Raw genomic sequence first — 60,948 nt, 5'->3', positions numbered from 1 at the left:
TGGAAAGATTTGCCGTTAGAAATGCAAATCGGCTTATATGTGAATGCTTTTAATCATTTGCATCTACACCTCTTATTACTGTTCCTGGGCTTTCCAGGTGGCGCAGTGGTAAAGAAGCTGCCTGCCATTGCAGGAGATGGGTCAGGAAGATCCCCTGGAGGAGGAAATGACAACCCACTCCAGTGTTCTTACCTGGGAACTCGCATGGACAGAGGGGCCCGGTGAGCTACAGTCCATGGGGTCACAAAAAGTCAGACACAACTGAGCATACACACACACACACACACACACACACACACACACACACACTGTGTATAGCATAACAAATTAGCCTTTTATTCATTAGAGCAAGGAAACTTGCTATATCCTTTTACTTATTTATTTAACATTTCTTGAGCAATTTAAAGTTTACAGGGAAAAATGAGTGGAAATCATGCAGCTCCCATCTATCTCCTCCCTCCACTTCTCCTCCCTTAATTTCCCCAATTCTTAACATCTTGCATTAGTATGGTACATTTGTTATAATTGATGAGTCCATATAGACACATTATTATTAACCAAAGTCTGTAGTTTGTAACTGTTGGTATTGTACATTTTATGGGTTTTGACAAATGTATAATGACATAAATCCATCATTAGAGTGTCATACAGAATAGTCTCACTGCCCTAAAACCCCACGAGCCATCTATTTATCCCCCTCTCCCTCTCCACCCCTCTTCCCCTCTCCCCAAACACCGTGAACTGCTGGTCTTTGTACTGTCTCCGTAATTGTGCCTTTTCCAGAATGCCTTGTAGCTGGAATCATACAGTATGCAGTCTTTTCACACTGGACTCTCTCACTTAATAATACACACTTCAGCTTCCTCTCTGTCTTTTTGTCGCTTGATAACTTATTTCATTTTATCACTGACTAATATTTCGTTCTGTGGATATACAGTTTGTTTAGCCATTTACCTATCAAAGGATGTGTTGTTTGCCTCCAAGTTTTGGCAATCATGAATGAAGCTGCTGTAAACATCTGTGTGTAAGTGTTTGTGTGGACACAAGTTTTCAGTTCCTTTGGGTAAATACCAGGCAGTGTGACTGCTGGATCATATGCTAAGAATATGTTCAGTTTTGTAGAAACCTACCAAACTGTCTCCCAAGTGGCCACACCATTTTTCACCCTTACCAGTATTTGGCATTGCCAGTGTTTTTTTTTAATTTTTTTTTAATCCTGGCCATTCTAATAGTGTATCTATTAAGGTATCTCATTTTGCTTTAATTTGCAATTTCCTAACGACATATGGTATTCAGCATCTTTTCATGATTATTTGTTGTCTGTATATCTTTGTTTGTGAGATGTCTATTCGGAGATTCTGCCCACTGGATTGTTTTCCTGTTGCTGAGTTGTAAGAGCTCTTTTTATGTTTTGGATATCTGTCCTTTACCTAGTCTGTATTTTGCAAAGATTTTTCTCCCAGTCTGTACACTCTCTCTTTTTTATTTATTTTTAATTGGAGGATAATTGCTTTACAATGTTATGTTGGTTTCTGCCATACAGCAACATGAATCAGCCACAGGTATACATATGTCCCCTCCTTCTTGAACCTTCCTCCCACCTCCCACCCATTCCACCCCTCTAGGTTGGCACAGAGACCAGGCTGAGCGTTTTGTGTTATACAGCAAATTCCCACTGGCTACCTATTTTACATATGGTAATATCTATGTTTCCATGTTCCTCTCTCAGTTTGTCCCATCCTCTCCTTCCTCCACTGTGTCCACAAGTGTGTTCTCCATGTCTTCATCTCTATTGCTGCCCTGCAAATAGGTTCATCAGTACCACCTTTCTAGATTCCATATATACGTGTTAATATACAATATTTGTTTTGATGCATCCTCCTAATATTTGTTTATCTTTCATCATTTAAACTCCAGATCCGACTCTTCTGAAGTACTTCTGACCTCCAGGTTGATGGCTGTTAAAAAGTTTGGACAGTTTGAACTCCCCCGTCCTGTTTACCATTGACTCTTGTTGCGAGGTCAGTTGCATCGTAGATGGGATCAAGTCATCAAGCCCAACAGCAGCTCAACCTCAGCCCTCACGTTCTTCCGCGGAATCATCGCTCTATCATCTCCTCCGAGTCCGCCGATGGCCCGTCCAAGTTGGCCGGGTCCCGGGGAGCCGATTGGAGCGGCCGAAACATTTTTGCTGACTGCAGTCATGCTCTCCCGGCCCGTTTGCTGGAATAGACACAGACACCGATTGGGTCACGCTGAAGACATTCCTGTCTTGTGAAGCAAGTCTGTTTGTATTTTAGGTTTGCCAGGACTAATGAATTAAAACATTTGGACGCTCCGCAACTTGCTGTTTATCAATGCCTCTTGACAGGAGGAGGGTTTTTCTTTTGCGCTTGCTTTTTCTAGAAGCATGACAACATCCTGGCTGCGGGAGAGGCAAGGAAAGGAGAGAGGGGTCGTGGAGGGAAGCGGAACAGGGAGAGGCCCCGTGGGACGCCGGGGTCTGGGGGACAGCAGGTAGCAGCGAGCCGCCCTCCCAGCTGTCACTGCTGCTCAGATTGTCACGCTGCTATGTGGCAGGTGCAGCCTGGACTGCCACTAGGTCTCCACTCCACAAAGGCAGCGACCGGCCAAGGCAGTGGCTGGCCCTGGATTACACGAGTCCAGACACTCGACTAAGTGAGGTAAGGCGACAGGTGTGAAAGGCCAACGAAACGCTCAGAGCACCAGCAACTTCACCAAAGCTCTGCTACCGCCCCGAGGAGGAATCAGCCCATTTCCCCCAGGCGGTGTGATGAAAAGGCAAGTGGGTGAAGGGGCTGACACCGTGTGGAACTCCAGATCCCCCCAACTTTGCCGCCCGCCATCCTTTGGGAGGCAGACAGATGTTCTCCGTTGTGTGGAGGGGAGGGGCTCTAATTAGCTGTGTTGATCAATTTTATTCTCCCCCACCCCTTGGCCGGAAACCCTGCCAGGGAGCTCTCTACAAAACCCCCGGAGGCAAATTTCCACCCCTTGTGGTTTCTGTCTTGGTGCAAGAAAGCACTGGGAGATTTAGCCAAAGGAGGAGTGAAGCTTTTCACCCTCAGATGTTCCGATAATATGGTTTGGTGATGGTACAGGGTATGATGATAAGACTTTTTCTTTTGGCTGCAACTTTAAGGGGATTTTTATTGTTTGTTTTGTTTAATTTGAGACAGTCTGTTCTATTCCCTAGGAACAGGTGGCTAACGAGATGGTTGATTCTAACCAGACGAGACTACACACAAATGTATGTCAGAGCTAAGATAAAGCAAATTTTGAGTCAAGTAACAGTGATTTTATATTACCCTTTTCTTGAGTCGAATGTTTCATGTTAATACTTTTTTCTAACTTAGAATGACATGACTTGGAGTGCTTTATGGTTCATTGCTATTGCAGTGTTAAATGAATGGGCCAAGTATGATTCTAACTGGGTGATAAACAGTTGCTGGTTTTTCTCCAAAGCTATACTAGGTGTTTAATATAATAAGCCTGTTCTCTTTTCATGTACTGGGTAAGATGATTCCATATGTATGTATGTCTAAATATACATGCATATATATATATGCATTTGCTTTCACTCTATAAATAATTATGAAAACAAAATTCAGTTTTCTAGAACACTATTTTTAGATAGAGAAAAGTTATGGGAAAGAATCAGAAACCTTGCTGTGAGAAAATGCCCTGCTACAGCAGTTCCCAGAATCTCACTAAGGATGGGTAAATAGATGATTTATATTTTGCCATTTTTAGAAACATTTTCCTTAAAATATCATTCAGAGTTTTTGGTTTACTGTCTCCATGAGAAGGAAAATAGAGGGCTTAGGGGGATGCTTGATTAAAAATAGAGACGTTAAATATATGGGTTTAAATGACAAAGATATCGTGTATTTATAATAACATCTTTTCCTAGTTCCATTGAATAAAAACAATCAAATATCTTTGTTAAAATGTACTTGGGCTACATTCTGTTATTTTAACAAAGAATACTTATATATTTTCACCCACCCCAATCCATCTTATCTGTAGTATGTTTTTCCATTCATTTCTATCTTAGTTTATTAATTCAATGACAATTTAGTAGGTGGGGTGGAGTATGCGTAGGATGTTTTAGGATTTTCTTTTGCTTATATTGTATGTTGTGTTTTGCTTTTATCATATCTATTTTAGAAATGTTTGATAGACTTATAGGTAGTTAATCAGATATTTAAAGCACATACTATTCATAATATAATGGGGGAATGTCTTTAAGTAGTCTTTGGTATTGAAATAATTAAGTAGTCATTGAAATAATTCCATAATATGATACTCATTTGTTACCACTCCCAGATCAATAATTCAGATCCAATTTAGGCTTCTGAGTGTGAAGAGCTGTCTGATGCCTTATTAAGATTTGTTATCCCCCTCAATTAAAAATAAAGCACTATGTAAGACCTCAAAGGGCCAGGGCTGGATGGGTCAGTACAGGGGATATTAAAAAAAGTGAGGTGGGTGGAGATTTTGCTCCATCCTGTAAATCTCATTCTAGATGTATTTCTAAAGGAAATTTTTTTTTTTATAAGCCAGAAAAAGAATTTTAAGTGGAGCAGGTGTAGGGAAAGGAAGCTAGGAGCTAGAAACAGCTTTAAAATAAGAAAACATTGCTTACTAATTTTCTTTTCTAATTTCCAAAGGGCTCTTGGGACGATGTTGGATAAAGTGACCATGGCTCTGTCTTGTCCTTGCAGCTGGAAGACCCAGAGGAAGGCCAAGGCTCAGGTGCCCACATGATCAGCACAGCCAGGGTACCTGCAGATAAGCCAGTACGCATTGCCTTCAGCCTCGACAATGCCGCAGGTATGCTCTGCTCTGAGGAAAAGAGCCCCCCTACCACCACCCCACCCGCTGCCTTCTTACTATCTTCTTTTTCATGAAGGGTATTTAAAAATGCATGCCTGGGGAACTCCCTGGTGGTCCAGGGGTTAGGACTCTGCACTTCCTCTGCACGGGCCATGGGTTCTATCCTTGGTCAGGGAACTAAGATCTTGCATGCTGCATGACCTAAAAAAGAGAATGCCTGATATGACCCAGTGGTGGGGAGTATGATTTTTTTTTTTTTTAATCACACATTGTTGAAGTGTGGCTTCCAGAAATCCCTCTGGTGATATTTCCATCTCCAAACCTTGGGTGGTTGGAGCACATTTCTTTTTCACTTTCTCCGTTTTCGCTTTCTTTTATTATAAAATTCATGGAGCTATAGCAATTTCAAAGGAGAGCAAATTATGTCATTGTTCAAACTGCATGAGGAAACGTGTACTAAGAGCTGGCAGTTGGCTAGGTAAGATAAAAATATCGCTGTCCTGGTTCGAGTAGCATTTCCTGAAGCCCAGTACCAAATGCTGGTTTCTCACTGGTGCTCCCACACTTCCGGCTAAATAAACAGTCTCCAGCAGGAGTGATGAATGGGACAGGTGAGGCAGACCCTCTTGAAACAGTTCGGTCTGAGGTGAGGCTGCCATACTTAGAGCCCTGTGTCACGGCTTCCTTCAGTGACCTCTTAACACGCATATTCAGTTGCACCTCCTTTAACAGGGGACCCCAGCTGGTGTGAGGTCACAGATGTGAGGAAGGGAAGGCTTGGGTTTCTTCCGCTGGCATCAGCTTTTGCTTGCAGTCTAATGTCATCCGTTAAAGTCACATAATCATACACTTTAAACCACACCATCATTTAAACCTTAGATCTTCTGAGAATTGATTCCTTCCTTCCCTCCTTTTCTTCCTTCCTTCCTTCTTGCGGAGCTCCTGGAGGACGGAACACTTTAAAAAGTAATGATTGAAAGAGGACAAAGTAATACAGAGTAAGGATCTGGGCTCTGTGATGGCTGACATTACACAGCCCATTCAGACTTGACTATGTGCGTGCAGTCGCTCAGTCTTCGCGACCCCATGGACTGCAGCCCTCCAGGTTCCTCTGTCCATGGAGTTTTCCAGGCAAGGATACTGGAGTGGGTTGACATTTCCTCCTCCATCAGACTTTACTAGATTGCATGATTATGGTGGTGACAATTACCCTGGGGTTCCTAGACTGTGCAGCCGCCAGGGGCGGATTCGTTCTGCAAGTGAAAGAGGTGAAGCCTTGATTCTTCCTCACTTGCTCTTCTGACACTTTCCCCATGGCTGCTGTTATGCTGTATTCCCACTCAATGTTGCCCTGAAAGACAATGGTGAAGGGAAATCCTCCCAACTGGCGAATCAACCCGTCCTAACTTAGAAATGACAATGACTATCCATTGCATTTGTCTATTCATTAGACTTTCCTTTATACTATTTCTGATCTTTGGGATAACCATGCTGTGTACCTATTAGTATTCTTAATTTGCAGAGACAAAGATTGAAGTCCAGAGACCACACTGTTAGTAAATAACAGAGTTATGATTTAAACTCACATCCCTGCACTGGACTGTTTAAACCCTCTCCATTATTCCAAGCTGTGTCTCTAAGAAGAAAAAGAAAACTACGTGTGTAGGGAGAAAGAGTCTGTAAGAACTCTCTATACTTTCTACTTAATTTATCTATAAACCTAAAACTGCTCTGAAGAATAAAGTCTCCTGTTAAAACAAAAAGAAAAACCAAACAAAAAAAAAAAAAAAAGAAAAGCTCCTTCTGTTTTTATGCATTTCCTAAATGCAAGATTTTGAGTAATAACAAGTGCTTGACTGGCTGGCTCTCGAGACAGACACATGTAAACCCAAACTCCAGGGAGAAAGCAAATGTATAATTTTCTTCCTTGTGCTTCTGTTCCACATGAGCAAGACAAGTCCTGTTGCTATCAACAGAGTTCCAGAGGAAATGTAGTATATAAAGCTTGTTTGTTCTAAATAGTATGATTATGTCATAATTTGGGATGACACAAATAAATGTTCCCTCATTTTCATTTTAACAAAATTTATGTACAGAAAAGAGCCATGGAGAGAGGAGGCTCTTGCTCTCTGGGTTGCATGAATAGATTCTTCCTTGAAAATACAAGATGTACAACTTGTAATTAATTTACCATCATCTTTTGAGCACTGAGAATTCTTGCATATTTTTCATCAATCAATTTTGATTGGTTTGTTCCAGTCTCTTTCAAATGTCCCAAGAATGTCCACTTCTGAAATTCATGGGTTTTTTTTGATATGGTAGCTTCCAATAAGGGTTGTCATTTATTTCAAGTAATTCCTGCCTTTTACCCCTACAGAAGGATGGTTATGAAGTTTTATGAACAACCTTCTAAAATTAAATTTTAAAAAAGATCAATGCATTCGCATAGATCTAGAAAAGGCACCTAATTAGAGATTCCAAGAGAGGAGTTAGAGTTCCCTGTTTCTTGATCTTTCTTAAAATAATCATTGGAGAGCACTCATCAAAAATGTATGTTCCATGGCCCTAGTCCTACCTCAGTAAGTTACGACCGAAGTCCAACAATCTGTATTTCCCAATTCACCTGAAGTTACAAGTGTACAGAAAGATGCTTTGCAGACACTTGGGGACACTCCCTCTGAATTCTTGAGTAAGGAGTGTGTGGAGTGTCACACCACGCAACACTTGCCATCACACACGCTGTGCATGCCTTTTGAATTCCAGTGCATGTGGTCTATAGACCACACATGTAGGAGGGAAAACAAAGGAAAACATCTCATTTATAATAAGTGAGAAAACCAAGTAAGTGTTTACAAAGTGATTCCATATTACTGAATTTATTGTAGGGAATAAGGAGAGTCCACGAGAAAAGGAGCCATCTTTGTCTATGAATGGTGACTTGTTCATTTCTCATAAGCCTAATGCAGTGCTTATTCCTCTAGTCATCTCTTATTTTTCTTCATATTTTTCTGAGACAATTTAGTGTAAAAGTTAAGGGCCTAGGGCTTTGGAACTAGTGAGGGGTGGTTTCCAGATTCATTTCCATCACTGTATGATCTTGCATAAGTCACTCAACTTTTCTGAACTTCAGTTTCCCATATGTGTTTAGTAATAACTCATAGAGTTGTTGGAAGAATTAAATAACACTATGTAGATAAAGGGGGCTTCCCAGGTGGCTCAGTGGTAAAGAATCCACCTGCAATGCAGGAGATGTGGGTTCGGTCCTGGGTGGGGAAGATCCCCTGGCGAAGGAAACTACAACCTACTCCTGTATTCTAGCCTGGGAGTCCCCTGGACAGAGGAGCCTGGTGGGCTACAGTCCATGGGGTTGCAAAGAGTCAGACATGATTTAGTGACTAAAACAATAACAGCAATGTAGATAAACCATTTAGCATCATGTTTGATATGAATTAAGGGCTAAACTAGCCCCTCTGTTAATGATGACTGATTCTGGAGAATTAAGCTAAGTATAAACCACGAAGCAGCTGTATGTTTCACCTACATCTCACACTTCTACCTCATGTCAAGGTAGGGTTTACAGGATAAATGAGCAGCAACTATTTAGCGACTCCTTATCCACTTGGTGAATTGTGGGTGTCTCTGCTTCTGCTCTTATTAATTAGATGAGCTTTACGTCGTTTCTGTATTTCTAGTACTCTGTCAAAGTCTGGTGGGCTGTGCCACAGAGAAGTACAATGAGATCTCCTATGGGTTTTATTTATTTATTTTTTATTTTTTTATTTTTTAAATTTTAAAATCTTTAATTCTTACATGCGTTCCCAAACATGAACCCCCCTCCCACCTCCCTCCCCATAACATCTCTCTGGGTCATCCCCATGCACCAGCCCCAAGTCCTATGGGTTTTAAAAGGCAGAGAGATTTTGGGGAAAAATCTGTCACCCAGAGCAGATGGGTACAGCTTCTTGGAAGATGTGATGGTCATCATGGGCTTGAAGGCAGGTAGGGTATAGAAAGAGAGTGTAGGAAAGATACCATTTCTGGAAACCAGGTGTAAAAAAAGGAAGCTACACATCTTCTGGGGCTTCCCTGGTGGCTCAGCAGTAAAGAATGCGCCTGCGATGCAGACGATGCGAAGCGGATTTGATCCCTGAGTTGGGAAGATCCCCTGGAGAAGAAAATGGCAACCCACTCCAGTATTCTTCCCTAGGAAATCCCAGGGGCAGAGGAGTCTAGTAGGCTATAGTCCAGGGGGTCGCAAAGAGTCGGACATGACTTAGTGAGTCAACATCAACAACAACACATCTTTTAACAATTCTTCTTTTCTCCTTCAGACAGAAATCATTAGCAAAACCTATATCAGGAAGAGCACAGTTTGTTCAGGAAATGCTTAAACTCTCTTCAACCAGAGTAGAGGTCTGAACTGTGGAAGAGTAACCTGACATTTACTAAGCCCCTCTCTGAGCCGGGCACTTTGCTGGAGTCTTGTGTGGAAAGTTTGTTTGCAGTTCTTCCGTCGCTCGCTTTGTTTCAGATAGCAGTAAACTAGCATTACCAAGTCAATCTTCAGAGGGCAATGAAAGAGTTTGTTTTGATCAGAAGCAGCAGAGTGTCAAGAATTCTTGAGCAAAGGAGTAATATGATGAAAATGGTAAGTGTTCAGGTGAAATAGCCTGGAATGTGAGGATATGAGAGAATAGAAGAGGCTTCTTATCATGGCACACAGATAAAGTGGTGAAAGCCTGGGTTAGGGAATGGGATGGGATGACTGAATTCAGACTACATTTTGAAGGAAGTGTTGGAAAGATTTGCCGACAGACTGGCCTGGGAGATGGAGAATTGATCATTGATGGCAAAATGAGACACAAGTCTCCAAAAAGACTATGGACTTCAAGGGGTTAAATAAAGGAAGTCCATTTTTAGGGGGGAAAAAATACCTTTTAAAATACAATCACCATTTCTAGCCTAACATTAGGATGCTTTATTAAGTAACATTTAGCTAACCATAACTGCCAGAGGCAGCAATGCTTGTCTTTCTTTTTTTTAAGAATATATTTTATTGGAACATCCCTGGCAGTACGGTGGTTAAGACTTTGTCTTCCGACGCGGGAGGTGCGTGTTTGATCCCTGGTCAGCGAGCTAAGATCTGACACAGCTCTGGGCCATAAAACCTAAGTCATAAAACAGAAGCAATATTGCAACAAATTCAATAAAGACTTTTAAAATGGTCCACATCAAAAGAAAAAAAGAATCTTTAAAAAATTTAATTTAAATTTATTTATTTGGCTGTACCCTGTGGCTTTGTAGGATCTGGGAATCTCAGTTCCCAGACCAGGGATCAAACCTTGGCCTTGTACAGTGAAAACTTGGAGTCTTAACCACTGGACTGCAAGGAAATTCCCAGCAATGCTTGTCTTTAATAAACCAATGATAAAACTTGTATTGCCTCCAAACTTCGAATTCCAAGTTGACTTTCTAAATAGGGACTCTCACGGAGTCAGTTTTCCTCAACAGAAAATGTGCAGAAGAGAAATATGGATCTCATCTCTTGGGTTATTAGGGAGAATAACCTGGCCCTTCTCCAATTAGAATTTAGAGTCTGATGGACATGCAGATTTGATGTTAGTTACTTGAGAATTTTCCTTATCTTCAGTGGAGCCAAAATCTGGCACACTTTTGAAGAAAATCTAGGCCTTGGAGTTAAAAAAAAAATTTCTTCTTATTATAGTCAGAGATACTTATTATTTAGAGTCAGAAATTTAAGCCCAAGCTCATAGCTTTCAATGTTTATTTATTTATTTATTTATTTTAAATCTGGGTATGATTTCATTAGAAAACTTTTAGTTAAAAAAAATCAAGACTCACTCTGTTTACGTAAACTGTTTTGTCCCTACAAACTGGGTGTTTTGTATGGCAGTGGGAATTATGTGGAGTAGCTGAAACAACTATCCTTGAATCCAATTTAACTGCATATTATATGAATGTCTCTTTGGAAGCAAGCTTTACACATGCAAAACTAGCTCTCAGCAAAATTATGATACAGGTGAAGTGTCTCTTGTCATTGTTTTCTTCTTTTGACTTTTTCTACCTTTGGTATTTTTTGGTGTTATTTCTCTTTTCCTCCTCAGGGTCCCAAAGTTTCCATACTCCCTTCTCTTCACATTTCAATCCTTGTTTTCAGGAAAGACTCTGGAAAATCTCATTCATGCTAAGCAATAAGTAAATGTCAAGACTGACTCTTATCTCTCTAGGTGTGTTTGTGCGTATCCATGGGGGAATCAGTAGGAAGCCTAGGGATCAAGTTCCTGCGGGAATTCTACCAGCCAACTTGGTAAGGGTGGCATTTGAGGACATGGGCTGGGTGAGTCTCTTTGCATTTTCCTGAGTCACATTCTGTCCCAATTCTGACCCTACTTTGAGTTCATCTCTGCATGAGCTGACAGCAATCAGCTGAAAACCACTCAAGCTCTTAGAAGTGGGGGCGTGATCTCCTATATCTGTATTCTTTTCAGGAGCAATCCCCAAGCTTTTTGGCACCAGGGACCAGTTTCGTGGAAGACGATATTCCACAGAAGGAGGGGTAGGTTTTGGGATGATTCAAGCACATCACATTTATTGTGCGCTTTATTTCTATTATTATTATATTAGTTCCACCTCAGGTCATGAGGCTTTGGATCCCAGGTGTTGGGGATCCCTGATCTATAGAGCACAGAGTAGAGAACCCTAGTAGAACTTAATAAATACTATAAAATGTATAATACAATATCGATAATCCCTTTGAGTTCGTGCTTCTGATACCAGGTGAAGATTTTTTGAGATATAGCTGGATTTATTGGTTGGAATCTGTTGCTTAAGGCTGTAAAGAAGAGATCAGAATGGAAATGAATGCTTATGGAGTTCCTGGGTGCTTTTGCTCGTACTATCTCATCAATTTAGTCCAAGCGATGACTCTGCTGAAAAGATGTTATTATACCCATTTTACAGAAGTGGAAATGTTGGCTAAGGAAGGTTAAATAGCTTGTGCAGGCACTAGTGGTAAAGAATTCACCTGCTAATGCAGCAGACAGAAGAGACACGTGTTTGGTCCCTGGGTCGGGCAGATCCCCTGGAGGAGGGCATGGCAACCCACTCCAGTGTTCTTGCCTGGAGAATCCCATGGACAGAGGAGCCTGGTGGGCTACAGTTCATGGGGTCGCAAAGAGTTGGACTGAAGTGACTTAGCACGCAGGCACTCTAATCAAGCAGCTGATAAATAATGGGAAAGGATTCAAAGCCAGGCCATTGGGGTAAAATTTTACTTTATTACCCATTTGGAGGTAGGGTCCAGGTAGCACAATGGTAAAGAATTTGCCTGCCACTGCAGGAGACACAAGAGACGAGGGTTCGATCCCTGGGTCGGGAAGATCCCCTGGAGGAGGAAATGGCAAACCCCTCCTGCATACTTGCCTGGAAAATTCCACGGACAGAGGAGCCTGGCAGGCTATAGTCCACGGGGTCGCAAAGAGTCAGACACGACTGAGTGCAAGCAAGGAAAGAAGGAATCCAAGTAATAAAAAAATCAATGTTCCCGTCAGCAAATGGCTTCCCTAGTGGTCCTGGGAAATGATGAAGGAAAGTTAGCTCTGATACATTTTCATAGAGTAGGAAAGAAGAAAGGGAGAGGAAAATTCTACTTAGTGGGGTGCTGAGAAATATATTTCCAAAGAGTTCTTGGAACACATGTTTCTGAGTGAGTGACTATGTTTCTAAGCTGAAAGTGAAAGTCACGTCGCTCAGTCGAGTCTGACTCTTTACGACGCCATGGACTGTAGCCTACCAGGCTCCTCTGTCCATGGGATTTTCCAGACAAGAGTACTGGAATGGGTTGCCATTGCCTTCTCCAGGGGATTTTCCCGATCCAGGAATCAAACCTGGGTCTCCAGCATTGCAGACAGAAGCTTTATTGTCTGAGCCACCAGGGAAGCCCATTTCTAAGCTAAGTAAGTCCCAAAATTCTTACAAAAGGATAAATCAGTAAGATTCACAAAATGATACCTACAATAATAGTGCCTAGATAAGTGTTTCATAGAAACATACAATCTATGTTTAAACTTAGAAAGGTCTCTCCATGCAGAGAAATATCACTCAGTCTATTTGATATACTATCTTGTTTGCCTGATAGTTTTAGGTACTGGTTAAAGTAACATGGTGATTTTTACTAATTGACAACCTATTAGGTATCATACCAAAGCTGTACCTTTATCCATATCTGTATTTCTAGTCCTAATTTTATGGACCCTGAAAATTCAATGTGTATTAAAACAGTCTCATCTCTAATGTTTAACAAGCAGAAAACAAAGTTTAAAAAAAGGATGAAGTGTTTCAAAATGATATGATGCTCTAATAAGAACCAAGCTATCTATAAATCTTAAAATAGGTTTTTGATGTATTAGTAATGTGAGTTGGCCACCCTATGTCATTTATTTATTTCTAATAATAATGTGAATCTTTACTTAGATTTCAAACGAAAGTACTCAAGAGACTTTTCATGTGTAAGTTAAAAATTTTTAAAAACATTATTGTATATAATGTTTGCTTTGATAGGGAAATAAAGGGAAATCCTTTTAAAATTCAGATTTGAATAAAGAGATTAAACGTTAAAGACCCGAAGTTATGGCCACACCAGGGAAATCTTTAACTTGGCATAGGGTGAGTTAAATTACATAGAGTACTGAATTACTCTAATTCAGTAATTAGAGTCGGTGTTCTTGATCTTTCCTGTTCTCTTTGGATTATTCAGATGATGAAGATAATACCCTTAATCCCCATCATTATACATACACTCACACATGCCTGCACGCGTGCACATAGACATGCACACACACACACACACACACACCCCTTCTCTTGCCATTACAACTTTGGCTGAGTTTATGGTGAAAAGATGGAAAGTAAACGCGATTATATTAAGCATTCATTACTACTACTGATTATTTCCTAGGTGCTAGGCTTTAGGCTAAATGATTGACATATGAATTCCTTTACTAATAATACATTTCTGAGACAGAGAAAGTCACACCCATTTTGCAGAGGAGGAAACTGAGTCTCCAAGAGACGTTGATCTTCCGCTCTCACCACTTAAATAGTGGCCAACTCGAGATTCAAGTGCAGGTCTGTCTACCCTACCGAGTGGCACTAACCCATGTCCTTAGTGGTAAGGAGTCTTCACAGGCAAACGGTCACCAGGAAAGGTTTCTGATGAACCTCTGCACTGTGGGCACTGCCCAAACCTTGCCTCTCTAGCGTCAGCTTGCCCCTGATGTATCTTGAAAGACAGTCTCCTGGGCACCAGCACCAGGGGTTGTCCTGTAGGTACGACAACAATTTGTGGAGCCACAGTACAAAAACTCTGGGGCTCTTTGCTCAAAAATTACTAAGAATTTCAAGACAGTGTACCCAGATCATTAAGCCAAGTGTGGATCGCCTGGGTGAAGGGCAGTTGCGATTGTGCGGTGCATTCCCAGGAAGCCGGCTCTGACTGCCAGACGTGTAGATGCATTGAATGGATTCTATGCCAGCTGTCCCTCAGCTTCTTGGTTGGGGAGTGGAGTGAGGCTTGGGAATATTCTCTGAACGTGACTTCTTCCTCTCCTGAGGTCATCTTCTCTGGGTGGAGAGCTACACTTGTTTTACCAAGGATTTAGAATTTGGAAGGCTAGATAGACTTAGTTGTATGTAGGATTGGGGGCACAGGGGTTGGGCGGTAGGGGGAGATGGTTGACTCCAGAGTCCAGTCAAGATGTTGTCCAGAGCAGTTGTTCTCAAACACTGATTCATAGACATGCTTTGGTTTTGATGAAGTTTTCCTCTCTGATGTTAAATAAGAATATGGTAGTGTGTGTGTGTGTTATGTGTGTCTATAAAGCTAAATGTATCCAATGTTATTGTTGTCGTGGGGCTTCCATGGTGGCTCAGATGGCAAAGAATCTGCTTACAATGAGGAGGCCTGGGTTCCATCCCTGCGTTGGGAAGGTCCCCAGAGGAGCCTGGTGGCTACAGTCCATGGGGTCGCAGAGTCAGACACAACTGAGCGACACACACACACACACCACACACAAGGGCATGATTCCCAGTGTTTTGGGGAATGTGTTCCTGGCTCCTGAAGTACAAAAGTCTGGGAGACTGTGGAGCAGAAGGTGGAGCAGCGGAGGGCAGCGTGAGAGGAGCCCTGGGTGGGGTGACAGCGCTTATGAGACTCCTTGCCCTTCTTGGGGCCCTTTGTCTTCAGCTCCGCTCTGAGAATCTGGGACCAGATGATTGCCCAGTCCCTTCCAGCTGTAGCATTCTCTGAGCGCTCCGGCCGCATAGCTCTAATTGCTAAATATCAGCGAGGATTTGGGTTACAGACCCAGTGGGTCTTGCTTATCCCATTCATGGAGAATCACAGAGCAGACAATTTAAGGAAATCTGAAACAGAATAACCACCAAAGCAATCCAACAGCTGCTAAATAGATGCTTAGACAAGCCCATCATAAAATGTACTATGGTATGTCATAATGGTTGGGATACCAATCAGAAAGTTCTATCTTAAGTACCATTGACTTAGTCACATTGTGCTTGCAAAACAGGCAGTGAACATCTGTTTATTAAAAAAAAAAATGTCTCTTTCATTCTTTCCTTTATCTTTCATCCTTTTATAAATTCCTGGGGCTACATTTTGCTTGATCCATCAAGCCCACAGTGCCATTTTGAAAAGGAAGCCTATGAATTATTTTCTTAGTGCATTAAAAATGTGATAAAGTGATGTGCCAGTTGAGCACAGAACCTCAGTCCCTGCCTTGAATATAAGAGGTATTCAATAAATATTTGGTAAATAAATACATTTTAAAAGATGTACTTGCATTCTGATTTTTATCACATTATACACATATCGAGCAGCTACTCTCCTTTTCCTTTTTTTTTTTAAACAAAAGCCAAATTTGCCAAGGTGGTGTCTTACATAGCTACTGTACACTCTACTTTGTGCTTCTGGAATTGTCAAAACAAACCTAACTGCACTTACGAACTCTGATCTGATATCACTGTCAAAATGTTTTACAATGATTTGGCCAAATGTTTGTGGAACAGCTGTGCTACTAGTCTGCCTGAGTCATTTTTCTTCTTTCATTTTGGCCCGATCCAGTGATTCATTATTCTGCTTTTAGAATATTTGCCTATTTTTAAAACCAGTCAGAGAAGGCAGCCACTGTTTAAAAGTAAACACACCACGCATCAACTTGGAGCAGCTTTGTAAGCAGCTTTGCAAGCCCTGAAATTTCTGGCTGGCAGGGATGCCAGCTAAACCAGATGGCATCAGGCAGTGAAATACAGGACTGGCTTTTAAACGCAGCCAATTCCTTACATCTGTCTTTGGTTTTCTTGTTTCCACTGCCATTTCCTGCCTGGATTAATCCAACCTGATCCATTCCTTAACAAAAATCTTGCCTTTATTTTCTGAAATATTTTTTATGTGTTTATTTCTGTGTCAATCAATCAGACTTTTTTGTTTTTCAACTCTAGGAATTCAATCTTAAGCCTTTACTTATCTGCAAAATTGTCAACTTGGTTCCATATATATGCTTCTGTTATATATGGTGTGAGTATCAATAATGACAGATTTTTATAATGGGCTTTATTAACTCTGAGTCACACCAGATATTTGCTGTTTACTACGGTAATAAAGATGAATAATTCCCCTCTCCCCTTTTTATAGTTAAGCAGGAAGCAGTGTGATTTCACAGGGAACAAGGTGGATTAAGTCCCAGGAAGCCTTGAGTTCCATTCCTGGCCTGTCTTCTAGAATTCTAGAATGCACTATCTACTCTGGTACTTCACACGAGTGGTTTCTCCTCCTAACAAGTGCCTGCTCATCCATGACTATTAGGGTTGGGGTGCCAAAGTAGAATAAGTTCCCGTTTACACATGCCAAACAGTGTTGCTGGCCTTGAGCTCAATGAGCTGAAATAATCATGATTTGGGTTATTGTTGATGTTTAATCTCTGTGCGGGGCTTCCCTGGTGGCTCAGACAGCAAAGAATCTGCCTGCGGTCAGGGGGCCTGGGTTTGTATCCTGGGTTGGGAAGATCCTCTGGAGAAGGGAATGGCTACCCACTTCAGTATTCTTGCTTGGAGAATTTCATGGACAGAGGAGTCTGGCAGGCTACAGTCCATGGGATCACAGAGAGTTGGACATGACTGAGCGACTAACACTTTCCTCTTTGAGTTATTGAAGTTTTATTGAAGCCAATTTAAATGCACCTTAAACCAAAATCTGTTTTACAAATGATAGGTTTTATAATAAAGGCTACCTCCAAAGAGTCAATAGAAACAAGGACTATTTCTTTTTTAAAAAACCCTGTTTATTGTCCAATTCTTTGTGAATGATGAGATGGATTGAAAAAGTCACAAAATATTGAGCAGAAGTTGTCACTTCTGAGTAGGAAGAGTCCATTCAAAGGACCAGGGGATTGACTGTCCTCATTTCAAGGTGAGATGGCCCTCCAGCCTGCAGCGAGGGTCTTGGGAAGAAGGTCCCCCGTTTCTACTTGCCCTCTGAAGCTGCATAGTATCAGTGAACATGGGGGCATTGTCTGGTAGGTACAGACACAGATGAATTCACAGTTGGTACCACCTTGTTATTGTCTGAAGCCACTCTTAGTGGGGGTATTGTTACACTTTCATTGTTGTTTATACTACTCTTGGATAAAATGTACCAGATGCTCTTGAGGCATTTGGCAGGGATGAATCCTGTCCTTGTTTGAATCATCTTTCTGGTGATTATCTTTGGTGCCTTGGAGGAAATGTAATCCCTCAGAAACTCGGAACTCTTCTGGATGAAAGTGAAAGTCACTTAGTTTTGTCCGACTCTTTGCGACGCCATGGACTAAACAGTCCATGGAATTCTCCAGGCCAGAATACTGGAGTGGGTAGCCTTTCCCTTCTCCAGGGGATCTTCCCAACCCAGCGATCAAACCCAGGTCTCCCACATTGCAGGTGGATTCTTTACCAGCTGAGCTACATGGGAAGCCCACACTCTGTCTACTGCATTTTATTTGGATTGTGCTGTCAAGGAGTGAATAGAGGATGCTGGATTTTGCATTGTGTATGGCCCATATCCCTTCTCGAGTTTCAAATAGAACTTCAATGGTTTTTATAAATGAATTTGGTTATGGTAGTGAGAACATAAAAAAAACCCAGGATCTTTCTTTCTTATAATTTAAAATAGACTTGGCTGTTCAATTAATTTTTTCACCTGTATTGCATCTTATTCTTATAGTCATACCTGGGGTAGGTGTTGTCAGTGAGGAGAGGACTGGAAATGAATGGTGAGTGGACCCACAGGGCCAGAGATACAGAGGTTCTCCTGACAAGAGGGCTGTCCTTTCAAACCATGGCTAAAGGTCAGAAGTATGTTCTTTTTTTTAGAAAACCTTTAAAGACAGTCTTTATTAATGCTAAAATTGCTTAGTTAAGTCTCAACTGGAACCACTACACTTCTATCTTTTTTTAAAAAACTATCTTTTCTGTTCAGAATTTTCTCATTTTTTGTTCGTTTGTATTTTATGTGTTAATTATTTTTATCCACACCTCAAGACTTGTGGGATCTTAGTTTTCAGACCAGGGATTGACCCTGTACCCCCTGCGTTGGAAGCTCGGAGTCTTAACCACTGGACTGCCAGGAAAGTCCCCTATAGTTCTGTTTTTATCTGTACAGAATAATAGAATGAACACCAATAGCTACTCACTACTCTAGATCCCATAACTCTTTTAAACTTCCTAGTGAGGGGCAAAACACTCTACTTCAAGGTCATATTATTCTTGAGAAGTACTTTCTTCTGGCTCTATGCACAGTTTTTCTTACCATGTGAATCCAACTGGCATGAATTCTTTCAGAAATTCTGCTGTAGAAAACCTTTCCTCCTGCCCAGTGATTGCCTGGTACAATTCCCATAGTCTTTTTGTCTAAGGAGGTTAGCCTTATTGCTACAGCAAGGATAGCAGCAGCAGATTTTTGAAGAGATGTGGGTAAGCTCATCAGGTTTCCTCTGATACTTCTGTGAACCACCTTTTGATCCAGCAGCACCTGCCTATTTTTAATGTTTTTGGCTGTACCGAGTCTTCCTCGTGGTGCTTGGGCTTTCCCTAATTGCACTGTGTGAGCTTTCTCGTTGTGTCATGGGTTTAGTTGGCCCCTTTGGCATGTGGGGTCTTAGTTCCTTGACCAGGGACTGAACCCACGTCCCCTGCATTGGAAGCTGGATTCTCAGCACGGGGCCACTGGGGAAGTCCCCACCTGCCTATTGCCGCTAGCCAGTGGAGGGTAGCCAGTGGAGAGTTGTGGACTCTCCTGCATTAAGGGCAGTGGGTTGTGGTAAGGGCAGAGGGCAAACCCATCAAAGCTGGCTGCCCTTGGAGTCTTTCAGGGCAGAAGTAACACTTCTCTTTTTCACTCACACGTTCTTCTGTTCTCTTGCAGTTGTCCTGGCCACCTCATTATCACCTTATTAAATAAAGCACTTTCCTGCATATCATATTTTTTGGTTTTGGCTAACATCAGAGTATTGAAAGACAAGCAGTGCTTCATTGGGGAACTATCAGACTGAGCATTTGAGGATTCTGCTTGCAAAATTTTGGGACAGAGAGAGCACAGTGTACCAAAAATGAGCAAAATTGCCTTCTGCATTCTTTCTGTCCCTAGCTGATGTTTAAAGGTCCAAAGATGGTAACAGCAGGACAACTCTCCCTAGAGAAAGGGCTCTCATAGTGAAGAATTTTTATTTTCATATTTTAGATGATACACCACCTGAAGATACCATTCCTCTGGTCTTTCCAGAATTAGAGCAGCAACTGCAGGTAAGCATTTTTCTATAGAGTCTTTCACTTTTTCTCCTTAGTTTCATAAAATACAGTGAATGGAAAAGTCATCTAATTGGGAAAGACTGATTTGTAGACAGAGTGGAGATTTCACATCATCAAGGTCTGTATTACTAGGACTCCACAGTCGTAAACTCTCAGGCAATGTCCCTGTCTGTTTACCTGGCTATAGCACAAGAATATTAAGAACTCAGGGTATAAAAAAGTTCCTACATTAAAAAAATTATTTATTTTAACTGAAGGATAATTGCTTTACAACGTTGGTTTCATTTCTGCCATATATCAGCATGAGTTAGCTATAGATGTACATAGGTCCCCTCCCTCGTGAACCTCCCTCCCACCTCCCACCCTTTCCCTCCCCTCTAAGTTGTTATAGCAAGCTCCTCCTTTGAAGGAGTTTTGGAGTGTGGGGATGGTCTGGTCCCTGCTCTCCTTACCTGTGGATGTTTCTGGGCCATTGCAGTTTTGGCCCACGGTGGATTGGTGATTTAGTGATAAACTACAAGGGAGATTTGCCGTGTGTGGCAAGATTCAGAATAATTTTCATTTCTCAACTCCACCCTTATCTCCTCCCAAGTTCTCTGAGAATTCTTAATAGAATGTAATTATTTTTAAGTTAAATCTTCTGAATACTTTATGTACTTATGGAAAACCCCAATGAACTTTTTGGCCAATCTGATATTTTCTATGCATAATTTATGGATGACCTATCAAAGATATCCTCTTTTTAATACACCAGAATTATTTGGAAGGAGCTAATTTATGACGCATTAATTTTCTTCAGATGATATATGATGATTTCAGAAAGATGACTTTAGGAAGAGATTCTGCTGAAAATACTGGATACTGGCCTTGGGTCAGATGTTCTCTTGAGCACTTCACTTTGCAGTCACATTTAGACCAGTCTAGTAGGGGTCTGGAATCCCATTACAGATATTTGTTTAGTCACCACTTTTTTTTCACTAAATACCAATTCTGAAAATCTTTGACAGGGGCAGGGGGGTCTACCACCTCCAGTTAGTTCCCAGCTGATGTTTCTCCTTGACTTACACTTGGCAGTTTTCCCATTTGTGGATGTGCCTGGTATCCTAATGTCATTTGAATTTGGGACCCCTGGACCAGAACAGCCCTTGACAGAGGTGGAAAGAACCAAGAATGAGCCCTGTGCATCCCGAGATGGGGTCCTTTTTTTGTAATCTGGATGCACCTAGGTTGGGTCTGAGGAGTGGTGCTCCACTGCTGGGGTAGTCCCCTGAAAATGTCCCCATCATGGGTACATGTTGACTAGACGTGGTGCTGACCCAACACGGGCCAACATCAGGTGTGATCAGACCTCCTGGAGGAGCCCTTACCTCATCTCTGCCCAGTCCTGGGCATCGTCCCAGCCCTCCAATAGAAAGCGTGCCAACAGAGCCGTATCAATAATGTAGAGATTACTGAAGGTGGTCCAGGAGGTAGGAGGTTATGACCACACAGCTGTCAAAAGACAGCTCCATTCTCCTCTAATATGTTTTCTGCAGCTATTACCTACAGTACCTCCTTCCTCTCCCGTCCCCATGTAGGATCTTCCACCCAGCTCTTCTGATTCCTGAGATACAACCCCACCCCCCAACCTCTCGTCTCACGATGGAGGACAACTCAGCCGTTCCTCTGCTTTCCAGTCTGGCATGTTCACATGACATACAGCCCCCCTTGCTTAGGTTCTGTCCTTCCAGAGGCCTGGGTATGTGCTACTCGTGGTGTAGCTGGGATTGCAAAACAATAACTCTATTTTTTTCCCCAGTCACAGCTTTTCTCCTTTATTTTACTGTTACCTCAAAGCTATTTTAGTATCATAGGAGTCAGCTGAAATTAAGGAGTTAACATATTTTGAAAATAAAAGAGTGAATGTGTGTTCAGATTCTTATTCCCCCATCAATAGTGTGGATTGTGAATTCTACTTTTTTGTATTGACAGTTTTTTTTTCCTTTGGGAACATTAATGGTCTTCTCTGACTGGTGGATCATTCTTCACAGGATTCATAGCACCCCTGGAAGTTATCCAGATAATGCTTCTGTTAAAGTATTGCAAGATCCATTTGAATTTTATAGCTTTAATCCCATTTGACATATATTAGAAATTAAGTCTATTTAATTATTTAATCCAGTGAGACTATTTCATCTTCATTGAGCTTTAATGAATTAGTCAGTTGAGAGGCTGTCTTCTGCTTCAGGGGTTATGATACCCCCAACTTTCCCACCCCTCAACTTTCACACCCCTCAACTTTCCCACCCTAAAATATGGCATTGCTTTTTCTTTTTTTTTTTAAGAGTTTTTGATGTGGAACATTTTAAAAGTCTTTACTGGATTTATTACAATATTACTTCTGTTTTATATTTTGTTTCTTTGGCCATGAGGCACGCAAGATCTTAACTCCCTGACCAGGGGTAAAACCCACACACCCTGCATTGGAAGGCAAAGTCTTAATTAACTACTGCACCATCAGGGAAGTCCCTATAGTATTGTTTTACCACTTCATGACTAGAGAGAATATTCCCAGCAGTACAACTAAAAGCACTTAAGTGAGGGCTTGTTTTTTGGGTGAAGGATCTGATTGAGTTTGTTATAAACATTTACCATTAGTCAAGCCATTTGGTTAGGGTTGCCTCTGTCTAAGACTGTTGTCTGTTACCTTTATTGTACACTCTAGGGTATGAGTGACTAAAATATAAGAAGGTAAGGATTGAGAGGGGAATGTTAACACAAAGCTATATCTAAAAGCAGATTCTTATTTCTATGCTTAGCATAAGCATATAAATTTAAGCCACTCTGCAGCAGAAAGTCTCTATATTGAAAGCAATAAAAATGCTTTATGTATGAAAGGAGCCATCGATTCCATGGAGCAGGCTGTCTTTACAGTTAGTTCCTTGTGCTTTCATCACATAATAATGGCTCTTGGAATTTTACCGACCATCATAATCCTCTACAGAAGAATAAAAGTTAGGTTACAGAGGTATATGAGTGCTTTGTGGTTGTAACTGTTTGCTTGAGAATGAACTGATTCTTACTAGTCTCTGAAAAAGTGTAAGTGAAAGTTTCTGACTCTTTGTGATACTATCGACTGTAAACTGCTGGGCTCCTCCCTCCATGGAATTCTCCAGGCAAGAATACTGGAATGAGTAGCCATTCCCTTCTTCAGGAAATCTCTCCAACCCAGAGATCTAACCCAGGCCTTCTGTACTGCAGGCAGATTCTTTACTGTCTGAGCCACCAGGGAAGCCCTAGAGCCTTATAAATATGAAAAATAATTGATGCTAGGTGATGATTGCTAGCCCTGCTCTCTGCATTTAAATCCCACTCATGCACATTGAGTGTCACTTGGACAAGGGGTGTTTCGCCACAAATGATCTCATTTGATCCTTGCAACACTTGTGTAAACTATTATGGCTCTGCTTTAAGGATGAAACACGTGAGTCAAATTTTGGCCTACATAAATTTGCTATTTCTGACTAGATCTCTGATTCTGAATCTAGGTAACATTTTTTTCTTTTCAACTGTGGCAGAACCTATGGGCTGCTTAAATTACATTGATAGGTGGAGAATGTTTGATTTGTGAGGTTGCTATACTGTGGTTGTAGAACAGACTTGTAAAGTCTGTTCTGGCTTTCGGATGTCCATTACACACTCTTTCATAGTTTATAAAATGCAGCTATGAAGTATTTGGTAGTTACACTACCACCGATTTGACCCCTAAGATTTTTCAGTTGCTTTGCCAAGAATCTGGACATGTTTGAGCATGTAATTCATGGTGCTTCTATTTTCACAGAAGCCAAAAAAAGCCCTGGGCAAGAATAGCAGTGACAAACATTTCTCTTGATGTCTCTATTAATGAAAAACGTTGGGCAAGAGACCTTGGGGGTAAGGTAGGTGTTAAAATGAGCAACTCTATATAGGCCTCAGCCCAGTGGCAGATGGTAGGTTGATTCTATTTTGTGTGGATTCCTTTCCTGGAACTTGGTTTCTAAATTCTCCATGTCCATTAGGGGCAGTGTTTGGGCAGAGCTAGTTTAGACCATACTGTCAAAAGAAAGGAGGTTCAACTCTATGTCCACTTGTAAGAATGAATGAAAACCATAACTTTTCTTTAGGCCTCTGTTTTCCTTTTATTTGAAGAAGAGGCTGTGACTGACCTCCCTCTCTTTTCTGAAGGATGGCACAATCCTTTAACAGTCCCAGGGTCTGGTCAGAACCAAATTAATCTTATTAGTAAAATTTAACCACGTTGTTATGTTTTGGAGATTGTAGTTTGACCTATGGAAGATCCAAAGCTAAGCTCTGCGGTCTTTATTACCTTGGGAAGATTATGCTTTTATAATCAGGTGGAGGACATGCCAACAACTAGATTGTAATAAACTTGTTAAGGGGAGTGACAACAACCGGGGTATGCACAGTGGCATCAGGCTGAGCTGAATTTGGAAAATAGCTCCCCATCTACCAGTTTTGTAATTTGGAACATGTTATTTCCTTTCTGTAAACCTCACTGTTTTGGTTTTTTTTTTTTTCAGTTTTTTTCTTTTTTTGGCCATGCCATGGGGCATGTGAGATCTTAGTTCCCTATCCAGGGATTGAACCCACATCCCCTGCATTGGAAACCCCGAGATGTTAAACACTCTACTGCCAGGGAAGTCCCAAACCTCACTTTTTTGACCTGGAACGTAGAGAAAATATCTCATATCATTGTGCAAATTAAATGAGATGCCGAATAAGTATAGCACAGTGCTTGGCAAAATAATTGCTCAATTAATGTTAATTTCCTGCTTTAGTGAAATTGTTTATTGAATGAACTATTGAAGTACTAGTATCTTCATATGTGTAAAATGAAATGAGAGAAGCATCTCTTTGGATTTTTGAGTTAGGAATAGAGATGGCCTCTTCTTTAAGATATTTGGAAAACAATGACTTTTTTTTTTTTTTTTCCAAACCAAATTGAGCAATAGCTTCAATCCCTTCTAAAGTCCTCCATCTAATCTGAGAAGACAGTAACAGGTGTCTCTGCGGTACACATTGAACTTGCTTTTTTCTCAGACAGAGTTTGTTAAGTCCAGAAACTGATGTCACCTCCACAAATAGCCAATTTCTTAGCTTTGGTTGTGTGCTATAGTGTCTTGTTATCCTAGCAGTCTCTCCTGAAACTTCTGTTAGGTCTTGCATCAGTATATCATTTGCTGTCTGGGAAACAGAGATGGTAGAAAATGGATGATGAACATTCCAGGATTCTACTACACTGCTCTTGAACATCCAGATAAAGCGCTAAAAAAAGTTCTGCCATTTTCTCTCTCACACATGTATTAAAAAGTATATTACAGCTATTTTTTTTTGGGGGGGGCTGCTGTGACTACACAGAAACATATATAGATAACTTGGAGCTTTACAATGATACCTTTATTATTATTATTTTCTGAGCAGCCCAGTTTTTAGGCTATGCATTCTCAGAGACATTTGGGACACTCGACTTATCTGTCCCTTTAATACTGCTTATGTTGATAGAATTGACCTAAATATCCTTCATTCCAATATTATACAATATAATGTTATATTATACATATATAAAATTTTATTTATGTGTAATGTAAAATTATATATGTATAACAATATATAAAATTTTATGTGTTTAATATTATATTATACATATTTAATATGTAATGATATAATGTGTTATATAATATATAAGATATGCTATAATTATTACTTAGTGATGACTTTGACCATGATGTAGATACTATGGAAATGTCAATTCTTAAAATATTTAAAAAAATACTTACAATTCCGAGATAAAAGGGTTTTCAAATATGGCAGTGAGTCCTGACTGTGGTTTTCCACTTAGTTATGACAAATTACACTTGTTCATTTGGGGGCATTGAAATGAGACAAAATTTAAACCAGACACCCCCTGTGCTACCCCCAAAATAAAGATAACATGGAGAATCAAGGAATAAATAAGAAGTCTGATCAGCAACTGTAGAATATTTATTTCTCTAAATATATCTTCTGTGTGGGAAGCTGGGAGAGGAAAATTAAATTCTTACGTTTTTTAAGTGGATGGGGCCAGTAGTATTTGAAGAAGCCAAGTAGAAAACGGAAATGCTTAAGCTGGCTTTGCCCCTTGCGGAGAGATGCTTGGCTTGGTCCGTTCCCACGGGGCTCTTTCCAGAGGACAGAGTCCATTTCGGGAGGAGCTAGCTATAAAACGATGGATAGGATGGTGTGGCTCAAGCCAGCATTCTTGGAACAGGAGCCTGTGGTTTCTCTCTTACTTCATCTTGTTAAATTGGTCCTGATGATTGGGGTGGATACCAGAGATCGTAGTGGTTCACTCACGCTGGTGTGTAATTTAAAGCCCTTGCAAACTCTATCCTTAGGCAGCGGCAGGATGAGGGAAGGGATGGGGGTGAGGAGGAACTGCTTTCTCTGGGGCTCTGACTTCATCCAAACCCCAATCTGTGTCTTGGGAAAGTGCGTTTCAACGCTGGCTTGAGACACTGTCGAGGGAAGGTCTTAATTTAACCTTCTTAGAACTGGCTGTGTTGTGAGTAGACCAGAAACCACGTATTGAGTGTATCGGAAAAGTTGTTTCTGCAGTTTTGCAGAGTTTGCGCTCTAGTGCCCGACGAATACTTCTATGTTTTCATTTTCTTTTCTTTTTTCAGTTTTTTCTTTTTTGCAAATGATTGTATACTTGGGATTTTTTTAAATTAAATCTTTTATCTTATATTGGGGTATAACTGGTTGACAGTGTTGGGATAGTTTCAGGTGAACAATGAAGGAACTCAGCCGTACATATACATGTACCCATTCTCCCCCAAACTCCCCTCTCATCCAGGGCGGCACATAACATTGAGCTGAGTTCCCTGTGCTATACAATAAGTCCTTGTTGGTTATCCATTTTGAATATAGCAGTGTGTATGTGACCTTCCCAAAGTCCCTGACTCAAATAGGGCATCTTTGGCTTCCTTTTCTTTGAAATTCAGTATTTCATTCTTTAAATAAGAATGGGCAATACATGCATCCAAACCAAGGGAGAATTTAGGGTAACTGTGGAGAAAGTAACAAGGAGAATTTCTCTTCATGAAGTGAAAAGAAATTCGCTGTCAACATGGAGTTTATTTATTGCTTGTCCATTCCTAGCATGGGAAAATCTCTTGACAGAGCATAGTCAAAATCAAGCAAACAGAATTGAAATAAAAAATAAAAGTGTTATAGATAAATGAGAATTTACTGTATAGCACAGAGATACGTATTCAATATATTGTAATAACCTATAATGGAAAAGAATCTGAAAAAGAATATATATATATGTATATGTACACTTATATAACCAATCACTTTGCTGTATACATCTGAAACTAAAAAAATATTATAAATCAACTATACTTAAATTTTTTTTAAATGTGTTAATTATTATTCCAAGAAATTAATAGCTGTTTTTCATCTGGTTACTACAGGCATTCTTTTACATTATTTTTCAGGTTTTTTTTTTAATGTGAGCACATGCTAAATAGTATCTTAAATCAGCGTGTGACTGATTGATTCATGAGCGCCAGTGTTTTAAATGTCACCTGACGTAAGCCTACTAGTAGCTCCATTTTAAAATTGGAAACCTGATTCCTGTGCTTGAATTTTAGGAACCTATTTCCTCAGGCGAACACTTTATTCAGTGAACTCTGTTGGTTAAATATTGTCTCCCATTTTGAGGGCTTATAAGAAGGGAAGAGAGACTCACTTTTGGTGAAGGCCATATGGTATGATGCACACACACACACACACACGCACACACACATTATACCATGAAACAGTGAAAGTGGGCTATGTCATGCTGGGCTACACATCCCATTACTCTGTAGTTCTGTCTTTATATCAGGTAAACTCCTGTTGGGATGAGAACAATATGTGCTTAGAAAACTGTTGGATAGTTTCCTGAAATGGGGTAAATGACCATTGATGTTAAATGCCATTCCAGAGACAGTGGGTCCTGCTGACCAGAGGGCACTTTGGTTTGTCCAGCAGCATTTGGGTTAGTGGTACACAGTTTCAAGTTATAAAGGGGTGGGAAATTTTAATTCCCTGGGGAGAAATTCGGGAAGGAGAGAAAGATAGGGTGTGAACAAAGTGAGTCTCAGATGGGGAATCCTGCAAGCGATGCTTGGAAGATGGGTTGGGGGCAGCAGAAGGATCTAATGATACTTTTTGTTTTCCATTAACTTTTTAAAAAGTTGTGGTAAAAGCACATAAATATTATCATCTTAATCAGTTTTAAGGGTATAGTTTCAGTAGTGTTAAGTATATTTGTATTGTTGTGCAACCAATCATCAGAACATTTGCATCTTGCAAAACTGAAACTCTATTCTCATTAACCAATTATTCCTCATTTACACGCACCAGCCCCTGGCAACTTAAAAAGATAATTTTACAATATTGTGGTGGTTGTGCAATATCACTTCTCGCCTTGCTTAAAAAAAAATCTATTTTGCTCTTCAGTGCTTTCATGCAAATGGAAGAATGTGTATTGGTGCTGAGTTAGAAGTCAGGCTGGGTGAAGACAGAGCTCTTAGGGGCAGGAGACTGAAGTGAACCCTGACATCATTTTACTCCCTGAAACCCTGAACATGAAGTATTTTTGGCTTTTTAAAAAGTTAAGAAAAACTTCTTAATTGTGGGCAGTCTTGAAAATATTGTGATATATAGCATGGTCAGCCTAATGAGAGCGTGTGAGGAAATTGAATATATCTTGAAAAGCTCCCTTTCCTCATGTCCCTTTAGCATGATCATGCTACCAGCACATACAAACATCTTCAAATTTCCCACAGTTAAAAACTGCCAACAGGGACTTCCCTGGTGGTCCGGTGGTTAATACTTCGCCCTCCAGTGCAAGGGGGTGCAAATTCAATCCCTGGCCAGGGAACTGGATCCTATATGCCTCGTGGCCAAAAAACCAAAACATAAAACAGAAGCAATCTCACAACAAACTCAATAAAGACTTTTGAAATGGTTCACATAAAAGAAAATCATTTAGAATATACAAGGGATTACCTGGTTCTGACTTAGCTGGGCTTTTTTTCTTAAAGTCATGATAAACCAAGAAGACACATATATTTGAATAATTTAAAGATGAATCTAGGGACTTTTCTGGTGGCCCAATAGTTAAGACTCCTCGCTTCCAATGCAGGGGGCACACTTTTGATCCCTGGTCAGGGAACTAAGATTCTACATGCCAGGCAATGCAGCCACAAAGTTAAATAAATTAGTTTAAAAAAGCTTTTAGAAAAACAATGCCATTAAAAAAAGAAGTCGTGAAAACCTTGTCCCTTTAATAAAAAGCATTTCATGTTGGCAAGCCAAGGGGGAAAACAGGCCTCTTGCCTCTTAAGAAAATTATTATCTGTAATTTTCAGTGTTCCTTTTAAACTATAGCAGCGAAGGGCATTGCTCCCTTTCCGTGACTTCTCTCATCTGTACCCTCTTTGGCATGCAAGCATGGAGTCCTAGAATTTTCTGGCTGTCACATAGGTGGCTATGCTGAATTCATCGTGTGGGTACCTCCATGTGGCAGCTTATGGGCTGAGCTGAATATAGTTTATGAGTATTCATAAGGGCAGGAAATAGGATGCGTTGAGTCTTAGGGCTTTCCAGTAGGCAAATCCTTTAACAGGGCACAGGTGATTTAATAGCAGCTTGGCAAGGGTACCCAGAATAAATTGCTTTCATTACCCTTACTCTTACACCTGGTCATTTGCCAGTGTAACAGGTGAAAATTGAGGAGGGGGTGGTGATTCCTAAGACTAGAGGAGCCAGGAGTTCTGAATGCCTTTGGCGATGGCTTTATCTCCTGGGGTGAGTTGTACTGTAATACTCCTGGGCACTACTTTGCAATTTATTTCACTGTAAAAAAGCATAATGGTTCCAACAGGGTGAGTTTATGCTGTGAATGTGTCCATGGGGCAGTGGGGAAAGATGCTACGTAATAGAATTATTGGATTAATTTCCATAGATTAGAACACAACAGATGTTCCACATAAAGGTTCATTTCATCCACATCTGCTTTGAATTTTATTTCCTTTAGAAGATCTCTACTCAGAAGGCTTCATGACAAATAGGAAGGGTTATCTTATTTATCAGTCAGATTTTATAGAATTTTGTAGAACTTTCTAGAATTTTTTTGGCATCTTGGGTGAGACTGCGAAATATGACACCCAAAGAAATCAGTTTTCTTGAAGAATATAATGAGAGGCACAAGTAGTAAGGAATTCATTATTTCTCATTTACTAATATAAAATTAGTGAGATTGTAACCTAGTCAGACACATAGCTTACATATTTAAGAATATTGTGAAGAGAAGATTAGACAGAAGAGCCTGTATAACAATTAAGTCATCTTTCTCAGATATTGGGCTTCCCTGGTGGCTCAGATGGTAAAGAATGCAGGAGACCTGGGTTCGATTCCTGGGTTGGGAAGATTCCTAGAGAAGGGAATAGCAACTCACCCCAGTATTCTTGCCTGGAGAATCTCAAGGACAGAGGAGCCTGATGGGCTAGAGTCCTTGGGGTCGCAAAAGAGTCAGGCACAACTGAGTGACTAACACTTTCTCAGATATTATGCAACATTTTTCTATAAATAATTGAAAAGGGTGATTACAAACCTGTTTAAAAGAATGTTATCTAGTTTTTCTCAAAGTAATGTGTTTAATAACATGCTGCTAATTAGAACTTAGAATTGCGAACCGAGGGAAAGCCAGTTCTTTAAAAATAAATTCTAGAAAGAAGTCAGCATGTTGTGGTTAGAAAAACTTGTGTGCTGGCTGTTGCACCCCTCAAGGATGGGAGAAAAGCACAGACAGGAATCCTTGTTCTCTTTGCCTGCACATGTTGTAAGCACCGTTTTATTTGTGATTTGGTCTTTCATATGGTTTGTTAATTGTTGCAACCATTATTTCCAGGCCAGCATCATTCCTTCAGTTTGGATTCCTTTCTTTCTTTTTTTTTCTCTTGGAGTATAGTTGATGTACAATGTTGTGTTAGTTTCAAATGTACAACAAAGTGAATCAGCTATACACATGCATCTTATTTTTTCAAGATTATTTTCTCACAAAAGTCTTTACAGACGACTGAATAGTGTTTCCTGTGCTATACAGTAAGCACTTATTAGTTATCTATTTTATGTATAGTGATGTATGTATGTTAATCCCAATCTCACAACTTTTTCCTCCCCCTATTCTCCCCTGGTAACCATAGGTTTCGTTTCTATTTCTGTGACTCTATATATTTATTATTTTTTTTGTAAGTAAGTTTATTGGATTCCTTTCTTGTAGGGCTCCTCCTCTCTACAAGTTGCATTTATGCCTCTGGGCATCAGGAATAGAAATCAAGGGGTGATTGAAACAAACAACCAAAATATTCTCTAAAGCAGAGTTTAAGATTCTTAGAATTATAGGGGACTTATTTTTCAGTGCATGGCAGGTAACTGACCTGTCATGGGTCTCAGAGCTCTGGCCTGGGCCTGAGGGTGCCCTGGAATAACACTGGAAGATGCATGCGGTGGGGGGTGGGGGGGTTATTGGGTCACTTCTCCATTTGTAGTCAAATAGAATCAGCCAGTCTCTGTCCAGTGTGGATTGACAATGCCATTCTCCTGCAAAACCTCTCCTTCTAAAGATCATCAGGATAGCACGGCAGTTGGTAATTTATTCTGCAACAAGGAAACGGACTGATTTCTCTTTTTTGTGTGTGTAAAGCCTCTGCCGCCTTGTCATGACTCCGTGGAATCCATGCAGGTGTACAAGCAGCACTGTCAGATAGCAGAAGAATACCGCGAGGTGAAAAAGGAGATTGCCCTGCTGGAGGAAAGAAAGTAAGTACTTTCCGCCCCCCGCCCCGGATACCCTCATCCTTGACCGCTGACTGCTGCTCATGGACTGTGGATGGTAGGGGAGGACAGGTTGAGCATGGGGGCGAGAGGGAAGGAGACAGGTGGGCAGGAGAACTTTCTGTGGTTCAGGCCTTCTGTGCCTTCATCTGTGATTCTAGGAGTGATACAAGCAGAACTGTGCTAGATGAAAGAGAGTGGCCAGAGGGACCAGGGGAGTGTGTCCTACTCAAAACTTAACTTTTTAATGAGCATTCTTTAATTCAGGAAATTAGAGATGCTAAACACCACCTAGAGCCACATGATGTTCCTTGCGAATGTGCTCAAAGGCCCCAGGGCACTTTGTCTTAGGGTGGATTTTAATTAATGCTTTAATGCTGGCATGCCCACCTCAGGTAAAGAAGCCACTGGGATAGCTCCTTGGGATAAGGTAAATGTATTAGTTGATTAACTGCATTTTATAGCTCAATAGTCCAGTAAGTTTTTTTTTTTTTAGTCTTCACAGCTTCTATTATCATTAAAGTTCTGCTGAAGGGAGTTAGGCAGTTTATTAATTAAAGCATTCTCACTTTACGTACTCATAACTTTATGCTTCTGAATTCTCCTTTCTTTATATTAAACCTTTTGCTTCGTATTGGAGTATAGCCGATTAACAATGTTGTGAGAGTTTCAGGTGGACAGCAAAGGGACTCAGCCATTCATGTATCCATTTTCTCAATTGCACTAAATTCTGCCAATATCAACTCAGTGATCCCCATTCTTTCATCCTTTCAAAGCCTCAGACACTTTTTCTTCATAGCTTTGGTCAGTGTGTACTTTACACATTTATTAGGGAGATCTTTTGATGAATATTTGCATCTCCTGCTAAGTGGTTAAGTGTCCTAAAAAGGGAGGATAGTCAGGTGTTTCCCACCATCATTTTCCTGAAGCACAGTACATAACATGTAGATACTGAATAAATTTCTGGTGAATGAGTGACACATAAGCCAAACATATTGTGAATCTTTAAGTTTCTGCTTTTCTTCTTCTTCTTGCTGGAGTGATACATGGTATCCAACATATTTATATTTATACTTATATAAAGCATAATTTTCAAATGACTCTAAGGGAAACATTTTGTACTGAGAGATTTATGAAGCTCTCAGGACCCTTTGAAGACTCCCCAGAATGGTAGTTGGACAGGATAATATTGTGGGGAGCAGCACTGGTTTTAGGGTTGGACGTCATTTATGCTAAGACCAGTTGGCATGTTGCAAATATCTTCTTACTTCACTTTCCTTCAAACATAAAGTCATACCTGGACTTTTGGCTATAGGGCATTGAAAGATGCTCATGAGGAGATGAGAAACACAACTTTTCCTTTGTATGTCTAAGACTTTCTTTTTGGTCTAAGAGTTTTCACAAATTGGTTGGAATGCTTTGATTGTACATTTGCACACAATCTGAGTCCTTCAAAAAGTGTCATAAAGGAACTGAAGATGCCTATTAATAATGTAACCAGAGATGAAGTTAAAGGAGGACTTATATTATCAGTGGCTTATAAATGTATCTTCCTGTTGGTGTGTATGTGTGTGTTAACTATGGTATTGTGATAGGAAAAAAAGCCCCAGGTAAATTATGTATTTATTTGTAAATAATAAATATTTTAGACTGAAGGTATAGTGTTATTTAAATTAGCCCCATGTGTAGCTTTTTTTGGGAGGTGGCAATATAAGACTTTCCCACTAAATTATATGTTTTGTAAGTGTATATTTTTGTATGCTGCATCAAAAAATACAATAGGACAGTATGAGAATGATTCATTGCTCTCTTATTGAAACATATTCTTCCTGTTTCTGCAAAACTCATCTTACTTTCTCTCTCAAGCCTATTTGAAAGGGTTTGAAGTTTTCTTGAAATTATGATGTCGTCTTTTTTTTTTTCCATAAGTAATTCACTAGTCTTTAGACGAAGGCCAGATTCTTTCTTTATTTTCTTTCTTTTTGATAAAATCTCTCAAAGTCCTTTTTATTCATTCTGGTTTCTGCCATTTGGGATTGGGACTTGTTACTTCAAATCTTGGTCAGCATAATATTCTAACTGGTTTCCCTGCCTGTGGTTTCATGTTGCTAGAGAAGGACATGAAGTTCTCCACCTAGATTGTGAGATCTGCCTCAGTATGGGCTTAGTACCTCTGCAGAATGTTTTAGCTCATTCTCGCCTATTCACTTTTTCTGCCTCAGTGCCCTTGCTCACACCAGGCTCAGTCTAGAGTCTCCTTCCTTCTTCTTCATCTGGCCAAATGCTACCCTTGAAAAGAACTTAGCCTGTATCCCTTCCCAACCATCCCACTGTGATCAGCGCTTTTCCTGGGTGAAGAAAAACTTACTGAAATGATTCTTTGGGCACTTTTTGTAGGCGAGTGTTATCAGTAGTTACTCACTGACTGGGCTCAGACAGTAAAGAATCTGCCTGCAATGCAGGAGATGTGAGTTTGATCCCTATATCATGAAGATCCCCTGGAGAAGGAAATGGCAACCCACTCCAGTATTCTTGCCTGAGAAACCCCATGGACAGAGGGGCCTACAGTCTACTGGCTACAGTTCATAGGTCACAGAGTCAGACACGACTGAGTGATTATCACTATCACTGAACTGTATGTCCTATCTTTCTGACTCTTGTCTAGTTCCCTGCAGAGCTCCATACCCTTTAACCTCTTTTTGTATCCCAGTCACTGAATAGGGAGTTGAGCATAGGATAAAATATGAGTTGGGGTGATTTATAGTGGCCGATTATAGGAGATCATTATATCCACCATGTAGCATTTTTTATTTGTAATTTGTATGGTCTGTATTTAAAATATGGAGTCAGTATCACAAGTAAAGAATTGCTAAGATAAATTGTTAAAACTGGAAGTATGGTTGTATTTTATATTTGTAAAAAAATGAGTTTGGTCCTACAAAGGCTTTGTGCAGTTCATTTTTTTTTTTTTTTTTTTTTAACACTTTACTGAAGAGGGCTTCTCTGGTAGCTCAGATGGTAAAGTGTCTGCCTGCAGTGCAGGAGACCAAGTTCGATCCCTGGGTTGGGAAGATCCCCTGCAGAAGGAAATGGCAACCCACTCCAGTACTCTTGCCTCAAAAATTCCATGGACTGAGGAGCCTGGTAGGCTGTAGTCCATGGGATTGCAAAGAGTTGGACACAACTGAGTGACTTCACTTTCACTTTCACTTTACTGAAGTAGAAATTCATTTTGCAACAGATATTTTCCTAAATGGTCTTTTTGTTTAGGCAAGATTGTTGTCCAGTTGCTAAGTTGTGTCTGACTCTTTGTGACCCCATGGACGGCAGCATGCCAGGCTTCCTTGTCCTTCACTGTCTCCTGGAGTTTGGTCAAACTCATGTCCATTGATTTGGTGATGCTATTCAAACATCGCATCCTCTGTTGTCCCCTTCTCCTCCTGCCCTCAATCTTCCCCAGCTTTAGGGTCTTTTCCAGTGAGTTGGCTCTTCGCATCTGGTGGCCAAAGAATTGGAGCTTCAGTTTCAGCATCAGTCCTTCCAATGAACACTCTGATTTCCTTTAGGATTGACTGGCTTGATCTCCTTGCAGTCCAAGAGACTCTCAAAAGTCTTCTCCAACACCACAATTCGAAAACATCAATTCTTCGGCACTCAGCCTTCTCTATAGTCCAACTCTCACATTCATACATGACTGCTGGAAAAACCACAGTTTTGACTAGATGGACCTTTGTCAGCAAAGTGATATCTCTGCTTCTTAATACACTGTCTAGCTTTGTCATAGCTTTTCTTCCAAGGAGCAATTGTCTTTTAAATTTGTGGCTGCAGTCACTGTTCACAGTGATTTTGGAGCCTGAGAAAAGAAAATCTGTCATTATTTCCACTTTTCCCTCTTCTCTTTGCCATGAAGTGATGGAGCCGGATGCCATGATCTTAGTTTTTGGATTGTTGAATTTTAAGCCAGATTTTTCCCTCTCCTATTTCACCCTCATCAAGAGGCTCTTTAAAGAAAAAAAAAAAGAGGCTCTTTAGTTCCTCTTTACTCTCTGCCATTAGAGTAGTATCATCTGCATATCTGAGGTTGTCGATACTTAGTCAAAATAGAGTGGACCAAATGGATTTGACCGAAATAGATCAGCTCTTCATTTTTCAGTCATTTGGATGAGAATTTCTTCCCTTTTATTTAATAAAATGTGACTGATTACGTTGCTTCTGGTGATCGGCTACCATAAGCTAGACGCACAGAGAGATGCTAATCCAGGTGTTCTATTTTAATTTTTAAACATTTTATTTATTTGTTGTGTCTTTCAAAAGGCTTCCTTCAGTTCTATCTAACCCATCTATACATACCAAATATCTACTATGTGTCCTACACTGTCCTCATTTTCACAGAATTTATAGTCTTGCATAGAAGAAAAACCTATACAAGATGGCTTACGAAGCAAGATAAAATGATAGCAAACTTATGCCATAAAGACATGCTGTAAAACTTCCCCACATTCCTTCTCTAAGAACAGCCATAGACTCAGGCTTTGAGAAGGAGCTTATGGTTGCTGGGGGCAAGGATGGGGGAAGGGCTAGTGAGAGAGTTTGGGTTGGATATGTACACACTGCTGTATTTAAAATGGATAATCAGCAAGGACCTACTGTATAGCACAGGGAACTCTGCTCAGTATTATGTGGCAGCCTGGATGGGAAGGGAGTTTGGCAGAGAATGGATATATATATATTGGATATATCTATCTAATGGCTATATGTATATCTATATATGTGACTGGATATATATACATCCAGAGAATGGATGTATGTGACTGAGTCCCTTTGCTGTCCACTGAAACTCTACAACATTGTTAATTGGCTATACACCAGTACAAAATAAAACGTTAAAAAAGAGAGCAGCCACCGCGTTCAGTTGTGCAGTGAATGTTCCATACCACACTGAGAGGGGCACTGTCCATATTAACCCAGGTGTTTAAAAGAGAGTTTTTACATGTCGGAGCCATGTGGGCACAGGTTAAACTGAAATTCACTCTCATCTCCAGAGGGGGTCTCCCTGGATCTAGTTTGAGAGACTTCACAGAAGGGAGAGAAAAGCTGATTATATATTATTTTAAATATTGTCCATTGGGTGGATAAAGAGAATCAAACATTTTCTAAGATTACAAACTCACAATAAGGTGAATTTAATTTAAAGAATATTTTCTGGTTTATTGATTAGTGATATACAAACAGCTGCTTCTTACTTTCATTGGAAAATTTTCTCTTCTCAGTTGGAAAAAAAAGACAATTTTACTGAAAGCTTTAAAAATGTACCAATAAGTCTGACATCTTTACAAAACTCCTACTATCATTTTTGCCTATTTTTTCTAACTCTTTTGTATGTGAATAAATATATTTATATAAGTACAAATATAGTAACATAAAATATATACATACTTTTTTCAATAAATATGAGCATTTTTATAGAATGCATATAAATTTTGTGTATGTAATGTAAACTCATAGAAATGAGATTTTGTTGTTGTTGTTGGGCTATAAACTTGAGTTGGTTATTTTGTTATTGTTTTCTTTTTGTTTCCTCTTTTTTTTTTTTTTCTTGCCATTTTCTTGGTTTTTTCCCTTGCCATCCTGTGGGTTAATTGAACATTTTTTAGAATTCCATTTTTATCTATTTTAGTATTTTTTTAAAAAATTTTTATTGTGATATAGTTGATTTACAATAGCAAAGTGAGTCAGTTATACATACATATAAATATATATGTATATATATACATATACACACATACATATATTCACTCTTTTTTAGATTCTTTCCCATATAGGTCATTACAGACTTATTGAGGAGTCTGTATAGTAGTATACTGTGCTATAGAGTAGATCCTTATTAGTTATCTATTTTTACATATAGTAATGTGTATGCTGCTGCTGCTGCTGCTAAGTCGCTTCAGTCGTGTCCGACTCTGTGCGACCCCATAGACGGCAGCCAACCAGGCTCCCCTGTCCCTGGGATTCTCCAGGCAAGAACACTGGAGTGGGTTGCCATTTCCTTCTCCAATGCATGAAAGTGAAAAGTGAAAGTGAAGTCGCCCAGTTGAGTCTGACTCTTTGCGACCCCATGGACTGCAGCCCACCAGGCTCCTCTATCCATGGGATTTTCCAGGCAGGGGTACTGGAGAGGGGTGCCATTGCTGTCTCCGAGTAATGGGTATATGTCAACCTAAATCTCCTACAGATATTTTATGACATTTGAAATTTATCGCTGAATTGTTTGCATGTCTTAAAAATGTGTTTTTGGGAATTCCTTGTCAGTCCATTGGTTAGGACTCTGCACTTCCACTTCAGGGGCCTGGGTTCAATCCCTGTCGAGAAATTAAGATTCTGCAAGTCATGCGACACAGCAAAAGAAAAAAAAAAGAGAAGGTATAGTTAAACTATAATTAGTTCTAAAATTAAAGTTATAATTAGTAAAGTTTGCTTTGTATTTTATCTCATTCAGAGGAGAAACCACTTGTTGCTCTATGTATGAAACATTGTGTTAGGTGCTGTAGTGTTTAAAAGTTTGGCTTAGAGGGGCTTCCCTGGTGGTTCAGTGGTTAAGACTCTGAGCTTCCACTCAATGTGGGAAGGGGATGGTGAGGGTTAGATCGCCGGTTGGGGGACTAAGATCCTACATGCTGTGGGGTGTGGCTGGGGTGGTGGTGGTGGGAAGATTGACTTAGAATATCAGGAAAAGAGGTAAACTCTTAGAAAATTTGGGTTGAAAAATGTTATGTAACGAAAGAAACAATTCAGGGGTTTTTGGTAGACTCAGAGTTGTGCGACCATCATCACAATTTTAGAACATTTCCATCACCCCCCAAAACAAACCTGGTGCACTGAGTAGTCAGCCCCCATTCCTCTCCCTCCTGCCAGCCGCTGGCAGCTACTCAGCTACTTTCTGCCTCTGTGTGTTTGCCTGTTCTGGGTATTTCAGAGAAGCGGAATTATGCGGTTTGTGGTCTCTTGTGACTGGCCTCTCGCACTTAGTGTACTGTTTTCGAAGTTTATCTGTGTTGCGGCATGTGTCAGTGCAGGCAGACCTTGGAGGCGTTGCAAGTTTGGCTCTAGACCACGGGCAATAAGGAGAATATCGCACCAGAGAGTCACACAAATTCTTTGGTTTCCCAGTGAATATGAAAGAACCTGCCTGCAATGCGGGAGACCTGAGTTCGATCCTTGGGTTGGGAAGATCCCCTGGAGGAGGGAAAGGCTACCCACTCCAGTGTTCTTGCCTGGAGAATTCCATGGACTATATAGTACTGCTGCTGCTGCTGCTGCTGCTGCTAAGTCACTTCAGTCGTGTCCGACTCTGTGTGACCCCATAGACGGCAGCCCACCAGGCTCCCCCGTCCCTGGGATTCCTCAGGCAAGAACACTGGAGTGGGTTGCCATTTCCTTCTCTCATGTGTGAAAGTGAAAAGTGAAAGTGAAGTCACTCAGTCATGTCTGACTCTAGCGACCCCATGGACTGCAGCCCACCAGGCTCCTCCGTCCATGGGATTTTCCAGGCAAAAGTACTGCAGTGGGGTGCCATTGCTTTCTCCTGGTACATGGGGTCTCAAAGAGTCAGACTTGGCTGAGCAACTTTCACTTTCGCTTCACTTTCACGTTTATACTATTAATCTATTAAGTATACTATGTGATCTATTAAATGTGTAGCAGCATTATGTCTAAAAAGTGCACGTGTGCACGCTAAGTTGCTTCAGTCGTGTCTGACTCTTTGTGACGCTATGGACTGTAGCCTGCCAGTCTCCTTTGTCTGTGGGATTCTCCAGGCAAGAATACTAGAGTGGGTTGCCTTTCCCTTCTCCAGGGGATCTTCCTGACCCAGATACCGAACTCGCATCTCTTGCAGCTTCTGCACCGCAGGTGGAGTCTTTACTGCTGAGCCACCAGGGAAGCCCAAAAAAGTACATATCTTAATATAAAAACACTTCATTGCTAATAAATACTAACCTTCAGAAAATTGTGGTCTTTTTACATAATAACATCAAAGATCATGGATCACAGGTTACCATTACCATTACAAATACAGTAATAATGGCAAAGCTTGAAATATTTTGAGAATTTCCAAAATGTAATACAGAGACACAAAATGAGCAAATGCTAAAAAAAAAGCAAAGCAAAATACAGTATCTGTGAAGCACAATAAAGCAAAGTGCAATAAAATGAGATACAACTGTGCTTCATTTCTTTTTATTGTCAAATAATGTTCTGCTGTATGGTTATACCACGTTTATTTATCCATTTGTCAGTTGATGGACCTTTGGATTCTTTGCACTTTTGGCTATTACGAATAATGCTGCTACAAACATTCATGTGGAAGTGTTTGTGGGGATGTATCTTTTCAGTTCGCTTTTACTAGGAGTAGAATTGCTGGGTCCTGTGATAGTCCCATGTGTAACCTTCTGAAGTGAAAGTCACTTAGTCGTGTCCGACTCTTTGCGGCCCCATGGAGTATACAGTCTGTGGAATTCTCCAGGCCAGAATACTGGAGTGGGTCGCCTTTCCCTTCCCCAGAGGATCTTCCCAACCCTGGGATCGAATCCAGGTCTTCCGCGTTGCAGGAGGATTCTTTACCAGCTGAGCCACAAGGGAAGCCCCATAACCTTCTGAGGGGCTGGCCAGACTGTTTCTGAAATGGCTGCACCATTTTATATTCCCATTAGAAATGTATGAATGATCCAATTTCTCCACATCTTTGCCAACACTTATTATGTCTTTTTGGTTATAGTCATGCTAGTGGGTATAAAATGATATTTCTTTGTGGTTTTGATTTACACTTCCTTGATAGCTGAAAATGTTGAACATCTTCTCACGTGCTTTGTGACATTTCTATGACATCTTGGAGAAATGTCTATTTGGATCCTTTGCCCATTTTTAAATTGAGTTGTCTTTTTATTATTGAGTTGAAAAAAAAAGGATATATAATTTTAATGGTAAAACATTAGAAAAGGGTTTTCATAGGGGGAATACCACAATTAACATCTGATCTGTATTTCTTGTCTTTTTTTTTTTTTTTTGCTGCTCTGCATGGCATGTGGGATCTTAGTTCCCAAACCAAGGATCAAACTGACATCCCTTGCATTGGAAATGCAGTGTCTTAACTGCTGGATCACCAAGGAAGTCCCGTCACGTCTTTTAAAAGTATTTAAAATGATGCTTGAGGGAGCAGTATCTCACTGAGGGGAATATATTGGGATGGAGGAAATGGAGTGAAAGAGATTTGTAAAGTCAGTTTAGAAACAGCCCTATTTTGATTTGTTTTTAGTTATGGTATTTAATTTGTTTTGAAATTTCCAGCAGCAAGAGGTTTTTCTATTTCACAAGAAACGTTTATTTCTTTGGGACATTCCTGTGTTACATTTTGGAACTCAGAGGTGTTTAACCTGTGTTCTGGGGAAACTCTCAAAGATTGGGGACAAAGAGGGTGAGGGGCAGGGAAGGGCCAGATGGTGGAAGTTCAGTTTTACGTGTTTTACTTGCTTGACTTCAGGGAAGTTTTCTTTCCACAGTACCACAGTTAGCAAACATTGAAAACCAAACCTCGCTTTTTTTCATTCCCAGCATATTTTTCTGGGAATATTTACGCAGCCCTCAGAAAGTAGGTTTACAGGGTTATAAAGAAACAGTGAATGAGGATATTTCTCCACAAGTGTTTGCAGGGTATGTAGTAATGAGGGAACGAAATTCGACCCTCTTTCCTAAAATGTCTAGTATAGATAAGATGGTTTGGGGTAAGTTATAGAATTCACGTTCATTTTCCAGCAGGTGAGATATGCTTCCTGGTAACTAGCCAATCGAGACTGGAGGCCAGGGCTTGGCTTGTAATAGGATTTCAACAAATATGTGTTGAGTGACTGAGTCGAAGGGCCAAAGAAGTGACGTGACTCTTCACTTTGCTCCAAGAGGCGGAGATGTGGTCAAGGAGATTCTTTCATTTTAGGACTGAGCTTTATGTGAAATCCCAGTATCCCAGATTTCATCAGACTACGAGGTTACACTTTCAGTTGGTGCCCCAGTCATAATGATTTGGGCCTTTAAAGAATCCTCCTACAAACGCAGGAGATGCAGGAGATGGGGGCTCAATCCCTGGGTCAGGAAGACCCCCTTGGAGAAGGAAATGGCAACCCACTCCAGGGTTCTTGCCTGGGAAGTCCCATGGACAGAGGCACCTGGCGAGCTACAGTCCATGGGATTGAAAAGAACCCAACTGGACTTACAGACTAAACAACACCAGTGCTCATATCTTCCGAGAATCACGAACCGTGCAGTCTAAATCTTCATTTAAACTGAACGTCTCCCTATGATAGAGATAGTATTGTATTAAATGAATACTTTAGCTCCTAGGGGCTAACCTACCAGGATTTTCTTTTCCAAGTAAAAATCTTTAGTCAGCTTTGAAAGTTCAAAGAGCCATAGTAGTGGTCTTCACAGAAGCAGAGAAATATTTGCCCTAATGATGAATCTATTTCCAACCTCCTACAACATAAAGAATGTCCTTCATTTTGGAATTACTTTGCAGAAAGTCTTCAAGTTCTTTCTACCAATTCACTAGGATTTCCTCTTTTCCTATTTGTTTTAGCAGATCAAACCTTTGCCAGGCATGCAGCTTAGGATGGGGACAACAGATGATCTCTGGTGCAGCCAAGGTTGTGACCTTTTCACTGTTGAGATACATCACGTGGAAAACTATGTTACAGGTTCTTGACATCAGAAATAAGATTCCTGTAATGATTGTCTTCTGCACCTTTATCAAACTCTTTTGAAGGGAATGATAGAAATGGTAAATAAGAAATCAAAGCAAGACCCTATTTAGTCAATTATACATATTGACTTGTTCTTCAGATCATCTATTTAGAAGACTGTCTTTGTAGCTTGATGTGCCAAGATTTAATTATGAATTGCTAATGGATGAACATCAATTTGTCTATGTAAATGGGAGACCTGGGTCTGATCCCTGGTTTGGGAAGATCCCCTGGAGGAAGGCATGGCAACCCATTTCAGTATTTTTGCCGGCAGAATCCCCATGGACAGAGGAACCTGGTGGGCTACAGTCCATGGGGTCGCAAAGAGCGAGACACAACTGAGTGACTAAGCACAGCACAGCACAATGGATGAGCATCAGTTTGTCTGTATAACTAGGTCTTGGACAGGAGGCAACAGATGTTTTGACAGTATTCATTAAATAGATGTATAATTGCTTATAAAATACATTAAAGTAATTTAGAAACCTATCAATCGAGTCTTCTTGATTCCAGTAAGGAATAAATTATTATTGACTTTCTCTGACACAAGAAGATTGGACTAGACAATCATGACCATTCCTTTTAGTTGTAAAATCTGTGATTTTGTGATTTATTTTCCCTACCAGTTAAAACTGGTAATGGATGTCCTCAGGAGTTTTAAATAAGATCAGATATGGAACCTGGACAGTAGCCACTGTTTGTGTGACACAGTTAATTTGAAGAGATGAAAAGAACAGGAATAGAGGATCTGATGGGTGAGGGATTTGGAGGCATGTCTCTTTTTACTTACATAAGTTTTACTGATCAATTTCTTTAAGAAATTTCTTCAGGACTTCCCTGATGGTAAAGCATCTGCCTACAATGCAGGAGACCCGGGTTCAATCCCTGGGTTGGGAAGATTTCCTGGAGAAGAAAATGGGAACCCGCTCCAGTATTCTTGCCTGGAAAATCCCATGGACGGGGGAGCCCACAGGATACAGTCCATGGGGTTGCAAAGAGTCAGACATGACTGAGCTACTTCACTTCACTTTCTTTAAGATCGTTACATAAGAAACTGTGTGTGCATGCTCAGTTGCTTTGGTTGTGTCTGACTCTTTGTGACCCTATGGACTGTAGCCTGCGAGGCTCCTCTGTTCATGGGATTCTCCAGGCAAAAATACTGGAGTGGGTTGCCATGCCCTCCTTCAGGGTATCTTCCCAACCGAGGGATCAAACCCACATCTTCTGCATTGCAGGTGGATTTTTTACTGCTGAGCCAATGGTAAGCCCATAAGAAACTTAACTAACATTTAATTATTAACGTTTATTGCTTAAGTTAAGTTTAGAGGCAAGAACCTTAAACATTTAATCGGAAGAATAGGTTCGATTCACAGCTGTTTCTTAATAGGTGTGTGACTTTTCCCAATTAGATTAAGTACTTTGAGTTTCTATTTATCTTTAAAACATGGGTTGACCCTGAGATACCTTATTCTCCAATTATATTTAATCAACAAGTATTTTTTGCAGACTGTATATTTTTTCCCCCCTTTGGCCACACTGAATCCGATCAGGGATCAAACCCATGCCTCCTACAGTGGAAATGTGAAGTCTTAATCACTGGATTGCTGGGGAATTCCCTATATTCTTTTTTCAAACCATTTTTAAAAACCATTTTAAACCATTTAAGTATAGTTAATTTACAATCTTAGGTTAGTTTCAGGTGTACAGCAAAATTATTATCTAGTTTAGGATTGCTAAGTCACTTCAGTCGTGTCCAACTCTGTGTGACCCCAGAGACGGCAGCCCACCAGGCTCCCCCATCCCTGGGATTCTCTAGGCAAGAACACTGGAGTGGATTGCCATTTCCTTCTCCAATGCATGAAAGTGAAAAGTGAAAGTGAAGTCGCTCAGTCGTGTCCGACTCTTAGGGACCCCATGGACTGCAGCCTACCAGGCTCCTCCATCTATGGGATTTTCCAGGCAAGAGGACTGGAGTGGGGTGCCATTGCCTTCTCCAAGTTATGTATATATACACATATAAATTCTTTTTCAAGTTCTTTTCCGTTATAGGTTATTATAAAATTTGAGTAAGGTGCCCTGTGCTGTAGGTCCTTGTTATTTATCTGTTTTATATATGGTAGTGTGTATATGTTAATCCCAAACTTCTAGTTTGTCTTTGGGAGCCTTTGTGTTCTAAACACCATGGAAGATTCAAAGATCAATTAGAGCCCAAAGGAACTTTGTGTGTATGCATATCAGTGTTCCAGGTTATCTTTCCTTTGTCCCTGTTGGGCTGTTTCTTTCCAATACCTGATTTTGCTCAGTGGTCACCAAATTGGGTACACAAGGTACTTTCTTCCTGCATTCAGTTGTGTCCGACTCTTTGCGACCCCATGGACTGTAGCCCACCAGGCTCCTCCATCCATGGTATTTTCTAGGCAAGAGTACTGGAGTGGGTTGCTGTTTCCTTCTCCCAGGGATCTTCCCGACCCGGGGGATCAAACCTGGGCCTCCAACATTCCGTCTGAGCCACCAAGGAATCCCATATATATATAGATATATATGTGTATGTCAATATCAATATCTCTATCATGCTCCATTGTCCTAACTACTTCAGTGATGTTTTCTAAGGACAAGGGCATTCTGTCACTTGACCTCAGTACAATAATTAAAATTAAGAAATTTAGCATTGACACAGTACTGTTATCTAATTCATAGCCTGTATTTCAATTGCATCCCCTAGTGGCTCAGCTGTAAAGAACCTATTTGCAAATGCAGGAGACACGGGTTTGATTCTTGAGTCTGGGAGATCCCCTGGAGAAGGAAATGGCTACCCATTCTAGTATTTTCGCCTGGGAAATCCCATGGACAGAGACGACTGGCAGGCTACAGTCCTTGGGTCACAGAAAGTTGGACATGAGTTAGCGACTAAACGACAGCAAGAACAAATTGCATCCCTTTCCCTATAAGGTCCTTCACAGCTTTTTTTTTTTCCCAGTCCAGAATTGCATATTGATTTTGTTGTCATTTCTCTTTAGTTTTTTAACATGGGCTAGCTTTTTATTTTTTTAGCATTTCCCTCAATTTGAGGTTGTCTGGTATTTGCGTTTTTTGGAAGGAATACCCAGGTGGCGCTGGTGGTAAAGAATCTGCTTGCTAATGCAGGAGACGTGAGACGTGGGTTCAGTCCCTGGGTGGGGAAGATCCCCTGGAGGAGCATGATAACCCACTCCAGTATTCTTGCTTGGAGAAGCCCATGGACAGAGGAGCCTGCACAGCTGCAGTCCATAGAGTCACAAAGAGTCAGCCACGACTGAAGCGACTCAGCAGAGCATGCACATACCACAGAAAAGATGTAGGGTCTTTTGTGGTGCATGCAATATCTACTGATCTCGTTACTAGAAATGTCAAGTTTGATCACTTGGTTCAAGTCGTCTAACAGGTCTCTGCACTTTTTCCTACAGAGGAGGAAGAAATATGACATACCCTTATATGGAGGTAAAGGAGAATTCAGTTAAATCTAGTTTAGGATTGCTAAGTCACTTCAGTCATGTCCAACTCTGTTCAACCCCATAGATGGCAGCCCACCAGGCTCCCCCATCCCTGGGATTCTCCAGGCAAGAACACTGGAGTGGGTTGCCATTTCCTTCTCCAGTGCATGAAAGTGAAAGGTGAAAGCGAAGTCGCTCAGTCATGTCCGACTTAGCGACCGCATGGACTGCAGCCCACCAGGCTCCTCCGTCCATGGGGTTTTCCAGGCAGGAAAATGCCTTCTCCCTAGTTTAGGATTCACTGACACATATAAGGGGAGTGGGCCTGTTTTGGGTTGTCATGTTTATTAATGGTTTCCTAGGTGGCGCTAGTGGTAAAGAATCCACCTGCCAATGCTGGAGATGCAACATATTCGGGCTCAGTCTCTGGATTGGGAAGATCCCCTGCAGTAGGAAATGGCAATCCACTCCAGGATTCTTACCTAGGAAATCCCATGGAGGGAGGAGCCTGGCAGGCTATAGCCCCCCACCCCCAATTTATTAAATCTAAACATGGACTACACATCTTTAACTCCTTACTATGTGTATTTACATCAATGAATTACTTACAAATATTTATTGAAAACTGATTTTGTTTAAGGCGTTATCACTACAGGCTCCCTCCAATAACCCTAGCCTGCTTCCTGAATTCTCCAGTCAGACTCCTACCAAACGTAGATACATCATTTTGTAGTTAAAGTGACAAGATATACATAAGGACTAGAGAAAGACATAAATAAAATAAAATAAAACCTGCAGAAAGCAGCTGGAATTTCTTAGTTCGAAGAAACTTAGTCAAGGTTTGTTAAACTCAGAAAACAAAAGAAGTAATATCTGAACTTGGAAGACAAAACTTATTAATAGATGAGGGACAAACTAGAGTCCCCCTACCCTTAAGACAGTAGCATCTTGAGTTGTAAACAAATTTTTCTGCTTTTTTCTCCAAAATAGTGGTAACATTTACAGTTAGTTGATCTCTTTAAAGGATTACTTTTCTGACTGTCGAGGGACTTATTGAGCTATTTGAAAGTGTATTTTGAGTATTTTGGATATACCTAATAGAGGTGCTGGGATAAAATAAAGGGAGCTAACATTTGTGAAGCTGGAAAAATGACAGTAAGTCACTGGAGAAGCAGAGATGGGTCCTATTTAGCAGAGCGGAATGACATATTCGGCTTCCAGTATGCTGTTGCTGTGTAATTTAATTTCTTTCATTACGGTTTGTGCTTGTGCCTCACCTGCCCCGTGCATCTTCAGAAAGGAGCTCATTGCGAAGCTGGATCAGGCAGAAAAGGAGAAGCTGGATGCTGCTCAGCTGGCCCGGGAATTCGAGGCACTGACGGAGGAGAATCGGACACTGAAGCTGGCCCAGTCCCAGTGCGTAGAACAACTGGAGAAACTGAGAATCCAGTATCAGAAGAGACAGGGCTCGTCCTAACTTGACATGATTCAATGTGAGCATAAGAGGCTGGTGACTGCTGTGCGCTGGCCAAAAGATTTTTTATTTTAAAGGGGTAGCGAGTAAAATCTGTTGCTTCTCCTTATTACACACACGGCCAAGGTCTACACTAATGATTGCATGCTTGCCAGTCTAGTTGGACAGAAGGGCTATTTTCTTTTAAATAAGATAATGAGAGCAAACCTTTACCAGATGTTTTTAGAGATCATAATTCGTTTCAAAACATTTTTTTCCCCTTATTTAGCAAGGTATGATCATACTGTATATATCCGGGTAGAAAATGATAGAGAACATTGACTGTTTCTACTAAGAATCACAAGCAGAATTCAGCCATGAAACAAACTAGTAAGATGCTCACTGCAGTTTCACATCAGCGTATTTTTAAATTTAATGTCTTTAATATTTCAACTGTGCTCCAAAGTGAACTGTCAGAAACTTCACTGCATATATTTATGTTCACCAGTTAGGTTTAATCCCTCAGTGATTGATTGCCCTAAGAATACATGGTTGCATATCATAAAAGCTTTCTCATGAAAATATTAGCAGCAAGCATGTTTGTGTCGGTGCACATTTGCAGTGCTAACTTGCTGTTGTAATAAAAAACCGATAAAGGTGTATTTTCTTCATGCCATGTTACTTCTTGGTAAACATTTCTGCCTTTGCTTGTGTGTGTTCTGGGGGAAACGAAAGGTATTGTTTGGACATTACTTTGGTGAGTTCCCATGTAAACATCAGTAAAATTCTAACTACCCCTCTGTTTTGTTTAAGGAGATGTTTTGGGTCAATGGTGACTAATAAGAATATATGAGTAAATTCAGGATTAATATGATCTTCCCCTGTTCTATCTATCACAATATTTCCCCAAACTGATCTCTTTCTTTTATGTCCATTTCTATTCTTGTAACTTCTTTTTCATTAAACATGGATCAAAATTCTCCAGTCTGTATTTTGTTCCTTTTTTAACCTTAATTTATGCTAAAAGTTGGCATAAGCTAACCCTAGTCAGAATTTGCTGTTAGTTGTATTTGCAAGTGCCAAAAAAGCAGTGAAGTCTCTTTTCTTGGTAAGATTGCGGTTTCTCATATAAATAATTTAGACCTCTATTCTGCAATGATGCATTAATGTCTTAAAGTATTTGCCCAGAAAACATAAAACAGAATAGCTGATTAAAGCACTAAGATGGCCTGGGGTAGACCGGTTGTTATTAACTGGGGTTGATGCCCTCAAGGGACATTTGGCAAATTCTGGTTGTCATGACTAGAATGCGGAGTGCTACTTGCATTTAGAGAGGAGAAGCCAGGGATGCTGCTGGACGTCCAGCCATGCACAGGACATCACAACAACGAAGATTTGTTTAGCCCAGGCTTCCTTTATGGCTTAAGTGGTAAAGAATCCGCCTGCAATGTGGGAGACCTGGGTTCGATCCCTGGGTTGGGAAGATCCCCTGGAGAAGAGAAAGGCTACCCACGCCAGTATTCTGGCCTGGAGAATTCCATGGACTGTATAGTCCATGGGGTTGCAAAGAGTCAGACACGACTGAGCTACTTTCACTTTCAATGTGCCAATGGTGGTGAGGTCAATGTACCTTGGACTAATCACTGGACAGTCGGGCAAATGCCAAGGGGAAACATGATGCAGGGCCATGGGTTTCTTGTCCTGTGCTGCGTTTTCATCAGGTCCTTAGCATCCTCACCCTCAGCCTTCTCATTTGTAAGATGAAGATTTTTGACGGATCTCAAATTTGAAATGTTATGCAAGCCTATTCACCCTTAGGCTGCTTTGTAGAGTGCAGAGTGCTCAGCTTGGGGCTCTGTGATGACCTAGGTGGGCGGGATGAGGGGAGGGTGGGAGGGAGGTCCAAGAAGGAGGGGATGTATGTATACATATGGCTGATCTGCTTCATTGTACAGCAGAAACCCACATTGTAAGGGAGCTATACCCCAATTAAAACAACAGCAAAAATAAAACGCCAAAGATAGCAAAAGCAAAACAAAACAATAGCAACAAAACAAACATTTAACCAAAGGTGAAAGTCCCTATTATTCTGTTCAGGTCAGTTCAGTTCAGTCGCTCAGTCGTGTCCGACTCTTTGCGACCCCATGAATTGTAGCACGCCAGGCCTCCCTGTCCATCACCAACTCCAGGAGTTCACTCAGATTCACGTCCAACGAGTCAGTGATGCTATCCAGCCATCTCATCCTCTGTTGTCCCCTTCTTCTCCTGCCCCCAATCCCTCCCAGAATCAGAGTCTTTTCCAATGAGTCAACTCTTTGCATGAGGTGGCCAAAGTACTGGAGTTTCAGCTTTAGCATCATTCCTTCCAAAGAAATCCCAGGGCTGATCTCCTTCAGAATGGACTGGTTGGATCTCCTTGCAGTCCAAAGGACTCTCAAGAGTCTTCTCCAACTCCACAGTTCAAAAGCATCAGTTCTTCAGCACTCAGCCTTCTTCACAGTCCAACTCTCACATCCATACATGACTACTGGAAACACCATAGCCTTGACTAGACAGACCTTATTATCCTGTTAGAATCTTCTTTTTTCAGTAACCTCAAGACATAAATACTAATATAGAGGAGGATTTGTTCACTAAATTTATATGTTTGTAAGGTTAATGAATGGATCAATGGTAAGTTACTGATCTTTATATACAAGGATTAGTTTTTGTTCACTGCCCACCTGAAGAAGGTTACACATATTTACAGAATTCAAGCAGTCATGGCACCTTATAGAAAATGGCCCGGGGGAGCAGGGAAATAAAGTTCCAAAATCTCTCCACTCTACTAGAATGAAAATAATCTTACAAGATCAAAATACTTGAACACGCTTGTTATTATGTTAAGGAGACACTAAGTAAATAGTTTTCATATCTCTGCATATCTAAATAGTTTTCATATCAGTCTCAGCCTGAAATTTTATTATATTCCCCAAAGATATCTATTCATGACTCAAAAGCCAGCATCACTCTAGGTTTGCATGTATGTGTTTTAATATTTTTTAAATTGAAGTATAGTTGATTTTTAACAGTGTGATATTAGTTTCAGGTATACAACACAGTGATTCATTATAGGAGTGTGAGTTTTAAGCAGATTTTATTATTTAAAAATGTGGAAACAAGATTTCTCTGGTGATCCAGTGGTTAAGAATCTGCTGGCCAGTGCAGGGGACACAGGTCTGATTCCTGGTCTGGAAAGATAGCACATGCCACAGGGCAACAAGGCCAGTGCATCGTAACTACTGAGCCTGTGTGAGTCCTACAGCCTGTGAGCCAACACTATGGAGCCCACACACTCTGGACCCTGTGCTCCGCAATAAGAGAAGCCACCTCAAGAGAAGCCCATACCTCTGCTCACCACAGCTAGAGAAAGCCCACAGGCAGCAACGAAGACCCAGCACAACCATAAATAGATAAAATTAAGGAAAAAAAATATGCAAGCATCATCTACTTCTGTGGCATTGCCAGGGAAATCTAAAGGCAAAATTTCTCATTGTCATTTTCATATTTTCATTCATTTGACAATCCCCCCCATCTTATTTACACTGCTTATCATCTATATAACACAGAATCATTTAAGAATTTTCTCTCTTCAAATATATTTGCAATGTTCTTGTGATTAGCAGTAACGAAAAGTTTATAGAGTATTAAAAATGAGCACAGAGGTTCAGTTAGTATTAAAATGAAGGTACTTGAATGCAAGAAAAATGTAACCCACATTATACTCTGCAATTGCTCTGCTAAAGAATCTGCTGTTTGTGAGCTGTTCAGTTTGTGTAGACATGGGAAGAGTGTGGTCGCAGGGGACTGAAAGTCCAACCCCTAGTCATTGGTGTCGGTGTCTCTGTCACTCTGGTGCCTGAGCTGGGATGTATTATTAACTTGGTACAAACAAGGAACTAAGAGGGATCTGGAATTCAGTTCCACAGAAGTTTACTATTTATTTACCAAGTGCAAGGCAGAGTAGCCACAATAGGAACCCAAAAGGTGAATGACTCAATGCCAGCCTTCCACCCTTTGAGGAGTGGCAGTCTTCCCAGAGGCTATATCTAGGGTGTTAGTGAGAAATGAAGTTGGAAAGTTCCACTGGGCCCTGTTTGTGGGAGGGTTTGGACAAAACAAACACTTTCCTGGACTTCAAGATAGTGAATAGAGTTGCAGGGCACAGACTGCGTGGAACTAGAGACACAAGGAATTGTTAGGAGGTCAGTAGGAAGGGGTGTGTGGAGGCAACAGCAGGGATGGAGCACAGACTAGGAGCGTCGGGACAGACATAGTGAGAAGGAGAATCCAGGTGCCTTGGGATGGATGGTGTGTGTTGCTGAAGGTGAAGAGAAGTGACATTTGATGAGCCCCTTCCATGCCAGACTATCCAGGTTCATCACATTGGCTGTATTATTTCTCAGAACAGCCTGAGAGGTAGCTGTAATTATCCCCATTCTCCAAAGCCAGAAATAAGGACCCAGAATTTGTACAGTGATCAGTGTTCACCAGGGCTGGGATTCAAATGAAAACTGACTTCTTCCCTCCCTCTCTCCATTCCTTCCTTCACTCCTTCCCTTCCCTTTTCCTTCCTTCTTTGTTTCTTTTTCTCTCCCTTTCTTTCCTCCTTTCCTTCTCTCTTTCATTGAATCCTTGTACTTTGCCAGGCATTCTGGAAAGTGCCTGAGATACACAGTGAACTGCAGAAATGTGGGTCCAGTACTCAAGGATCCCTTAGTCTAGTAAGAGAGGTAACCATTTACTTAAATACCTACTCATGCATGTGTGTGCCCTAAGTTGCTTCTGTTGCGTCCGACTCTTTGTGACCCCATGGACTGTAGCACCCACGAGGCTCTATCCATTCCACGGGATTCTCCAGGAAAGAATGCTGGAGCGGGCTGCCTGCCCACCCAGGGATTGAATCTGCGTCTCCTGCATTGGCAGGTGGGCTCTTTACCTCTACTGCCACTTACTGCTAAGTTGCTTCAGTCGTGTCCGACTCTGTGAGACCCCATAGACGGCAGCCCACCAGGCTCCCCTGTCCCTGGGATTCTCCAGGCAAGAACACTGGAGTGGGTTGCCATTTCCTTCTCCAATGCATGAAAGTGAAAAGTGAAAGTGAAGTTGCTCAGGCGTGTCCAACTCTTCATGACCCCATGGACTGCAGCCTACCAGGCTCCTCTGTCTATGGGATTTTCCAGGCAAGAGTACTGGAGTGGGGTGCCATCACCTTCTCTGCTACTGCCGCCTAGGAAGCCCCCAAAATACTTACCCTGGGTGGTCTTAAATCTATCCCAAAATTCCCTCACTAGGTAGAACCTAATTGTCCTCCTCTTGAATGTGGACAGCAAGGAGATCCAACCAGTCCATCCCAAAGGATATCAGTCCTGGGTGTTCACTGGAAAGATTGATGCTGAAGCTGAAACTCCAATACTTCGGCTACCTCATGCAAAGAACTGACTCATTTGAAAAGACCCTGATGCTGGGGAAGATTGATGGCAGGAGGAGAAGGGGATTACAGAGAATGAGATAGTTGGATGGCATCCCTGACTCAATGAACATGAGTTTGAGTAAGCCCCGGGAGTTGGTGATGGACAGGGGAGCCTGGCATGCTGCAGTCCATGGGGTCGCAAAGAGTTGGACACGACTGAGCAACTGAACTGAGTGTGGGATGGACTTAACGATTTATTTCTAACAAAGAGAATAAAGCAGAAGTGGCAGTATGCGTCTTCTACGCCGAGGTCATGGAGACACACGGCTTCCTTCTCATCTGCTCTGTCTTAATCGGGGGCTCTAGGCAAGCCGGCTGCCCGGTTCTGAAGAGACTTGGGAAGCTCGTGTCGAGGCACGCGTGATAAGAAGCAGCCCACATAGAAGCAGGTCCTCCAGTCCCCGGCGAGACTGCAAATGGCAGCAGGCTGGCTGACCGCTTGCCTGCTGCCTCATGAGAGCCTCTGAGCCAGAACCAGCCGTCAAGCTGCTCCTGTTCCTTGAATCTCAGGATCTTGGAGATGATAATGTTGATTTAAGCCATGGGGTCTTAGGGTGATATGTTATGCACCAATGGATAAAAAATGCAGCAAATAAATGGGGGAAGTGCCAGCCAGAAAAATATATATATAGTCTATGAGTTCATATGGGCTTCACAGCTAGTGGTAAAGAACCTGCCTGCCAAAGCAGGAGACATGAGACGTGGATTCGATCCCAGGGTTGGGAAGGTCCCCTGGAGGAAGACATGGCAACCCACTCCAGTATTCTTGCCTGGAGAATCCTATGGACAGAGGAGATTGGTAGCCTATGGTCCATGGGGTCACAGAAGAGTTGGCCGTGACTGAAGCAACTTAGAAGGCACATACACATGAGTTCATGTAAGAAAAAGAATCTAATCGAGATAGGAGTCTGGGATGCTTTCCTTAAGGTGGTGACTACTGAGCTAAGATCTGGTGGATGAGTAAGAGCTGGAAAGGCAAAGAAAGCAGGAGGGGGAGGGAGTCTAAACGGAGTGAAACACGTGCAAAGGCCCTCTGGCATGTTCAAAGACTTGCATGGAGGCCCGTGTAGCTGAGCATGGGGAAGTATACAGAGTCTGGGGTGAGATGATGTTGCAGAATAAGGTGGGACCTTGATGTTCACCTTAAGAATTTTGGCGGAAATCCTAAAAACAGTAGAAAACAATGAAGACTTTAAAGCACAGGGGTAACATGTTAACATATTATCTTCTAGGGAAACATGTTTTACGAGTTTTCTTTGTGAAGTTACTTCATTTTAAGTTGCTTAGAGTGCTATACTTTAAAGAGTCATTTATGCTGTACAGATTTAGCTTGCTAAACAGATGATGGGATTATTCGTATAGGGTTACCTTTAACTTGAGAAGTTATTTCGGAGAACATTTTTCTCCTGCTTGAGTAAGTTGACCCTTAATGGTGTCATGCGGCCTGGCTTAGAGCAGGAGACAGTCTACCTCCATCGTCATCATTAGTGAATATAATTGAATGACACTCAAAATCCTGCTTTTCAGGAAGATTTCTGTGATCTCCCTGTTTTTTTCTGGGGGTGGGGGGCGCTTACTTCATATTTCAACACTTTCACTCATGTTTCAAATTTGCCAAACTCAGAGCTGATAAACAAATATAAGTTGGGAGTATGTTAGTTGCTCAGTCATGTCCGACTCTTTGTGATCCCATGGACTATAGCCCACCAGGCTCCTCTGTCCATGGAATTCTCCAGGCAAGAATACTAGAGTGAGTTGCCATTTCCTTCTCCAGGGAATCTTCCGACCCAGGGATCAAACATGGGTCTCCCACATTACAAGCAGATTCTTCACTGTCTTAGCCACCAGGAAATCTTAAGCAATAACAACTTTAGAGACAATTTTTTTCACCTGTCTGTGTTATTTTTACTTATTATTTTTTTAACTGAAGTATAATTGCTTTATGATATTATGTTAGTTTCTGCTGTACAGCAAAATGAATCAGCCATATATACACAGATATCCCCTCCCTCTTGTGTTTCCCACCTCTTCCCCCTAATCCCACCCCTCTAGGTCATCACAGAGCAATAGGCTGAGCTCTCTGTGCTATATAGCAGCTTCCCACTAGCTATGTGTTTTACACATGGCCGTGTATACACGTCAACGCTACCCTCCCAGTTTATCCCGCCCTCCCGCCATGTTATTTTTAAAGGATGATAATGACAAAAAGTGGATGTTTAGATCGAGTCACACATGTGTGAAATGTCCGCAGGCAGAGATGAAATTACCCACAAAGCTGACAGCCTTAACCTTCAGCTTCTTTGAACACCCTTCCAGTTCTTACATTCCATGTTTCAATTTACCGGGAATCTATTATTTCCTAGGGTGGTGGTGTAGTCGCTAAGTCGTGTTCGACTCTTGTGATCCCATGGACTGTAGCGCCCCCACCAGGCTCCTCTGTCCATGGTATTCTCCAGGCAAGAATACTGGACTGGGTTGCCATTTCCTTCTCCAATTATTTCCCATGGTTAGAAGCAAATACTCCTTGAAAGAAAAGTGTCTTATATTCAACAGAGTTTTGAAGTTCTAGTGTCAAAACCATATCCACTTCCATTTGCTCCCTGCAACTTTGAGCATATTCCTGATGAGTCCTCATATTTGCATGTTTCTCAAAGTGCTCTGGGGCAGGTTGATAAAAGCAGCAGCTTTTACAAGCGTAGATAACGCCCTTGAGGTGATGGCTTGAGTCACACAAGCTGGAAAACAACGTCTTCCCAGGGAGTTTGTCTTTTAAAACCTCATTCTTTTGGACTCTGAAGTTTAAGACAAGAAATTCTGAGCAGAAGAACTGAGCCAGTGTGAACAAAGGAGGAATCATGTTCCGTTTCGTTAATTGTTTAAAATTGGTTTTTTAATCGGAGAACAATTGGTCCACAATGTTGTGTTGGTTTCTGCTGTACAACAACGTGAATCAGTTACATGTATACATATATTTCCTCCTCCTTGAGAGGAATATATGTATAGCTATACATATATAAACATATAGCTATACATACAGAGGTATATCTGTCAAACTATGTGTATACATATATTTTCTCCTCCTCCCCCTGCCCCGCCCTTCACATCCCACCCCTCTAGGTCATCACAGAGCATGGAGCTGAGCTCCCAGTGCTGAGCAGCAGCTTCGCACTAGCTAGCTATTTTACATAAGGTTGTGTATGCATGTCAATCCCCATCTCCCAATTTGTTCATTTTCTCCATCCCCTGCTGTTTCTATAAGTCCATCTTCTACGTCTCTGTCTCTACCCCCGCCCTGCAAATAGGTTCATTTTTCTAGAACGAATCAAAATTTTCAACAGCCAAATGAGGAAGAATTTGCGTCTGCCATCTGCTACACTGATCTATTTTATTTGTCTCTGGACATGTCTGGGCAGTGGCTGTTCTCTCAAGGTTTGAACCTTGAAAAGCAAAAGATCGAGAAATAGTTGGAAGAGGTAAAATTATGTATGAAAACAGCTCCCCGCCCTGCCACCCCCAGCTTCTTAATTGCCTGCTCACTTCTCAAAAATGGAGTAAATGCTGAAGTGGCTGACTTTCCCCATCATTCCTGTAAATAAGGATATGACTCATAAACCCTGCAATCTCCAGAGTGCCATAGAGACTATGGTGATTTGGTTATTTAAAAATAGCTGAGAAAAAGAGCAAGAAATTGACCATGGGTAAGCTGGGGTGTTTTCATTTGTTTTTTTTTTTAATTTAAAAAATTTGAAAGTTGAACTTGTTATTGTGCCCAGAACTAAGTATTCTCAAACATCTGGCCTGTCAGCCAAATTTAGGGGTTTTATGATTTCTGGAAATGAATGCAGTGAACACAGTGAGCAGATCTCAGACCCCAGGAAGGAAAAAACAAAACAAAACAAAACCCTAATACTTACCACAGGGCCATTGAAGTCTGTGTGCAAATTCTCCTTTTCTCTAAAGTAGAGATGAGTGTTGATATACATAGTCCCCAACCCCTAAACTGTTATACAACCATTGCAATATTATCAATACAGATATGTAAGGTGCTAAAAGAGTAATAGTGGTAGGGCTAGCAATAGCTTATATTAAGCCTACTGAGTAGCATTCATTGATGTGTAGCTTGCTGGCCCAGAAATTAAAAAGGAATCTCTTTATTGTTGGTGCAAAACCCCACAAAGCAAGACTATCTGAAAATCTAGGTTTGAATTTGAGATTGAAATTCAGGCAGGCCATCTCCATCTGCCTTAAATCTCAGTCTCCCTGAGTTTTGTAAGGAACACACAAAAGAGGCCGCTAGAAGAGAATTTCAGGGGTGGACTATTTACAATCTTGGGGGCAGAGGTTTCTAATTTGACTCCTGTGTTCTCTCTTTGTCATATCATGAAAGTGAAATTGTTAGTTGCTCAGTTGTGTTTGACTCTGTGACCCCATGGACTGTAGCCCTCCAGTCTCCTCTGTCCAGGTGGGCTACAATTCCATGGGGAGCCTACTAGATTCTCCAGGCAAGCATACTGGAGTGGGTTGCCATTCCCTTCTCCAGGGGATCTTCCCGACCCAGGGATTGACCCCAGGTCTCCCCGTGGTAGGCAGATTCTTTACTGTCTGAGCCACCAGGGAAACCCATATCATAAAGCCCCATTGCTGCTGCTGCGGCTGCTAAGTCACTACAGTCATGTCTGACTCTGTGTGACACCATAGACGGCAGCCCACCAGGTCCGCTGTCCCTGGGATTCTCCAGGCAAGAACACTGGAGTGGGTTGCCATTTCCTTCTCCAATGCATGAAAGTGAAAAGTGAAAGTGAAGTCACTCAGTCATGTCCGACTCTAGCGACCCCATGGACTGCAGCCTACCAGGCTCCTCTGTCCATGGGATTTTCCAGGCAAGAGTACTGGAGTGGGGTGCCATCGCCTTCTCTGAAAGCCCCATTAAATGTCTACAAATACGAACCAGGAGGACCAGAAGCTCCTCCTCCCTAGAGATGGAGCAGTAGGGTTGCCAGACAAAACACAAGATGTCCAGGTAAGCTGGATTTCAGAAATCAGATAAACAGTAAATAGATTTTTAGTATAAGTAGGTCCCACGCATCACTGAGCCCACCAGTCTCCTAAGTCCATGGAATGGAATTCTCCAGGCAAGAATACTAGAGTGGTTAACTATTCCCTTCTGCAGGGAGGCATTACCTGGGACATACTTACACAGAAAATTCTTTTTTGCAGTTCATCTGAAGCTCAATTTTTAATTGGGAATCCTGTATTTTTATTGGATAATACTAGTACTCTTGCCTGGAAAATCCCATGGACGGAGGAGCCTGGTGGGCTGCAGTCCATGGGGTCGTGAACAGTCGAACACGACTTCACTTTCACTTTCACTTTTCACTTTCATGCATTGAAGAAGGAAATGGCAACCCACTCCAGTGTTCTTGCCTGGAGAATCCCAGGGACGGGGAAGCCTGGTGGGCTGCTATCTATGGGGTCGCACAGAGTCAGACACGACTGAAGCGACTTAGCAGCAGCAGCAGCAGCAGCAGCAGCAGCAGCAGCAGCAGCAGCAGCAGCAGCAGCAGCAGCAGGGGGTAAGGTGGTGAAGATCCTGCAAATGCAGCCATGTAATCTGCTGTCCCCTGCCCCTTGCCCCCAACTTTGTCCTTCACTGAATCGTGTTTAGTGCAAAGAAAGCACCCTCTAAGTAGAAAGTGGTATAGAACCTCTGAAAACATGCTCTTGCAACACCAGTGTTTGAAATGTAAAGTATTTATAAAAAACAGAACCAGAAAAAACACAACAACAACAACAACAAAGCATTGATTCATAGTCATACAACTTTGAGAAACACTGGGCTAAATTAAAGAGATTTTGCAGCTCTAGGATTTATCCTAGCATTTAATACTAACATATATTGTGGCACCAATAATAGTATTTTCTCACTTTATTTAAAAGCATCACAGCAGGGACTTCCCTGTTGGCCCAGTGGCTAAGATTCTGCACTCCCAATGCAGAGGGCCTGGGTTCAATCCTTGGTCAAGGAAGTAGATCCCACATGCTACAGATAAGAGTTTGCATGCCCCAACTAACGTGGTGCAGTCTAATAAATAAATATTTATAAGAAATCACAGTGAACAGATAACAGCTCAATATCCTTTGGTTCCACAGTGACCATGAGTTTCCATTGAAATGCAGTTTAGATTTGGTTGTTGTAGGTGAGTCTTTAAGTTGTGTCTGACTCTTTGTGGTCCCATGGACTATAGCCTGCCAGGCTCCTCTGTCCATGAGATTTTCCAGGCAAGAATGCTGGACTGGGTTGCCATTTCCTCCTCCAGAAGATCTTCCTGAAACAGGGATAAACCCGGGTCTTCTGTGTCTCCTGCATTGCAGATAGATTGTTTACCTACTGAGCCATCAGGGAAGCCCAATAAAATCTTTAGGGCCTCAAGTTTTTCTGCCATTGTTTAGGGATGTCCCTTGTTTTCACAGTCTAAGATAGTGGCCACTAGAGAAGGAAGGGACAAGAAGGGGCGCAGTCTAGGAGAGAGCCGATTATCCTGGGAGCTGACACAAGATGCTTCCAGTGACATACCTGAGATGGTTAATTTTATGTGTCAACTTGACTGGGCCATCGAGTGCCCAAATATTTTGTCAAACATTATTTGGACAAGTCTGTGAGAGTGCTTTTTCATGAGATTTGCATTTAAATAGGAAGACTGAATAAAGCAGATTGCCCTCCCTAATGTGAGCGGGCCCCTCTCAATCAGTTGAAGGCCTGAATGGAGCAAAAAGTCTGACTTTTCTATGGAAACTCCTCCTGCCTGGCTGCACTGAGCTGGGACATTAGTTTTTCCTGCTTTTAGAGTAGAAGAGAAATGTTGGCTCTTTCTGAGTGTCACGCCTGCTGACTTTCAGATAGGAACAACACCCCTAGCTTTCCTGAGTCTTCAGCTTGCACATGACAGATCTTGGGACTTATCAGCCAACATAATCACATGAGGCAATTTTTTTTTATAATAAAGCTATCTCTCTATCTGCCTCTATTGCTCTGTTTTCTGAAAACTGACTAATACAATGCTATTTCCTGGAACTTAGGACCAAAGGAGAGACGTATATGGGATGAAACATGTGGGGTAAAAGTAGGATACTCTGCTACAGGAGGGAAACTCAGACTGTTCAGGGCAATTGTGAGTAAGCAGTGATGTTGGCCCGGTCTTTTTTATTTGGGGAAATGATCAAGAGTGTTGCCAAATCAGCAAGTCAAGTTCTCCATTTATCAGATTGGAAGGCAGTGTCTTCCTCTGTCCCACCAGATGGGAATTTTAGGAAGATATTAATCATATCCAGATGCCTTTGCTTTTTTTTTTTTTTTTTTAGTTCTACCAGTTTATTGCTACCAACCCATCTCCCTCCACCCTCATACATACAGGCTCAGTCTTGTAACCCCATGGACCACAGCCTGCCAGGCTCCTCTGTCCATGAACTTTTCCAGGCAAGAATACTGGAGTGGGTTGCCATTTCCTTCTCCACAGATTCCTTTACTTTTAATGTCTATCCAGAATATGTTAGATACAAATACTTCTACAGATGGAAAAGTCTGATGCACTTGTGTGTTTATATGAATGTGTGTGTTTATAAAACCTGGAAATATTTATAGGTTATTTGTCTGTCTTAATGCTTGAAATGAAAATCAGTGTTAGTTACAGCAAGTAATACACTCACAGATTGTAGGCAGGTTTTTTCTTCCTTACACCAAGTAAAGTTTTTTAAGAGTGAAGGATGTCAAAGGAAGGTTTTGACAATGGTGCCAAATTATTTTACTCAGTTCCTAGATTGGGGATTTTCAAGCCATTTCATTGGTGAGGGACCACCGTTACACCATAGTGTCATCCAATTATTAGAGGTCTAGTCCTTGATTTTAGAAGTGGTTATTCAAGTTCTTAGAAACACTGCGAATTAGCTTGCAACTCTTCTCAAGCTCTGCACAAGGACCAGTTGTATATAGTTCCTGATGGTTGTTGCTCAAGGTCATCTCTTGCCTCTGGTTCTTTCCATCTGTGGGAAGAATATGGGATTATGGGATCTCAGTTTGGTTTGCTG

At 41.3% G+C, this 60,948-nt stretch overlaps 1 protein-coding gene across 3 annotated transcripts; it reads left to right on the top strand.

Moving 5' to 3' along the window:
• Positions 1–2,410: 2,410 nt before the first annotated feature.
• MAP3K7CL (MAP3K7 C-terminal like) lies at positions 2,411–48,334 on the top strand. Of its 3 annotated transcripts, none has more exons than XM_012186712.4 (6): positions 2,471–2,684; positions 3,218–3,271; positions 4,749–4,857; positions 19,667–19,728; positions 31,514–31,629; positions 47,198–48,334. In XM_012186712.4, exons 2-6 carry the CDS (start codon positions 3,236–3,238, stop codon positions 47,376–47,378), a joined length of 504 nt encoding a protein of 167 aa, XP_012042102.1. In that variant the 5' UTR covers positions 2,471–2,684; positions 3,218–3,235; the 3' UTR covers positions 47,379–48,334. The 3 variants fall into 3 exon arrangements, with proteins under 3 accessions (XP_060259836.1, XP_012042102.1, XP_012042085.1); XM_012186695.3 differs by lacking the exon at positions 2,471–2,684 and adding an exon at positions 3,018–3,123; XM_060403853.1 differs by lacking the exon at positions 3,218–3,271 and having other exon boundaries at positions 2,411–2,684.
• The last annotated feature ends 12,614 nt before the right edge of the window (positions 48,335–60,948 follow it).

This window comes from Ovis aries, chromosome 1, assembly GCF_016772045.2.
Source record: "Ovis aries strain OAR_USU_Benz2616 breed Rambouillet chromosome 1, ARS-UI_Ramb_v3.0, whole genome shotgun sequence".
In the NCBI taxonomy this organism is placed as follows: Eukaryota; Metazoa; Chordata; class Mammalia; order Artiodactyla; family Bovidae; genus Ovis; species Ovis aries.
The sequence above is the reverse complement of the archived record's forward strand: the minus strand, read 5'-3'. Positions and strand labels throughout refer to the sequence as shown.

Bases quoted from the DNA above. Each gene is read 5' to 3' on its own strand.
- MAP3K7CL (XM_012186712.4), top strand. From the start codon at position 3,236: ATGGTTGATTCTAACCAGACGAGACTACACACAAAT. The intron at 19,729-31,513 runs GTAAGCATTTTT...GTGTGTGTAAAG, and splicing joins AATTAGAGCAGCAACTGCAG to CCTCTGCCGCCTTGTCATGA. The intron at 31,630-47,197 runs GTAAGTACTTTC...GTGCATCTTCAG, and splicing joins GCCCTGCTGGAGGAAAGAAA to AAAGGAGCTCATTGCGAAGC.